This window comes from Rhamphochromis longiceps, linkage group LG18 (assembly GCF_057381845.1).
Source record: "Rhamphochromis longiceps isolate RC_006_pf linkage group LG18, R_longiceps_female_GT1.1, whole genome shotgun sequence".
NCBI lineage: Eukaryota > Metazoa > Chordata > Actinopteri > Cichliformes > Cichlidae > Rhamphochromis > Rhamphochromis longiceps.
Window position 1 is genome coordinate 12540873 of NC_140574.1, and position 69598 is coordinate 12610470.

General features: G+C 38.7%; 8 protein-coding genes across 13 annotated transcripts in view; 4 read left to right on the forward strand and 4 right to left on the reverse strand.

Moving 5' to 3' along the window:
• Nucleotides 1-474: 474 nt before the first annotated feature.
• Nucleotides 475-14097, reverse strand: ranbp3b (RAN binding protein 3b). Of its 4 annotated transcripts, none has more exons than XM_085388575.1 (17): nt 14033-14097; nt 12187-12242; nt 11831-11867; nt 11661-11738; nt 11476-11547; nt 8792-8857; nt 7859-7951; nt 7578-7687; nt 5946-6065; nt 4441-4541; nt 4253-4328; nt 4047-4143; nt 3427-3551; nt 3206-3326; nt 2442-2584; nt 1170-1365; nt 475-1051 (listed from the first exon to the last, which is right to left on the reverse strand). In XM_085388575.1, the coding sequence occupies exons 1-17, from the start codon at nt 14052-14054 to the stop codon at nt 1008-1010; spliced, it is 1557 nt and encodes a 518-aa protein (XP_085244701.1). In that variant the 5' UTR covers nt 14055-14097; the 3' UTR covers nt 475-1007. The 4 variants fall into 4 exon arrangements, with proteins under 4 accessions (XP_085244701.1, XP_085244702.1, XP_085244703.1 ...); XM_085388576.1 differs by having other exon boundaries at nt 12187-12200; nt 14033-14078; XM_085388577.1 differs by lacking the exon at nt 7859-7951.
• Nucleotides 14098-23924: 9827 nt separating this feature from the next.
• Nucleotides 23925-26071, forward strand: ccl25a (chemokine (C-C motif) ligand 25a). Its single transcript, XM_085389316.1, has 5 exons — nt 23925-23952; nt 24544-24629; nt 24834-24951; nt 25283-25388; nt 25476-26071. The coding sequence occupies exons 2-5, from the start codon at nt 24566-24568 to the stop codon at nt 25503-25505; spliced, it is 318 nt and encodes a 105-aa protein (XP_085245442.1). The 5' UTR covers nt 23925-23952; nt 24544-24565; the 3' UTR covers nt 25506-26071.
• A 3455-nt stretch (nt 26072-29526) lies between these two features.
• LOC146647823 (serine/threonine-protein kinase NIM1-like) lies at nt 29527-34101 on the reverse strand. Its single transcript, XM_085389189.1, has 5 exons — nt 33785-34101; nt 33307-33675; nt 32860-33135; nt 31756-32024; nt 29527-31574 (listed from the first exon to the last, which is right to left on the reverse strand). Exons 2-5 carry the CDS (start codon nt 33374-33376, stop codon nt 30819-30821), a joined length of 1371 nt encoding a protein of 456 aa, XP_085245315.1. The 5' UTR covers nt 33377-33675; nt 33785-34101; the 3' UTR covers nt 29527-30818.
• A 1846-nt stretch (nt 34102-35947) lies between these two features.
• Nucleotides 35948-41795, forward strand: pnhd (pinhead). The gene is made up of 7 exons (XM_085389885.1): nt 35948-36261; nt 36599-36694; nt 36902-37041; nt 37569-37845; nt 38343-38524; nt 39434-39492; nt 40468-41795. The coding sequence occupies exons 1-7, from the start codon at nt 36210-36212 to the stop codon at nt 40616-40618; spliced, it is 957 nt and encodes a 318-aa protein (XP_085246011.1). The 5' UTR covers nt 35948-36209; the 3' UTR covers nt 40619-41795.
• A 464-nt stretch (nt 41796-42259) lies between these two features.
• On the forward strand, nt 42260-44880 carry admp (anti-dorsalizing morphogenic protein). The gene is made up of 5 exons (XM_085389884.1): nt 42260-42703; nt 42795-42931; nt 43020-43139; nt 43238-43427; nt 43912-44880. Exons 1-5 carry the CDS (start codon nt 42412-42414, stop codon nt 44331-44333), a joined length of 1161 nt encoding a protein of 386 aa, XP_085246010.1. The 5' UTR covers nt 42260-42411; the 3' UTR covers nt 44334-44880.
• A 2613-nt stretch (nt 44881-47493) lies between these two features.
• cib3 (calcium and integrin binding family member 3) lies at nt 47494-50873 on the forward strand. Its single transcript, XM_085389379.1, has 6 exons — nt 47494-47544; nt 48243-48277; nt 48729-48840; nt 49336-49483; nt 50514-50709; nt 50852-50873. Exons 1-6 carry the CDS (start codon nt 47494-47496, stop codon nt 50871-50873), a joined length of 564 nt encoding a protein of 187 aa, XP_085245505.1.
• A 465-nt stretch (nt 50874-51338) lies between these two features.
• On the reverse strand, nt 51339-60267 carry LOC146647827 (ras-related protein Rab-8A-like). Its single transcript, XM_085389380.1, has 8 exons — nt 60092-60267; nt 59505-59565; nt 57419-57479; nt 57237-57314; nt 57045-57134; nt 56089-56154; nt 54072-54122; nt 51339-53922 (listed from the first exon to the last, which is right to left on the reverse strand). The coding sequence occupies exons 1-8, from the start codon at nt 60213-60215 to the stop codon at nt 53833-53835; spliced, it is 621 nt and encodes a 206-aa protein (XP_085245506.1). The 5' UTR covers nt 60216-60267; the 3' UTR covers nt 51339-53832.
• A 2451-nt stretch (nt 60268-62718) lies between these two features.
• tpm4b (tropomyosin 4b) overlaps nt 62719-69598 on the reverse strand; it is a 7815-nt gene continuing 935 nt past the window's right edge. Inside the window, exons 2-9 of one of the 3 annotated variants that reach the window (XM_085389375.1) lie at nt 68464-68589; nt 65201-65334; nt 64346-64463; nt 64199-64269; nt 64021-64096; nt 63745-63807; nt 63586-63655; nt 62719-63072 (exon numbers count right to left, since the gene is read on the reverse strand). In XM_085389375.1, coding sequence (XP_085245501.1) covers nt 62990-63072; nt 63586-63655; nt 63745-63807; nt 64021-64096; nt 64199-64269; nt 64346-64463; nt 65201-65334; nt 68464-68589 — 741 coding nt within the window. In that variant the 3' untranslated portion in view covers nt 62719-62989. Of the gene's footprint in view, nt 63073-63147; nt 63422-63585; nt 63656-63744; nt 63808-64020; nt 64097-64198; nt 64270-64345; nt 64464-65200; nt 65335-66411; nt 66694-68463; nt 68590-69598 lie in introns of those variants that run through there. The other 2 variants (XM_085389377.1, XM_085389376.1) reach the window with 2 other exon arrangements.

The following is a 69598-nucleotide window of genomic DNA, read 5'->3' on the forward strand; positions in this document are numbered from 1 at the left end:
AATGTAAATGGATAAAATAAAAAAAAATCTTCAACATAAAAATATGAATCAACACGATAAACCCCTGGGATGCTGGAAAAGGAGAAAAGTAACAGTTACATGCAGAATGTAGACGGGTGAGTTCATGTTTTTTCTAATTTTGGAAAAAAGTAAAAACCAGACGCTGAATGACTAACACATCGTAGAAATCTAGACGAAACATTGTGGTGAACTGCCCTTTTGTCCCCAAATCATTAACTCACATTAGCGGAAACTGCACTGTTTCAGTCTTTTATTTGCTATAATATAGGTCAATAGGAAATATAAGAAACTGCTATTAATGACAACTCGAGTGGTCTTGGCTAGCCATTACAAACAGCACATATGTGTTGAGATGCCTCATGAAAATGACAGCCCAAAATAAATTACATTTGCCAAAACTTAACGCACAGACTGGTCAGGATGAGGGGGGCAAGAGGAAGGCTGGACTTGATGTAAGAGAAAAAAAAAAGAAAAGAAAAAACAACAAACGACTGGATGACGAGTCAAATACGATGTGAATGAAGCTCCTCTGGATGTGTGGTGTCCAGAGGTACGGCTGTAGAGTGAGTATAAAGGTCCCAAAGTAGAAACTGCAGTCTTAACATGTGCCATACTTTAAAATGTAGAGGAAAACACCCTTACACTCATCAATATGATGAGCAGAGAAGTCCCAAACCAAAGCTTTGAAGTCTTTATTTTTGCTATCGGGGAGAGGAAGAAAAAAAAAATACTCGAGAACAAAAATTAAACACAAAAACAGGAGAGGGCGGGAAGAAACGACTCCAGATATTACGCTGAACGCAGAGAAGATGAACTGCACGAGTTGGGTGAGACACTCCGGCACAGGGGGTTATTTCCTGGAGCTAGACTTCTAATATCCAAAAGTACTGGTCTGGAGGACCCACGTTGGTCATGGGGTGTCCATGGAGATGCCTGCAGCAAAATGCTTCTACAGCGGCATCTCAGCAGGCTTTCCAAGAGTGACGCTATGTGCTTCCAGCTGCCTGGCTCTCTCCTCCCTCTGAATTACCTGCAGGAGCAGAGTCGCAACATGTCAGCAAAGGTATTTTAGTTGAATCACTGAAAAACAAACAAGAGCTGCTGCAGTAAAAACTAGAAAATCAAAATAAGAAATACAAATCACTGACTTGTAGCAGGAGTAGAGGCTGAAGCGGAGGCAGAGGCATTGTCCTCCTCGTCGCTGTCATCCTCGTTGGACTGCGGTACCTCGGCATCGGGGATGGTTGTTGCTGGGGTCTCGGACTCCTGTTCCACCCTGCTCTTCAGGGCCAGGATACGGTGATGTAACGCTGCAGCCAGCTGACCTACGTCTTTAGAGCTACCCTAAATATGCAAAAGTGTAAACAAAATTCAGCCACATGGACATGACACATGCACATTGCATTGGTACACTGTAACGCTCCATTTGCAGGATTTTCCAAATTATCAGTAGGATGACTTCATCTTGTTGAGAACGCAGCAGCCAGAGTCCTTACAGATTTCAACATATTACCCAGCTACTGAAGTCACTTCACTGGCTCCCAGTTCAACACAGAATTACCTGTACAAGTACTTCTACAAACTTATAAAGCTCTCAGTAGTTTGCCCTCCCAGTTCATCTCTGACTTTCTCAGTATCTATAACCTAATTAGATCTTTTAACTATTCTCAGAATTAGATCCAAGTGTGCTGAGGGTGCTTCAGTAACTGTGGAAACTGAACCTTGGAACAAGCTGCCTGCTGACTTGAGGTCATTTACAACTGTTTACACTTTACAAAACAAGCTTAAAGCCTCTTTTTTAAAACTTTCTTGTAAAGTTAGTTTTTTATTGCTTTGACTTAAGTAAGCCTACATTTGTTTTTATGTTTTTCATGTTTGGGTTATGCACACTGAGTTTACATTTAATGAAATGTGTTATATGAATTATAAAATTGCCACTTCGAAACGCAGATGTTTCAGATTAAATGCTTTCCAAAACCCACAGAACGGCTGGAATGTTAAACATCTGGGGGAGGAAGTAATGCATTTTATTAAGAACAGTTTTTAACTACCTCAAAATAATATGTTTGAAAGCAGTATTCTTGTACCAACTGTAGGCATTGAATGTTTTAATATCACAGGACAATACTGAGCTGATCAAATTAATAACATGGAAATGTATTCACCCTTTACTAAAGAGGAAAAATACACAAAAACAGAATGAGACCGATGATAAAGACGCATTAACAGTGGAAGGGACAGCGTGAAACCGAGGCAGAATATGTTTCACCACTTCAATGCTTGTTAAAAAAAAAAAGAAATTACAATTTTCTGTGTTTTTCTTACTTTTGATGTATACACAGGGAGGGGAAAAACACTTAAAAGCTAACACCCTTTGGAAAAATGAAATGTTCAAATGTTAAACGTTTAGTAACACATACCGATATTAGGAAGACCTTGACACCCTGGTCCTCCGTGTCCATGGCAGTGATTCGTACACTCTTCTCGCTGGCCTTGTCCACTTGCATCTGGGGCCAAAGTTTAGTGTTGAGGATCAACCGGAGGCTGCCCTGGGTCCTCATTACTGCAACACACGACAGCAGTGACATACAGATGCAAATATGCACGTGTTTACCATTTCAGCCCACTGACTGTAAAATCTCTTCACTAAACAGGCACAACTAGTATTTGCAGTAAATACACAGCTATAGTCCTAGAAACTACTCTGTTCTGTCACTGAGAATGTGATTTGTACCAGGATTTCACAGTCTAGTCAAATATTAACCAGGATACAGTGAAAGGAAACTTCTGAAACTGTTGAATATTCATTAAAAACAAAACTTCAGAATGCTTGTCCACTTAGATTTTGATTTGTCTGAATGAAACCACCATATATAAACATTACCACAATACTACTGCGGTGGCCAGTCAACAGAGCCATGTAGTAGGAACAGACTCCCTCTTGTGTTCATTGTTAGGTTTTGTCATAACACGTGTAATCAAAACAAAAGGTATGTTTTGGTTTACTGAGATAATAGTCGCCCCTACCTGTCCCGGTAGAATAACAGTAAAAACAATCAGATGCTTTCATCCGCTAAAGCTATTTGGGTGACTGAATTGTAAAAACAAACGTGCACATTCATAACACAAAGGGTTTTGTTTTTTTTTTTTCCTCTCTCCAGCAGCTTTTTGAAGGTGCTTTTACCTAGACGGGACTGTAGCGTGCCGTCGTCTGTCGATGCCATGTCATTGAGCCTCAGCAAACCCCGACCTCTCTCTATCCACGACTGAGCAGTCTTCTCAAAAACATACAACTTGCACTGCATCTGAAGTAAAAGAGGAGGGGAAAAAAAGAAGATTATAAAACATTCTCACCATGTTATTCGCTGCACGTCTTCAAGTGAAATACCCCGCCTTGTCTTTCACCTGTAAAACATTGCTTTCTGATTCCTCTCCAGTTTTCACATCGACTTTCTCTAAGATGCACTTCTTGGCTGTGGCTTTGGTGTATGCTGCTGCAGACTCCTCCAAAGACTCTGACACGTTGTTCACTGGTGAAATAAAACACAAACATATAACTGATCCTTTAGCAACACAGAAACAGTGCTACTGCAGGGTAATCAAGGAGCTTGTCTTCCATCCCCGAACAGAGAAGCTTGATAATGTTCTCTGCATCATTTCCAGAGCAGAGGCACTTGAGCTCTGCGCCCACATTTATGATTGCCTGGGCACTGAGTAGCTATGAAATGGTAAATTATTTTTCAAAGTCACCGAACAAAGTAAAATATTCTCTCACTCAGTATTCCCCTTTTGTATGTTAAGACACGAACCCTGGACACTTTAAAACCTTGCTTCTATGACATAAATCAAGCTTTTTTCTTTTTAGGTGGACTTTAAGTTTAAGACAATATAAAACGAATATACAGTCATAAGCCCACAGGTCTTGTTTTTGTCTTGAGTGGAGTAAAGTTTTGTGCTTACACCTACTAGTAATCAATCCAAATAGCAACCATTTTTGTAAATAATAGGAGGGGTGGGTTTTTTACCTTTCTCTGGGGTGGCTTCCTGCGATGAGGGCTCTGAAGCAGGGGCAGCTGACACGTCTTTATTTTCCTCATTTGAAGAGTCACCCTTTGGTGGACTCTGAAAACACAACAGAGTTAATCATTGCAGCTCGTTCAATTGTAGTCATTAGGAATTCTGCAGTATTGCAGGAGGTAAACAGACTATTGAATTCACCCTATTAACTCACCAGAACTCGTTCAGACATATTCTGCCCGAAAACAAATTTTGCTCCACTGTCTGCACTGTTTGTGGCATTTTTTGAACTGAAAAGGCAGAAATGCAAGTGTGCATCAACGCGTTGATCAAAGTTAATACTGAATTTTGCAGAAATACTATTTTAAAAAAAATGTAGAAGTAGAACACATTTTTAATTACCTTGTGGTAGAGATGTACTGCAAGAAATAATTTGTGCCCTCTGATTGAGAGTCCAGTGGCACGCCGTCCTTTGAATTGTCTTCTTTATTGTTTTCCTCCAACTAGAGAGAGAGAGAGAGAGAGAGAGAGAGAGAGAGAGAGAGAGAGAGAGAGAGAGAGAGAGAGAGAGAGAGAGAGAGAGAGAGAGAGAGAGAGAGAGAGAGAGAGAGAGAGAGAGAGAGACAGACACACACACACAGGAAGGAAATCTTACGACAGAAAGTAGATTAAGAAATCTCTACAGACAATCCTTAACCAACCCAATATGATGTAATCCAAGCATCATGTTGGTCCAAGCAATAAGTAAGCACTTGTTTCATGTCCACTTTAAAGTTTCACAATAAATATTTCCACTTACTCTTAAAAAAAAAAAAAGTGCCATCTTGTGTGAAGAATGTGATGTCATTAGGTGGGTTGGTTATTAGCATATAACTTGTGACAGCTAAAAAGCAGCCTAAGGCTCACTTTTATGGTGCCCCTGACTGCAGCAATGAGTTTTATGTTAAAAACAAAAACTAGAATATCTTGTCCACTCTGTCTCATAGGCAGAAAGTGGTTTCTTCACTGTTGGCTAGCTGCACTGAAACGGGAATTACCAAAACTAGCCATAATGCTCAGGTTTGTAGATGACTTTGTAAAATAGGTCTGTGTGAGGGAGAGCCTGTTTGAGTCAGATGTTCACTGAACCAACTAGCTGGAGTCAAGCACCTTCCCCACTATTTGATTTGATCTCATGAGGTCGGTGTACAGACCGAGCGACCAATCAGCCGACAGAGTGCATACCCAGAAAATAGGATCAGTAGGTTTAACCCCCAGTTATTTCGAAGTTAAATCTTTCTTTTCACAAGCACAGCGAAACTACAAGATAACTGGTTACTACATGCATTACAAACATAACGTTTCTTATCAAAGCAAGATTAGGAATCCTGATAACCATCAGCATCTTCGCAGGTGGGACTCTTCACGTCTCACTCCCCTTCACTTATTTTAATTTACTTCATATTAGAAGCGAGTAAAAGTTATCAGTGAGATAATGTGCTTACCTAAACAATTTTCCACAGCAGTTTCCCAACAGAATTTCAAAACCAAAACAAACAAAGAAGGGTTCCAAGAACTACGGCATCTCTTCCTTGGAAGCTCCTGTGTGCCCCCCCCTTGGGTCATCGCCCACATTAATCTATTCCCCTCTGAACATCCTGATGATGGTAGGCTTCTTGATTGCACTTTGGTAAGAAACTTAGTTGCATTTGCACTGTGTCACCAGTTAGACTAACATTACCATATGTTAGCTATTAGCAGCAACCAACCAACAACGTCACATTATGTACTAAACAGGATGGTGCTACACATGCTATAGAAAACTTTATTTTTTTAAATCCAATTTCACCAAACACACACACTATTGCTTGACACAAAAATTCTTGCTTCGAATTCACCTGCTCACAGCCAGCAGAAGGAAAACTCACCTTTGCTCTGTCTTTGATATTCTGACCAAACACAAATGATATTGCTACATTTGACTCTTTCTTCTCTTTTCTTTCTCCATCCTTGTTACCACTCGAGCCATCTTCCTCATTTTCATGTTTCTGAAACAGGAAGAAACAGAGCAGCAGGGTCAACTAATATAACTAGTGTTCACTGAGCCTTTATCAGATTTGAAGGATCTTTTACCAACAAGAACTTCCCCTGCATGCAGCAAGTTTCATTAATATCTTCCACAAACCACACTGACTGCAACTTGCACCGTAACTGTGTTTGCAGTTGACTGTGCATTGCATAAAAACAAACGGGACCCAGTCTCACTTAGAAAAAAGTGACATTGCACTTTTAGCAGTCTGGGTCATTGTCAAGTATGTAGCCAAAATACTAGAAAAGTGGCATACAGCAGCAAGACGTGCCTAATTTTCCTAATGCAAATCCATTTACCTAGCAAGCCTATTAGTGGCACAGCAATATAGTTAATATTTCTGGATGAAACTCATTGCAGATCATTTAGTTACTAGTTAATTCATGCAATGTAGTGTGAAGTTCCCATCATAAAGAATCAAGAATAAGAATCAGCAAGTTGCCCGAGTCTCTGGTCTCACTGCAAATCCAGCTGCATAGCTTTAGACAGTGGCTAGTAATAACACTCTGAAGAGCTAGTGAAGGGCCAGCTGCAGACAACAACAGTGGATTTAGGGTCTATGCACAGGATAAAAACGTACAATTTCCTTTATTCATCCTTACAAAGAATCAACGGTTGTAATATCCAGTATTGTGGGAAACTGAATACAACTATGCTAACCCTGCTGAAGCACATATATGTGCGGCCAAATGACTCCAAGGCGGTCTCGTTCATTTTCATGCTGTTTGAAGAAATGTGTCCAAGCAACATCTGTGCTTCATTATTTCTTCAATTATCAGAATTTCTAACATACTTGTGACTTAAGAAATAATGAAGCCAAAATGTTTGCTTTACTTGTACAAATGATACGCATGTGAATGAGTCATCACTTTGAAGTCATTTGGACTTTATTGGGTGCTGAAACCGAAGCCTAATCATAATTAATTTATTAAAAACAGTCACAGCACAAATTTTTATTTGGCCTAAACAAATGACTGAAACTGGCTGGACTGCTGTTCTGAACACTACGAGGAGCAAACTCACGCAACCTGTGTGGTTTCTCTTTGTTAGTCAAATTATGTTTGCCTTTTTCAGCTGTGGCTGAAAGATTCATTAAAGAAACAAACAAACAAAAACCCTGTAACGATGGAGACCTGAGGTAATGACAGAAAAGCAAGTGTTGCAATGTAGTAACATGTTTGTAGTAACAGTTTACACATGTATGTTTTAATAAATAGGTTTATATTATTTAATCAAATGTAAACAAAAAACATTTTTAAAAAAACAAACATGAATTTTCTATGCTGGAGCTTTTCATTCTATGACTTGTGTCTATTAACACAGTAAAAAGACAAATATGTCAACAGGACAAATAAAACACACAAGCAAAAACTGTAATACAAAAACTCAACAAACAAAAACTGCAGGAAATGCAGTCATGTTTGATTTCTGTCTCCTAATTATAAATTGTTTAGGTTTCGCGTCTTCTCACCGGTGTCTTAGTCAGCGTGGCTGAGTGCTCTGTGTTGTTCAGGAAGAGGGACTGGGTCACAGGTGCACCATCTGAGGACTTTTTCACACCATTGGTTCCACAACTGGAATCTACAGACAGAAAAAAAAGGGAAATTATTCCAACTTTTCACCTATCCTGATAGCATTTGAAGCGACACACCTCATGAGCAAAACAGCTTGCACAGTGAGAACAACGACTGCAATTATATCTTAAATTACATGTGATTAACTAATGAGTGTAAGACTCTGAGCTTTACTCACTGGACTCTAAATGTGATTTAGAGGGCGGTGCCTGGAGAACTGCAGGGCGGAGGACACTGCGTTGCTGCTCCTTGGGTTTCTGACTAGGGACACCTGCAACCGAGGCAGTTTTTCTCATGCTTTGTACACACAGTTATATCTTTTATATGTACATGTTGATGTGTGGGCTGCTCAGAAAGAATTTTTTGGATTCACTAAAAATAATCTGCAAATATTCAAAGCTTTGCCTGGGAGTAGAGTACAAGTAAGGGGTAGGTCAATATGACATTAGTAGTCATTTGGGATCCCTTCATTTGAGGGGGGCATATTTGCACAATCTGATGTTATTCCAGACCATAACCTGCATTCAAATGCTTGACTTTTTGTGACAGCTTTCAAACATAGTTGTAACTTGTATAATCATATCAATTGTTCATGAGGACTGTACCAATGTCAGTGCTGATAATTAAGATTAGATGTCCTCATCAGATAAAGCCTGAATAATAAATGATAATGCATAATGAACAGGATCGGTCTGAGTAAACATCTGCCAAGGATGAAAGTTCCCTCCACCCTGTGCATGAACTGAGTGTCTGGATCAACAATGAGTTTACATCTAGATGGGTTTTTTTGAGCCTCATGATGATATCTGATGATATCTGCCAGTTTTTCTTATTTCAGTAACAAATCTAAAGTAATTGTGAAGATATGATGCAATTTTGCTCCATCTAAAACAGTAGAAACCTTTTCCAAATATTTTGTATGTGTGGACCAAGTAACACCTAATGCAAAAACATTTCATGCAAATCCAGCAATAGCTTTTGTATTATACTGCAAATAAACAGAAAAACTGAACCAACTACAAAAGCTACTTGCCAGATTTTTGTGGTCAGGTATATAACAAAACCATAGTATAAATAGTAAAAATAACACAAAAACATGTTAAACATCTACCTGAACTTGGTGCCTGTCCATGTATGAGAGTCGGTGGTTTTAAACGGAACCCCACGGGCTTCTCCTCTGGTGTAACAAACCATAAAAAGAAGCAAAAGTTAAAAAAAAAACATATTCAGGTATTGCACAACAACCTAATGTGAGCATGCTCTTCTGTCTTTGCAAATTTTGTAACCACAGAGCCAGTTACCACAGCAACCCTTGTACGGCCTTAAGAGTTGTGTTGGAATCTCAGTAATATGGCGGGCTCTAGGGCCTTTGATCTAGTTCTACCGCCGTCTCTTCATCTCAGTGGCTTTATTGGGATACCATCAAGTAATCAGCACTAGAACAGAAACCCAAAAGCACATGCGAAAAGCCACATCCTGTTTGTCCTCAGCGTTTAGGAGACCCTTCCAGTGTGCATAAATGTGTGAAGCTTAGATTACACAGATGCTAAAGAAAAACATTTTCAATCTAATTATAAGAAGTATTTGCATAATTAAATTACTAACCAGCAACTCTCAGGACATGCATGCAAACAATGAAGAAAAAAACCACACAAGCAATAAAAGCACTATAAACATTTTAAATGCAACTAAAATAACCAAACTTCCAGCACATAGTGTAGTTCTGCGTCCCTATTAACAACATTTTTTGAGTCTGTTCATCATTAGTTTTACTTTCAAATACACACATTATGTAACATGCTTCAGGCAGTTATTATCTACAGCCTGTTTGTTTGCTCAAGTGGAAGACCTCTCCGTAAATCTGTTGACTAGTGATTTAAACCTCTACGTCACTTTTCAATTGAGCTCAAGCCATTAAAGCAAAAAAGAAAAAAAGAAGAAGATTGGGTCACTTTTATCTTTGACAAGAGATGGGATTTAAAAAAAAATCCATAAAAATCATACTTCCTTATTCTCCCTTAAAGTGCTTCTGCAATAATAATTTCATATCTCTATTAACTAGTCAGTATTTTTCATAATGATATTTTCCCCCATTTTGACTCGTCTTACCAGTGTAATATGACCTTGATGAAAGTGATTCAACAAATTAAAGTATGAACGGCTACTCGGCAAATGACTGATTAAGCTGAGCTTCACAAATTAAACAAAATCATTTAACATCTAAAGTGATACAACAAATTTACTGGTCAGACATCCTATAAATATTATGCTTTGGCAGGAAAACCAGACACAGACGAGTGCTGCTGAGTTCAAAGCAAAGTTACCACAAGATAATTATTTACAAGCTTTGTGTTAGAGATATGCTACTGATAAACAATGTTGTTAATCCAGCTTCACCCTAACTTCCTCTCCTTACAGTTACTGTTTAATTTCTTATTTAACAAATATGCATATGTTTTTGTTCCCATTAGCCTAATTTATGCCAACTAACATAACTACTTTTTTGGCCTTGTAGACTTCCTGTGCAAATGAACAACAGATATATAAACTGCAAATGACTAAATTTATTGTTTGGGGTGGGGGGATTTACATGGCTTTTTAACTTAACAAAAGGGCATAAACAACATAAAAAAATGACAAATTTTAGTTTGACACAAACACACCTCTAACCCTGGCAAGGAGCTTGCACAAGCAAGGTCATGAAGCGGAAACCTTTAAAGTTTAAAGCCCAACTTACCCTAACCTACCAGCTGCAGCTTGTTTAGAATTTCAGGTTATATTTTATACATTTGCAAAGAAAGAAATACTTCAATTACAAAGAAGGATCTAATGTGGGAACAGCTATTATATCCAAGTCATACTGTATTCATAGAAAGACACCATAGGCACCTAAGACGGCGCTAAATAAACTAGCTTTTAATACCCAATAAGCTAGTCCTCTGTAGCAGTGGCACTTGGAAAATTGCTGTCAGCTATCACCACATGACACTAGGAAATCATAATAACAAACCCTATGTATTTACTAATGTTAACCTTAACTCTGCCTTTTTTAAATTCAAGCATCACACATTTGTTTTCCAGTTGAATCTGGCAGTTCAGAGCATGGAGGCAGGATCACAAGCGACTCAAGGCCATATTGTTCTTATAACTTAAAAGAAAAACAAATTTTCTGTATTACTGAAGGTTTTGAGAGGGCGGCAAATTACAAAATATAGAAAAAGACTTCTCCCTGCTTGGTATACTGAACGGTCTTTGTGCAACACATGACACAAACTGACAGATCTTTGGAGCAGTGAGAGCCAAATGAGAAATGAGCAAGGAGAAGTGAAATCTCAAACCAGACTAAATACAAAGACTTAAATTTAAGCCAAACAAAAACAAGATGCAGAAATATTTTGAATAATTCAAAAAGTTGTAAAGTAAATACCAATACTACATTTATAAAAATTTGCTTTCAGTTTATGTTTATGCAGTAAAGACTCTGAAAGGACAGCAGTCAAAACTGAATGGACAAAATCAGAGTAAAATAGCTAAATAAGAGTCAACTAGAACTAAGAGTCAACTTGGTGAGAGTTAAGAGTTTGTGACACTTTTAGAATTACCAAAATGATCTGTGACTTAAAATCTTTAAGTGAGCAAAAGCTACTATTTACCAGTTTTAGTGAGCGTCTTGTGCCAACTGCCTTAAATTGTTGAAGCGTTTGATTTTTAATACTGAGATTTTTTTTTTTTTTTTTAACCACAGGGGCCCTTTAAGCTGTGAAAGGAAAACTAATAGTGGTCTAGATTGCTCACCTGGCTCGGAGTCAGAGTTCCCAGTCGGAGACTGGCAGAAACTTGAGGGCATGAATACATTGTTCTTGGGAACTGCAAAGTAACAGACAGGCACTGCACTCAGCATACAAATCAATGTGTACACCACAGGCAAGAAGCAACATAAAGTAAACGCTCTGCTTTGCTTAGTCATCACGTGCCCTTACCAGAATGTGGGGGTGGGAATGATGAGGTCCTTTCCCTTTTCACAGGGGGAGTATAGCTTCCCTCATCTTTATCTGAATCTGAATGAAGTGAAATGATAATGACTGTATGTCAGTTTAAACAGAAAGATAACATGGACAAACAAAGTGGCCAATTTGGATATTTCATTTACCTTCTCCATCCTCTGCACTTGAGCCCTCAGCAGATCTCTGCAAGGAAGTGCAAAATGTTTGGGGGGGGTTTTATTTATACCAAAGGAGCACCATTACTCATAAATCCTAGGTAGCTTTCTTAAATGCATGAAAATTTGACTTAATTAAATTAGAAACAAACTAGCAAGAAAGATGTGCGCTGATTTTGCAGGAAATGCTGCTAACAGTGACAAATTTGAATCCAACAACTTTTCTAGGATGTGTGCTTTTCAGAAACTCAGCTTGACTAAATGTTGGCATAAATAACATCTGCAAACTCAAAAAGGCAATTTTAGCCCTTATAGATAAAGAAAAGCAAAACAAAACAGAAACTTACCTTCTGTGGTTTATCTTTATGGAAAACAAACACAGGGGGCGCTATGGCAGGCTTGTCTGTTAAGAAAAGATGTAGGCTAGTCATCTAAACACTAACTTAAGGTGTGCAGCAGTAAGTGTATTTGGACATCTTCTATTTTATAGACTGTACAGCTGATTAAAAATAAAAAGTCTAACTTTTCAAAAATTGCTGTGGTCAAGATTCCAGTGAGTTAAACAACTGTTCACAACTAATTTAAATGTAAGAAACTTAAAAAGATGACCTGCAAAAATGCAGCTTAACAACAATCTGATTTCTATCTGTGTCAACCAGCCAGGCGAAATCATGCCATCAAACCGAGTACACTAAACTTAACCATACAATCCTATTAGAAGTTCCTGGAACAATTAAATCACATTAAGTTTACCTAAAGTGAACAATCCACAATAAACTAAATAACGTGATCAAATGTGAGATATGCAAATACACGTATTGCAGAATGGGCAAACTAGACAGAGACTGTGTAATTTTAAATAAATAAATAACTAAATGAGAAATTATGACGCTTTCCACCGGTATTTTCTTGCCTCCATAATCTATGATCATAACATAACAAGAATAACTAAAGCCAGGCTAGGCGATAACATGATGTCAGCTCAAGCCACTTAACGACTATGTTCACACTGTACCCTGGTGTAAGATGTGTAATCCTATAACGTTAGCAGACAAAGGTTTTCCTCTGTCTGGGTCAGGCCTGCACACTGAACAGGTGTAGCATCGCTGTAGCTGCGCAAAACATGCATGCATGCGATATCAGCCAAAAGCCGGCAGCACATAGCCACGATTGTTTCCTGAAGCGACAATCACCGCTTTGACACACGCTCCGCATGGTTTAAGCTGATCATTTTTGTGTGAAACTAAAGAAAATGTTGTGTGACCTACATTTTACCCCCACCTTTGTATCTGCTGTCTGTCTCACAATCAGCTAACTTGTCCAATGAATATAAGATTTCCGGCATGAAACACTTCTATTCACATCTGAAATACAAGTAGTGGGGCTACTTGTCCCTTGCTTATGTTAACCAGTTAGCATATATACCCATCTGACCCTTTTCAGTAAATAGTCGGCGCCACTGGTTGTTCCTTAAAGCCCAGGGAGGTTTAGCTCGATGGCTAGTTAGCCTGCTAATGCGCTCCAACCAGCATGAGTCATGTCGCCTGACAAACAATGTCACTACAGTCCTCACTTCATTCTCCCATATTAGAAGCCAAACATGATGACAATCTGATTTTGATGGAATAAGAAAACGCGCAAACAAGCAGAGGCTAAACCGAAGCATTGTCTGACTGGCTGACATTTTCCTCTACGCGCCTAAATGAACGTCAAGCAAACCTAAAACGTAAAGCTAACAACATGAAATAAACACGGACACTGTTTCCAATCACTGCTGTTCTTACATATTAGCTTCGTTACACGCTGTGCTTTTCAAATGTGGCTTAGCCAAGTTTGGCGTTTATAATCACCTTAGATCGTTTAGCTCACCACAAATGGCAACAAATACACACACACACCGACTATAAATAGCCGGGTGCTAGCGTTAGAAGGTAAACCGGCTAACTGACAGGCAGAACTGGAGGGCGTTCCAAGACATTCCAGGTATTACCCCAAGCCCAGCGTTAGCATTGTTAGCCTGTTTGCTAACGCTGTAACCTTATAAACGCCGCGACGTTATTAATCCACCTGAAGTCGCCATTTACGTGTGCCACAGTTGCTTGATTTCAGCTATCAAATATGCAAACCACGAACAGACACGCTTTACATGGCCACAGTAGCTGTATTGTTTTTCTCATTCTGCCACTTACTCACCTTCGTTTGCCAAGTCCGCCATTTTACTTCGACGCTCACACACCCACAACCCACCGCGCAGATAACACCAGTCAAGGCAGCAATGTGCTCAGAGACACCCGTTTGCTAATGCAGCCAGCGACCCCTGCCCTCGCCAAGACTCTTTTTGTAATCTAAAACTCTAGTATATGTCCATGCTTATCGATATGTTTATGTGCTTATTTATAATTCAGCTGGCCCAAAGGAAGAACGTGAAGTTTGCCTGGGTCGCCTAACCCACTATTACAGCTTTCCCAGGCCCCTGTGTACCAACACAGACTTTAAAGGTATTATTAACTACGATAAAGCTGCACAAACACCAGATGATGACATGAATGGCTCAGGTTTCTTAACCTAGAAAACAGTGGTTTGGCGGAAAAACAAAAATACAGCCTTCGAGCACGTCTCAAAGGCATCGCCACAGCCAGTGTTAAGTGGTGATTTAATCAGATTCCCGGTAAAGGTAAACAACCAATGCGTCGTTCATATTTCCTGTTTCTAAATGATGTGTGTCCCGTAATCACTGTGCTTACATTTATACACATGGTTTATGCAAGGTCACCTCATAGTAAAAAGCCCTGTTAGTTTGAATCTATTGCCCCCTTTTTTTTCTCCTGGGGTTTACGCATTGGTGTTGTTTGTAAAGGCCACATTTACAGTGCCAAACATGACAACACCACTGACTTTACTGCAGTGCCAATTGGCTTTGATAGACACACACATGCACGCAAAAACTGTATTCTTTAAGATAGCATAAGTATAAGATCAGACTCTGTTATTAGTCCTACAGCAATGAAATTTCAAGTGCTAGAGCAGTACAGAGATAACGCCATAAACGTCACGCCTAAGTAAAAGAAAATCGTGAGTAGTAAAGAATAACTCAAATGAGCAATACCAAGATGACAAACAAATAGATCAATAACATTTAAACAATCTCTGTGCTGATGTAGCACTTGGAATTTACCAGGCCTGTAACCAAAACACTGTGTGATCATGACTCACATTATTTACATGAAGTGTATTATTATAGGAGTGATTAGGTCATGATTAAATCCTTTCCTAAGGATGAATTTGAATTCTGCCCATTTTCTCTGTTTTTGTTTTCTAGACGTGTGGACTTTTTCAGCTGTCAGGAGATTTTCACAGCTGTGTGTTTTGCACAGAAATGTGCAATAACGTTGAATGTCCTTTTCCAGTGTCCTGTCAGTGCAGTTCCACTTTGCTTCCACTAGAGGGCGAACTGTTACTGCAACTGAGCAAATCTGTTACAGGTAAGCAGTGTTTGCATTTTTTAGTGATGGCTTCGGGACAAGCTTTGAAACTACAGGCAACTTTACAACACCAACTACAAAATTCTACAACACCAACTACAAAAGCAGTTCATATTGTTTTCTAAAAAACAATAAATAAATATATAAAATATATATTTTCTCCTATGGATGAGTTAAACACAAACCATAAACTGCACAAGTGCATGAAGTACCAACTCTGCAGTGACAGTATAAATAAAATTATTGACTCGTGGGGGTTTGCTGTTTGCATTTTGTACTTTTTGCAAATTCTTTGTACAAAGCAATTTTGGCGTGCATATAGTAAGCAAGCATTCACGCAGATATCCAAATGTGTAAACTACATATGTTTATTCTGGATACAGTATCATGAAAAATATGGGCGGAAGGTATTTCCTTTGTTTCCTGAAGGAGTTTCAAAACAATAAAACCACAGCGGTTGAAAACAAAAAGATTTGTGCTATACATAAAAAGAAAGAACGAAAGCAAGTTCTGAGCTTATTTGTGCATCTTGTTTGCCTTGGCCGGCTTGATAAAACCTAAAGCCCCACCTGGATTTATCAAGTATAATTATGGGGGTTGTCAATATTCTCTGTTAAGCCGGGTTTTCTGCTTCAAGTTGTATGCGTGGTCACATATAATGGGGCATTTCACAGGTCGTGACTCCTCTACACTAAATGATCCCTATGAGTGACGCCTATTCCAATCAGAGACATTATCAGAGGATCATGAAGATAAATGGTGGTTAAGTGATTAAGGTGTGGCTACACATTAGACACTTAAGAGCTGTGGTTTGTGGGCCAGTCAATTGGAGATTAATTTCACTGACTGAAGCGGTATAGTTGGTGTGTGTTCTGTGTTCTTTTAGCTGCAATTCAAGTAGTGTGAAAGAGACTTAGCTGTAGATTCGACTCAAGTATGCAACCTTCAGTTTGCACTTTACTGTGTGGTTTTCTTGCACATATAAAATATATTCCAGCAGAGAATCTATATTGCGTTATACTGCATGCTGTAAATAAAAGAATCATTCAAATTATGGTGCTTCCATAAGATTTTAAATTAACACTGGGAAACATAACATGCACCTGACCAGGTGATGTGTTTGGCATAAGTTACCACGGTAATTTATCACAAGCACTTCTGTGACACAGAAACTACAACTTTAAGCCCAACATAGCTTAGTAGGCCATTAATCTCACTTTCCAGTACACCCTTCAGGCCATAGTCTTTGTGGAGTTGAGTCTGGCAGTTTGTAAAGTGCCTGAAGTGAAATGTAAAGCACTGAGTTGTTTTCTTTTCTCTTTTTTCTTTGCATGTTTAACAGACAACTGTGTTAAACTTTCTTTAAAAAAGCGTAATGCTGACAATGTACATGTGCACGTTTAGTTTGGCTACAAGTGTTGATGTGGTTGTAGTGGCTCAAGAATCACTCTTAGAGCTTAAACATTCATAAAGTATCATAAAATACAGATAGTGCATGCTCAGACAGTGAAGGCAAAGCTGTGACACTATGTGAGAATGTTTAATTAAATTGAAAATATTTGAAATTATTTCTAATAATAAAATGTTAATAATTTTAGCCTTCTTTTAAAAGGCCTTTGCTAGCAGCTATATGTTCATCAGCTTTCAAGAGCCTTTTGTAAGTTGAGCCGACTTGAAATTGCATTTCCCATAGCACTTGTTAAACTTTCCAGACCATCTCTTATCGTAATACAACATTCTTCCTGAAGATAACAGGATAATCATCCTGTTACGATTAGAAATGTTGTAATGTGGGAATATTGGTATTACATGATTCATTATTTGGTGATAATGGTAAGTACCCCTGCTTTTCATCTTCCAATAAATGGTCTTTCCCTGCTGAGCCATCTGCTTAGTTATGAACTAGACTAAGAAATGTAAGTTAGGCATAAAACAATAGTTAAATACAACACAGTCATAAATACAAACCAGATCTTTGCCTTCTTTGCTCAAATGTGGTTAAGGAACACTGAAAAGAGGACATTTCATAAGAGTTTGCCTGAGTTGACCAAAAGTTGGTAATAATATTCGAAATAATCGTGCTTGAGATTTCCCCTCAGGCTCCCCTCAAACAAGCCACTGCATGTGTTTATACTCTTTGCTGCTGAGGGCTGTCATCCATCAGACGAGCTTGGCTTCTGCTTTGGGTCATATCAGTTTCTCTTTTGTACTTATCCACTGATGTGGCGAATGTCCACTGTGCATCACTGTGTTTGCGTCTACGGGCAACAAACACCCCTCACTCAAAAGTTGGAACACACTCCCCCGCATACGAATAGCAAACTGGCTCTGTAACGCTCACCAAACTCTAATGCATTCGATGGTGTTTCTATCATAACGAGTCAAAACCCATCATGGCAGATCCTGTAGCATTATTACGAGGGTAAAAAGTAGTCTTTCAGTCAGAATCCATGCGTGGTGCAAAACCTGACTTTCTGCCTTCCTGATATGTGTAATATCTGTGTAATGATAACATCTACTTTGAAGTAGTCCAAGATTCACAATACTTTTTACATAACAGGCTTCTCATTTTCCAGAGTTTTGTAACTAATACCTAAAGATGAAACCCTTGGGGGAGTCCCCTACAAAAACAGGGGGTAATTATGGTTATGTAACTTTCTTCCACAAAATCCAAAACCATGTTATTTGTTCAGTGGTATAATGTTGGATCTTATCTATTGAAACTTGTCATTTGAAGGGCAGAGCTGATTGCATAATACATTAGAATAAAATAAAACCGCTAGGGGAAAATTAAAATCTCCAAAAATGCTCAACGTAGCCGCATTATATGGACAAACGTATTGGGCCACATGTCTTAGTCTTTGAATTTAGCTGTTTTCTGCCCCATTGGCACATGCATATAAAAGATCCTAGCCATGCAGCCTGCCTTTACAAACATTTGTAAAAGAATGAGTCATTCTAAACAGCTCAACCATAGTAATGCTGCAGGATTCCCTCCAAGATACTCGACAATTGATTGTCAGTGATATTATTGCAAAGTGGAAATGTTTAGCAACCACAGCACCGTAAAGTTACAGAGTGAGCTTGATGAGTGATGAGGTATATATTGCTTAGAAATTTCAAAGCTCCTCTGGCGTTAACATCAGCACAAATCCAGTGCACTGGGAGCTTCATCCTCTGGTTTTCCATAGTCCGTGGTCTACAGCTGTAATGTGCCATACTCTTTGGTCCATAAAGTTTAGCAGTGTTGTCTTTCATTTCAACTCTAATCCCGCAAAAAAAGTGCATATTTGGTCATTTGTTTTGGGTTTTCTAGTGTGCCAAATGTGTTTGAAGTGTTCTCCAAGTGTTCTCATTTTCTCCCTGAGTCTGCAATACATTTTTCCAGACTCTGACAGACAACTCTAAGTGCCTGCAGGTGTAAAATTACTCATCTATCATTAGAGTCAGCTTCGTGATTGACTGGTGACCCGTGTCTTGCCTCTCACAGTCTCACAGTCATAGCTCAAACAAAATCCAAGCCCCCGCAACACTCAGCAAAGTACATCGCTGATATATGGATGGAATAAATTACAGGTCTGGGACAGGACAGGAATATGCATCAACCTAATCTTACTATCCACATCACTACATAACATGCACACATAGATTTGTCTGCCACTGTGGTCTGTGTCAGTTCTGCCATCACAATCAGGTTTTATTTTGATGCTGCAATAAATGTTCTGTGAAATTGGCCATTAAGGTTCCCGGAACTTCTGGGAAATTGTTGCATCTCTAGAGGTGGCTTTGTGTATGTTTATATATGTTTATGAATATATAAAATCTCCTTATTGCACTTGCAACTGGCTACTGAAGGTCTGATGTCCTAACCTAACATCAAAAGACAATAAAAAATACTTGTTATTGCAGAGGCCTGTAAGATTATAGTAAACTTACGCCTGTTTGTTGTATTCATGTCCTGGTTGATTTAATGTTGACATGAAAAGCAAAAAGGCCGAATCATAGTGACGTTTGCGGCACAAATCAATGCCCCTGAGATTAAAGAACCTTTTGATCATGTTGACACGGTTATTTTTCCTTCCAGAAAGCAGTCAGTTAAAATTTAAACCTCAAATGAATTTTGAAGGCCTCCTCACAGGCATGCTTCCAAAAGAAAGGAAGAGCGGAAGGAAGGAAAGAAAGGACGGATTTGCAACTCCTTGACCTTTGCTTCAAAATAAAGCAATAATAATAAAACTGAAAAAGAAATAGTAGAAGCTAACTTGTTTTGGATAGCTTTCCCATGTGTTTGCTTTCATTTTTCCTTTTTTTGGTACACTGCAGTTTACAAATGGATCGTTGCAAGAGAAGTAAATGTTAAATCAGTATCATTATTCAGTCTGCAGCGAGTAAAAAGCCCTGTCCTCATCTATACTGCTGCTTCTTTTTTTTTTTGTACTGCGTGCCAAAGTAAAGTTTCTCACACAATGATAAATGTATTCTTGGAGATGTTAAATGACAGCGATAATGAAGGGATAAAACAACATATCACATTATCTGACGGGAATGCTGAAGACAACACTGTGCATCTTTGCACAGACAGAGTCCAAGTAGCTTTGGCAGCAGACCATCATCTTCTGACAAATACTCAATACCATTAATCCATCAGGATTTTTCAAATATGCAGTCACATACAGGAACAGAGCTCGGCACAGCCAGCAACCTTTTTTTTCTTAGAAAGTTACTCATTGGTTTGCCAATGAATGTTCAGTTGAATTGTACTGTGATCAAACCCGCACATCTAACATGAAATATTCACTGCAAGACCAGAATTGCCCCTCCAAAAAAAAAATAGAGACAATTTAATCAGAGCAATCTGAACGTATGTAAACGTCTTTAGAGCCTGGGTGGCATCAAATGCAGATTCTTTCTTTACGACACATGCAGGTTGCATGTGGGAGCAGTAAATAACTGAAGTGAGCACAAGTATCCTGCAGGCACAAAAGAAAAAGAAAGGGACAGGTCAGTGGCACGCTTCACACCGAAGAGTGCTATCAGATGTCCACTTAGCCGCTTGAGGCTCATTAGTACCTGTCACAGGGCGTTCAAAAAGAATCCTTCTAAATGTGCCGCAGGAGCCTCTTGTCAGGAATTAACATGGGTGGATATGCATAGATGGATTCTGACAAGTATCTTTAATGCAAAGTTTATCATCTGTCAGAACTTAATATGACTGTAGGGAAGATGCATGTACATCCTGATGTACTCTTACAGCTCAAGTTTCCCACATTAAAGTCAGGTTTTCTGAGAATACTGAAGAATGTAAACAAGCGTTTAATGTTGCGCTAACATGTATCCCTACACCGCACATATCAGACTAATATTGCTTCTGAAGTCAATATATCTGAGCCTAAAAGGCAATTATTATTGTCATGTAAGGTTGGGCAACATTAATGTTATATAAACCTGCACTTATGACTTGAAAATACAAAGACTTGTTGTCTCTTTTTTATGTCCCCTTTTTGGTAAGATTCAAGGGTCAAAATGGAGTTCTCATATTTCCGGAAGGCCTCGTGAACTATGCTGATATAAAGTCTTTATGGTCCGATAAAACTTTGCGTAACACCTGCAGGGAATTTCCACACATTTAAGAGTAAATGAACAACAACAAACCTTTCGTCTTTATTCTGTGATAGACATCAAAATGTTTCTTTTTCTATAGAAAAAAACACCATACATTTACTGTGTGCTCTTAAAATATAGGTGGGGGTGTGAAGATTTATGTTATCAGATGAAAGGATTACAGTGTTTGAGAGTGATTCAGTCAAATGAGGCTTTAAGATGAATTTATCAAGCGATCTAAAGGTAAGTAAATATGCTGTTAGCGTGTCAGAAAGATCTTATCAAGCTACACAATTGCCAGTTTCCAAAGAAAGAAAAGACCCAAGAAATGGGAATGGTTTTCTGTTTTGGAATTTTAATATTCAACTAAATCCTTATTTTTCTGTTTAAAGGGTAATTTATTTTGACATGAACAGAAATGTCTTATTAGTTGGATATTTGACTTTTATGGCTGTGGCAGCCACTGCTCTGATTTTGCAGTTTGATACAATCAGCAATTATGCAAGAGCACTTATGCTCCAGTGCAGAAGCCCTTTGCACCATAATGGCTGTGTGGTAATAGTCTGCTCCTGCTCAGTGGAGAGTAGGATACTTTGTTTATTTAACCTCATTACTTAATTATACCTATTTAATTTTCTCTTGCATGTGGTGGCCAACTTGTAGATTTTGTTGTTTTCTTTTGGATTTTTAAAAATATCTACAAATAGTTTTATCAATAAAATAAATATAAAATATGACATATGTGGTATACTATTAGCAGTGCTGTGCGTATATTAAAAAATGTCAGTTTTGCTTCTATGATTGTGTTTTTATCCTAATGTGTGTGAATTTAGATGAACTGCCTGTGCCGTCTGTATGTTGTATAATATATAATAACCATATTTTTTTAGTGTTATAACTGATAATCATTTTAATATCTACCAAATTTGAGAGTGACGGTAAAAAGAAAGTACGCCTTCATTCAGTTCTAAAGTTTTATGTATCAGTTCATGATTTAAAAAAAAACCTTAGATGACACAACACAACATGTTACACTGTGCCATTATTTATTTAACAGAAACAAAATCAAATAAATCAGAAGCAGTGTGTAGAAAAACTAAGTAAAACCCACGATTGATTATTTGGGCAGCAATAGATTGAAGTAACTGTTTTCTGTAAGATTCATCGATCTCTTATGGTTGTAGGGGAATTTTGGCCCACGCTTCCTTACAGTGTTGCTTCAGTTCATTGAGGTTTGCAGGGATTCATTTATGCACAGCTCTCTCTCTCCTACCACCACTACATTTCAAACAGGTTGAGGTCTGTGCTTTGACTGGCCCATTGCAACACTTTGATTTATTTCTTTTTTTAGCCATTCTGTTGTAGATTTGCAGTTGTGCTTAGGATCATCCTGTCGCATGACCAACCTTTGACCGTGCCAGATGACCTCACATTGATTATAGAGTACTTTGATATAAAGATGAGTTCATGGTCAACTCAGTCACTGCAAGATGTTGGAGATCCTGTGACAAGCTCCAACCTCTACCACCGTGCTTGACAGTTGCAATGAGATGTTTGCGCTGTGTCTGGTTTTCTCCAAATGTGATGCTGTGGATTATAGCCACACATTTCCACTTTGTGTTATCTGTCTAATTATTTCAGATGTTTAATGGTTTGCTTAGGTGTAACTTTGCCAACCTAAGTTGTTCTTTTAAGAGAGAATAGACTTACACACTATACACAGCAACCCTTCCAGACAAGCCTTACTAGTTCAGTCTTTTTCTAATTTTACTATCATGAATTTTTAGTTAGCAGGTTGGGTCCATGTCTTCATGTTGTCAAGACCAAATTTCAACCTTACCACCCGTATATCTCAGCAACAGTCAAGATTCACAGTTTAGATGTTACCTATGTAACTGTCAACAGCCACAGATTCGTATTGGAGCCCAAGCCCAGGGATCATTGCTGTAGATATTCACCTAAAGTTTACCAAAAAAGTTCCCATGTTCAAGTCTGTTATTCTGTTAATGTCATTAAATACTGTTAAGTACAAGGATTTCCCCAGCAGAACTTTTTGGACAAGAATTGAGAACAAGTTACGCAAGTAAGAATGCACTTAACACCTTCATTCAGCAGCCATTCAACAGTATTTCTCAATATGTAACTGTCAGTGTGACAGTTACATATTGAGAAACCTTTAGAGTACAGTATGCCACACTCCAATTACAAGAGCCTCAAGCAACATAGGAGTAAATGTTATAGTTAGAGACGTATATTTCAGATAAATAAAGCATAATGTAGACACTAAACATTTGTTTAACCTCCGCCTTCACACGCCGGCAGTCTGTTTGAATGCAACTAAGGCAGGTGTGGCACTGACAACCACGTGAAAGATATGAAACGAAACAAATAGGATTTTGTTTTAAAGAGAATAAGCACAAACTTTTGCATTTATTGTGCATTTATTTAAGCGTGCTCTAACTTGGATTTTTTTTTGCTGGTAATGACTGACTGAAAAATTACATGATCTAATGCGTGAACTTTTTTAAAGGCACCAAAGTAGGGCATGTCAACAACATGAGAAATAAACTGGGATCCACCTAGTTACTGGAAACTAACTGCTGTCTTTGTTTGATCAGTATTAGGGGACATGTCACTCTTTGTTTCACCTTTTATCGTTATATTGGCCCAATCTTGTCTTTTTAATCAGCGTGCATTGCATCTGACCAGCTTGATCCCTCACAGACACGTGCCTTTGCACGAAAATGCAAAAAGTCAAGTTTCTATCAGTGCAAGTTCATTCAAGTGTTTTTACTTTTTTTTTTTTTTTTTTTTTTGGAAAAAATCAGCAAAACATAAAATTGCAATGCCAATCAAGAAACCTGAGGCTGACGCCTTAAAGGCATTCATCAAACAAGAGTTAAAAAAAAGTCTTGGTACAAAGGTTATGGAAATATGATACTGCCCCTGAGTGTCTTTATAAGAGTGCTGTGCCTGCACAAGTTGATAGACACAACGTTAGAGCTTCAGTCTACACCTGGAGAACAGGAGGTGAGTTATCATATTCCTTTTTTTACAAACAGACATTGCGCTTGGTTTTCACATGAATGCTTTACTAATTATAGGTTTATTTATTATCATTTAATTTTATTAGTATAGTAATATTAGTATTGCATTTGATTAGTTTCAGTAAGTTTTGCAGTATTTGTAAGAATACCTCAATGAAAGTAATGATCTTATAACACATTTTGCTATAAAATCATTTAAATAGATAATAGAATAGATTCAAATAGAAACTGATTTGTTGTTTATTTGTTTTGAATCTTGTTTCCTTAACACATTTGGGCAATGGATGCATATTAATTCACATTTTGTGGTCTAATGGCCAAAGCTAAGTAGTCCTATTTTTGCAAATAGGGTAACATTTCTTTACCAGCTGAGCTTAAAAGATTAATGATACATTTCGGTAACAAGTCCAGTTAATGTACAATATTTGTTCAAGGTTCAAGGTTTGAGATGAAAATCATGAACGCATGGGAGGGGTTGAGGCACCATAACCACAGAGTGATAAGGCCTATAATGTTGATTGCAGGGAAAAACTTATATTTCTTATATGTATAAACCTGTATTTTTTTTTTTCAGCGCTGCCACAACAGACCTCGCCATGCGGTTCAACACTCTGTTCTTCCTGCTGATCCTTTCCTGCGTCTGTCTGGCATTGGCACAAGGTACAGCAATTTTAAAGAAAGAAATCTGAAAACAGTGTCATATATGCAGCATGCAATAAAGAGGCATGAAGAGATAAAGGAGGTTGTTTTATTGCTGAAGTGTGTGCGTGGGTAGATGTTGCTTCACTGCGTACTTGTCTTAAACAATATATCTTTGTTGTGCAAATTTGATCATGTTGTTAAATGGTGATTTTATGTTTTCAGTGCCCTATGATAACTGCTGTCTAAAGTATGTGAGATCAATGAAGCCCGCTGCTCAAAAACACGCAGTGAAGTACAGACATCAGATGACAGATGGAGGCTGCAACATCCCAGCTGTAATGTAAGTGGATGTACAACAAATAGTGACGTTATTATTGTTAAATAAACAGTCACAAAAATGCTTTTCTGGTTGTGTCTGTACTGTAACACCCATGACATGATGTCTTTAAGGGGGTTCCTCTGACAAATACCCCTTCATTGTTATATAATAATAATGATAATTACAGTGAAACTAGCAAAAAACTAAGTGGAAAGTGAACGTACATACAAAACTTCCATTTTAGCACTTTAACACAGCAACCTCTCTGAACTCGCAGTGATTTTTTCTTTAACCCATGTCTGTTTTATTTGCATGCTAAAAATAATCCTCACCTGTGCCAATTATCTTTCAGCTTCACCATGAGGAAGGGCCGTATCATCTGCACAGACCCAAACGAAACGTGGGTAAAGGATCTGATGAAAAAAATTGACGAGAGACCATGGAAGCTCAGTGATATGGTAATCCCTAAAACCATTTTGCGGCCTGAGGATTTGCTTGCGCATTTGAAAAACTGATGTTCACACTGTTGTCTCTGTTCTTAACAGCGACATCGACGACATTCAAGGAGAGGCTGAGGGCAGCTGCCAGCTAACATTGGCCCCCGTTCATCTTTCTGCCATCTGCTATCTTATAAACGAGCAATGTGTGGTTTTATGGTGGTTTTTATGGTGTCTTACGGGAGGCAGTTGTGGAAGCCTGCCAAGAAATCTTGTAGCATTACTTTTGCTTTCACTCTGTGCAAATATAAGGGTCAAGCGCTTAAAGTTTCGGCACTTTGCTCTTTTTGGGTTGGACTCTTCGAGCTAAATGGCCACAGAAGAATTAATATCAATGCATGGCTGGAAATATTTCAATGAATTCACTGAAAATATTTGCTACTGTTTCTTGCCTTTTAAGACATGTGATATTCAACAAGCTGCTTAATAATCTAAATTGTCATTGAGTGTAAATGTTGTACTATTTAGAATAGCTGGCTCTTATGTAATGTGTCCAGATGTCTTTCAAACACAAGTCTTTAATTACTTTTTGAAATCAGCAAAAATAAAATAGTCATAATTTTGTCCATGTTTGAAATGTTAATCTTTTCATATATTTTCATGTATTTTGTTTGCACGTTTTACTACAGTATATATACTCAAATAAACATAACTTTTTGTATCATGGTCACAGAGGCTTTGATGTTTTCTTGCTGTCACACAGTTAATCACAGTATATGCAGAATGGGATGAATTTAAGTCTGAGTAAATAAACAAGTTGGACTTAAAAACCTTTGGTAAATGCATATTATCATATTATTTTCATACTGCGTACCATCCGTGCCAGTATTTATGTCTACATGTGCGGTCTCTTCAAGAGATTTCACGAGGCTGTTTTAATGCTCCTCCCTTACTTAATTCAAATAAAACATTTCTAATCCTGGGTGTGCAGTCCTAAACATCAGTTTTAGTAAACAGCCCCAATCATAAAAGACCTTGACGTTTAACTACTACTTCAATAATACAAAGAAGGCTGCAGTACAGAGATTACTATTAAAGTTTATGTTAGAGTGATGGATGCACATGGTTTGCCATTGCATGCTCTGATAGTCTTTGTCCACCTCCAACAAATAAAATTGCTGCATTCTCTATTTTTCCTTTTAGTGGAGCTTCAAATTGCACAAAATGCACAAATTCTTCAGTTTAATAATAACAAAATAAGCGACTGTAATATCAAGATTTAAATCCTCTGACACAAGGAGGGAGACAAAAAGGAAATGCTTGAGAAAGAAATCAGGCACAGGCAAATCTTCAATGAAGTATCTGTGAATGATGATTAACAGCAGTATGATCTGATTTGACAGTGCTGGGCACATTCATTGATCTGTGCTACTGCTGAGACTTGCAAGTGATAAAATCTCGCTGTGAGTAATGTAGGTGCTTTCACACAATGCTGCTCTGCAGAGACCTTTTTTTTCTTGCATGCAACAAGATGAAGCAAGTTGGTAAAGTATGGCTCATGTACTAATTTTCTTGTGTTTGTTGATTAAAGAATTAATACGAACACTGCCGACAGCTAATGTGCACGTGAGAAAGAAGTGAGAATGATTGGTATTGCTAAAAAAAACCCAAAACTTTTTAGCACAGGGCAATCGAGATTTTAAAAATCGAATCTTCCTTGCATGCAGTCGAAGTATTTGTTTGAAAAGGTTGCCAACTTAGCTGAAAGGCAAAAGTGATGGATAGTCTGACAAATACAAAATAATTACTGAGACATCAGTGGCATAAAGAATATTGATGGACATCCAAAATTGCATCGAGTATGATTAGTAGTTGTACCACCATCGGAGGTCAAAGAATTGGGTTGCAGCTTAAAAAGGTTTTCGTTGCTGAGGCTTTGTTCCTTCGTGTTTATACAACAGTAATGCTGATGAATGTGCATGCTGAGGCAGAAAGAGCTGGCTGGTTGGCAGCCTGAGCAGAAATTTTAGCATCTTTGTTTAAGGGGGGGGGGGGGGACGACATGAAATCAAAACATGTGGAAAATCACTCTATGCTGAAACAAAAGTGATGCATTACAGGAAAAGTGGTGTTTGAACACATATTAGAGAAGCAGAGGAATTTATGTTTTAAAAAAACTTGAGTAGAGACTTTTTTTCCCCTGTTCATCTTTGCTTTTTAACTGCTGCTGGTAAGCAGCACTCATCTATTTGTGAAGTCATTAAAATACAACGGGAACATAAATGTGTGAATCCCATTCATCATTTGGTTCATTTTGTTTCCAAAAATTGCAAAGTGAAACAGATTTGGTGCCAGAGACATGAGTGATGCCTATAAATCATGGTTATTATGAAAATGTAAAAAAAAGGGAAACAAATCAAGTACCTAGATGAAAGAAGTTGCAAAAGATTACACATAGAAAAGTTATTTGAAATTGACATTATATTTATTACTGTGATAATTTAAGACTTTAATCAAACTCCTAAGCTTGTCACCACAGCTACTTACTTTCACTCTGACCAGTGAATGCAGTGAATGAAAAATATTTGTCTAATATGTGACACAAATATGTAACAGAACTGTAATGACTGGACAAACGTGCAGTTTCAACCACCAAACACTCTTTGGTAGATTTCCCATCAAAGAATGGCCTGAAGGAAGGAAATCACAACACAACTTTGTACCTTTTATTTATGAGAGGTGTGAGAGTGCTATTTCTGAGAGATGTCGGTTCACATTAAAAAAAGAAAGACTGAGGCAAAATGCAGAGTTTTTAAGAATACATGGACTTTTACATATTTATTTACTGAACTTGAAAGTAAACTTGCTGTGCTTATTTTGTGGAGAAAAAGGAGAACTTGAGGTGTTTATCAAAGAAAGCTTGGTGGACTCTGCAGCACTATAATGGCCCAAGAAAAAAAGAATGTAAAACAACCAGAGTGCTTCATAGGCAACCAAAATAAATACATAAATAAATAAATAAATAAATAAATAAATAAATAAATAAAACAGATCGAGGATATTGTGGGAAATCTGGAGCTTCAGTTCATAAACAAAGGAGATAATTTGACTTTTTCTCCTTGGCTCTGGATGAGAGCTGCAATGTTCACGACACAGCACATCTTTGTATGTTGGATAATGACCGGCTTTTAGATCATGCATGAGCTGGCATCAATGCACTCAGTGAAAGGGACTACAAGAAGGAGTGATTTGTAAGTTTTGATAGGCTCGGGCTGAAATGGGACAAACTTGTTTTACATGTGTTACAACCACTGGCTGTCCAAATGTGACAGGGAAAACTTTTGAAGCAGATCCAAGATGAAGTGACTAAAATAAACTTTTGATCTACCTTTATATACGAACAAACAATTTCAGTGATAATGTTCAAGAAATCCAAATACAAAGCTTCTCTCTGTAATGATCACCTCTCTGGGTGATCCAAGGCGGCTTTAATCTATTTGTTCAAGACCAAAATAGACCAGATGTCTCTTAGTGAAGAAGAAAAAATGAAAAACCTAAACTATGTGCAGTAACAGTCTACAGAAAGTTTTTGAAATTTTGCAAAAGAAAACATGGCCATTTGTTCACAGTTGGTTGTTGATTAAATAGTGAAATGTTGGTATTTTACTATGCTATTTCACAATTTCATTACTAAATTGTAAGATCTACCCTTACCAGTAGTGGTTTATAAAAAAATAAAATTAATATTGATCTGAACTGACTTCAGTTTATTGGTGCTTCATATGGGCCCTTGGGAAAATTTCCCACCGCTGGTCTAAGTCAATAATTTTCAGTCATGCTGCACCAATGCGCTGCCCAGGAACTGCAATCCATCAATTTCTCAGCTTTCTCAGCCCAGAATGGTGACTGACCTACCGTAAGTCTGCTTATGAGGCGGTGTATTTCATGCTAGCATAACATGCACACAACTGTGCAAGTATATGGTTTAGCATCAAACCTAATCAGACGCTTAAATCACCCTCACACAGCTAAACATGAACATTTTTTAAAAGCTAATGGCTAAAGCTAGAGCTGGCCAGAGTACAGATCTAGCAACCTAGGTATGAGCAAAGCGTCAAAGCACTAACTGGAAAGCGGACAAAAGACAAAACAGAGAAGAGGGTGGACGTCCTGTCACACTGGTAAAGGATGTCAGTAACTGACATTTATTTTACAAAAATCTTTTGCAACTGCTTATAAGACACTTATAAGCAGGTAAAGGTGACACAGCACACAAACTCCTCTTCAGTTGCGCTAACTTCCAGTAGCAGAGCCCTTAAGTTGTTGTTTTTTAATTGAGAGAAGATCCTCTAACTTAATACAGTTTTAGGAAAAGTATAATGTTATTAAAATAATATTTTGCATTAAAAATGGTCAGTTATGGCTTTTAGAAAGAAAATGGAAATCTGCAAAAATCAGTGTAGTGGAGATCAGACTTTAAAAAAAAAAAACTAAAATTGGACAGAAAAATTGCAATTGAGAGAACTCTAATTTCAGATATAAATCTCTGTGTCTACTTTAAAAGTAAACATTGTTGGGCAAGCTACACATTACTGCGTCAGCAAGGTAATTTTGCTTTGTAATTTTATTTGAAATGAATAAACATGGAATTCATTTTTTTTCAAAGTACAAGAGTTAATAAAACAAAGAATCTAAGCTTCGGAAAAGATGAATGAAAACCCTACAAACACATTAAAATCATTTATAAAATTCAGATATAAGGAGTATTATGATCTTGTGAAACAAAACACAGAAACATGCACGTATTGTTAAAACCAATCAAGACTTTGCTCCTTTAAAAATGAACATGTATGGGTTTTGATACTTCCACATTCCTGTTACCTTACCGATGGATGAACCTGGGTCATTGTCAGCCCTCATAATATTTCTGTCAGGCTCATTTGGCTTAAATGCTCACTTCGTTAAAGCTACAAAAGAGTGCCAAGTATGGTCACAGAGTGTGTCGGTGTGTACACTGGCATTTACAATAACATCCTATCCAAAAACAACTCAAAAATGAAACCATTTCACCCCTTAAGCAGCTCCATATGACAACAGACAGATAGATAGATAGATAGATAGATAGATAGATAGATAGATAGATAGATAGATAGATAGATAGATAGATAGATAGATAGATAGATAGATAGATAGATAGATAGATAGATAGATAGATAGATAGATAGAATTAGCAGTAACAAAAAAAGATAAAAGAAGATAAATAACATGAAAAAGTATGTAAAATAAAAAAAATAAAGACATTTATGGTGCCACATTCACTGGTCTGCAGGTCTTTATTGTTGAGCTAGGATCCTAGTAATTGTACCCCTCTTCTCATCTCATGGTTGTTCTTCAGGAAACTAAGCCAAGTTTTCCAAAGCTGTACTCTTTAATTTCTTTAAGAAACAAAAACTACATGATGACACAGACCACAGAGTAGCGCTTGTTTAGCAAGCCATCTGAACCTGCTCTCCATCTGAGTCTGTTCTGAGACTCTCTGGTGCATGTCTGAATGTAACCCACAGCTTCCACAGACCTCCTCTTCTGAATTCGATGTAGCAAAATCCGATATGCACCAGTAATGGGGCTCTGCAAGTTTAGGTTGTTGTTGAGAAGATGAACTTTGGTGATGCCAAGATCCTCCAGCATTGCTTTTAAATTTAGATCATCTGACGTCAGGATGTAGTTGGGTTCAGCCAGATGAAAGGGGGTAGATCTACAAGGTGCATAGGCCTGAGGGTATTCAATGCCTCTCATCCAGTCACTCTCCATGATCTGTGTCATAGTTAGGCGATCCAGTGGAAGTTGCCTCAAGAGGCCCTTGATAATATCCTGGCATGACTGGGGTACATAAGAGGGGATTGTATAAGAGCCCTGCAGGATGCAGCACTTAAGCCTGCCTGTGTTACTGGCTTTAAATGGCATTGTGGCAGTCACCATAAAGTAAAGCAAAATACCCATTGCCCAGATATCTACGTACTGACCAATGTAGCCTTTCTCTTTAAACAGCTCAGGGGCTGCATAAGGTGGAGAACCACAGGATGTGTAGAGGACATCGCTGAGGCAGCAGGATGTACTAAAACCAAAATCACCCACTTTAATGCAGTATGTGCTGGTGTAAAAGATATTCTCAGCCTTCAGGTCCCTGTGGACGATATTATTATCATGCTGGAAAAAGAGAAAGAAAGACTGTTAAAGTTATTTTACAATTTAATAACTGACAGTAGTACTTTTTTTAAGATATGAGAACTTTAATACAAACACATGAAAGTTTTTAAGTGTCACTTGTTTTATTTTCCAGCAAAACGAAACCTTAGCAATGATCAGCTGAACGTTTCTCTAAACTTACCATATATCTGACTGCAGACAGGACCTGTGAAAAGACAAGCTTGCTCTCCAGGTCTGACAGGCGCCCCCTGGTGCTGATGCGGGAGAACAGCTCTCCTCCGCTGGCATACTCCATCACCAGGTAGAGCCTCTTGAATGTTTCCACCACCTCATACAGGTGTACTATGTTGGGGTGGGCCAGCTTCTCCATGCAAGAGATTTCAGAGGCAAAAAGACCCCGAGAGCGTTTGTCCAAACGCGCCTTTTCCAGGACTTTTACAGCTACTCTTTCTGTAAGATGAGAGAAAAAGGCAAAAAAACCCAACAAAAAAAACAGTGAGGAAACCAGAAAACAACGTTTTCCCGTTTCTTTTCTACCTTTTTCCTGTATTCAATCTTCTTTATCTCTGCATAATCTGCTATAAAAACGAGTTTCAGCATCATTGTCATATTACACCACGTACACTGACTGCTAAGCACAAAACAATATGGATTAGTGGCTGGCTGAGATTAGCTGTCTTCTGACATCTGCAGTGACCCAGACTGACTGAAGTGATGTCTGTGCATTCAACTGATCTAACATCTAACAGGTGAATGAGGTCATTTGGCACAAAAGCCCCCGTGTACTTTGCAGCATATATAAATAACAGAGATACTTAAGAAAGACGTCCCTTATAAAATGCCTGAAAAGCTTGATTTTACATCTTTATCACATTCTTGTAGTACATCTTTTCTTTGGGAAATGCAGTTAATTAGGATCAATCGGGCACATATTTATGTACTGAGTGCTGATAGCCAAATACAACTCAGTTTATTGCCCGTGTTTGCTTCATGTATGAGATAAATGGCAGACGTAGCTTTTTCTGAGCAATTCAACATTACACCTGCACTTTAATTGTATATTTTTTCTTCAGTGAATGTGGATCACACACTGTTTTCTGCTTTAAATAACATAATATTATTTATGATAACAACAGGAAGTAAAGCAATATGTAAACTGGATTATTTCTGATGTAAATATGTGATATAATAACAATTTTAAATTTACAACCTATGGTCATTTCCTACCTGATGACCCAAGATGTGATAATGAAGGTAACAAAAGACAAAGCATCAAAAATCTCACCTTTGGTCAGGTCATGAATTCCCAATCTAACCTGGGAGAAGTTGCCAGACCCAATCTCCCCTCTGAGCTCGTAAAGCCCTACTCGACGTCCAAATATCAGGTCATTCATCACCTTTTCTGAATGGGTCAGATCATACAAGGCCTTTCCAAATGCCGTGTGCTGCATCGCTGCCTCATCCCCTGTCTCATTCTCTTTTGTCCCCGCCTTTTTGCCCAAATTTGGAGACATCACGGGAAAAACCTCTTCCTGGCGAGGAATTGTCTTCAAGTGAGCCCCTGAGAAGAAGAAGGGAATCCAGCTGTTATCATACTGTGAGATGCAACAAGAGTTACTTTGAATGATTATTTCTGTATTGGATTTGATCTAATTGACATGTACACATAAAATGCAATCCTGCAGTTAAAAATGTTCAAATCAAACAAAAAAAAACCCATCTTTGTACTCACATGTTTTCCCTTTTATGTTCTTTTTACTCCTTTCTACGTTTATGGCATTATTTTTGTTGTTTAAATACATGATTCTTTTCGCCTGGCACCAGAGAGTCCTCCAAGTTTCTTTGTTTTCTGTCTTGTTGAATATTTTAGAAAATTAAAAGTTGATAAATTAACAAGAAAATAAATTTCCACAAAACAGCAACCGGAGGAAAAAGATTGTCTGAACAAATATGAGCAGTATGATAGGAAATGAAAATCATCTGCAGGCATCAGGAAAAATGCTCAGAGAAGAAGTTTCTTAGATGATGAACCGCTTGTCCAGATGCTGCTACTGCACCAGCTCTCGCCCTACGCTGCAGTGTGTCTCTCCTCGCATATAATCTGGAAATACAACATAACGCCATGTAATCCCAGCGTGTTGGACTCCTCCCACGCAGACAGACAATAGACAGGATTTGGAGGCTTCTTTAAACTCTAGACATGAACTAACCTCTGTATATCCTTGTTAGGGGTCAGCCAGCTGGGGCAGGGTGATTACTGCATCTTCAGCTGGCTCAGCTGGACATGCATCCCTCAGATTGTAGCCTTTATTGAAGACAAGCACGGATCACATTTTGACATTACCAATTAAACATTTTACCTAAACAATTATCATACTTGTCAAATTGCGAACAACAGCACTGATAACTCAAAATACTCATTGTTTTCCAATAGAATTGCAAATAAAAAATACAATCCTACCCTCACCTACAGTCAGCTAAAAACTAAAAACAGTGAGAATAGAGTATGCGTGCCTTCTTTGCCTTGTTACTAGGCTACAGAGCAAAGCAGTGACCCAGACATTGACCATGACACCAGACAGACACTTGGCCAGACAGCCCACGCACTGATGTGTGTTATCAGTCAGTCCCGTCAACCTCTGCTACTCAGGCTGGACACGGGGACCGTCTGGCAGTCACCGTGCATAAGCTGCTTGTTCGTGTCACAAGTGAGTCTCTATAATCCAATCACAATCTCAGTGATCATCCAAGCACGTGTATTGTAGTCTTCTAATAAAGAAGAGATCTGTCTGGGAATGTGAATTAACTACAAAGGGACTATTTCCTGATACAATATCAGGATTATGTTACAAGAAATTTGTGATCTGTCAGAATATGGTTAAAATTACATAAGATGAATTGAATACAGTTGTGTGATTGAAAGGTTTTTTAATGGTAATCCAAATGGGCCAATGTCAAGACTTGAACCTATTGCAGTTTAAAAACTATAAGAAAGAAAAGAAAAAATGGTTTATGCTTCCTCTTCAAATATTATAAAACGATCTATTTAAAAACAAGTACTCCAAAGGTTTGTAAGTATTCCTGTGTATTTTATATTCAAAAGAACTTCCCAATGTGAGTAAAAGAGGCACGCACAATGCTTTGAAAGACTCTTAAATGGACGCAAACTGAAAGTCATTCTCACCAATAACATCTGGAGGTTTTTCTACTGTCACAGTCACCTTTGAACTGATTTTATTTAGGCTGTTTCCAAGTTTAAACATAAAAAACAAGCTCAAGTATCCTCCATCTGTGGAGGAAATGGTGGGATCCTAATACTGGGCATTGTGATCAGACAGCATGCCAAAAAGCTGCACTATATTTTGCACTGATCAGCCATAACATTAAAGCCACAGACAGGTAAAGTGGACAACCCTGAGTATCTTGTTGGAAAGCAAAGATCTGCTGGAAAATCTTTGGTCCTGGCAATAATATGAATATTATTTTGATAGATAGCATCCACCTGGTTACCCCTGGTGCATCCTCCACATCCTTCAGCCCTGCATGTGCTTAACTCATCTGGTTTGTTGTGGCTGACCAGGATGTGACTTTTATAAACAATCTCCCATAATCTTCTTTATGTGTGACCCAAACTTGATAACCTATGTGACCAGATTGCATTAATACAAGCCAGAAACTTATTTTGAAAACCAAAAGCAAAGCAACACACCCTTTGATCTACATAATCAAATCAAGTAACTACTAGGAATGTAACATTACCAAGATTATAAGAGAATTTCAAAGAGATGTGTAGTAAATTAAAGAAAGGAATCAGCAGCTGAAACCACCTTAATAAAGGTGTCTGAGCGCTGATGGTCTTCACGTTGATCCGCTGATCCTGGTGAAAATGAGGGGATCACATCAACACATCAAAGAAGGATTAACACCTCGTCGAGATACTAATTAAAAATGAGCAAAATGTCAAGATTACCACACAGCTGAACGCTAAAGCCAAGATATCTGAAGAGGAGAGAGAAGGCCTTATTGACCTGACGAAGCACCCAGATCCACTTTTATCAGAAGTAATATTGACATAAACTTGTATCTCTACAAGTTTATCTTGTAAGTACTTAATCTCTCCACTTTCAGTGAAGATTAAAAGCAGAGGGTAGTTCTGAGGGGTTTGGCCATTTGGTGTCATGTTGAATAAACACAAAGGTGCTGGAGTTTTCTAAAGGTGAGGCTCAAGCCCCCATGCTGATTGTGTTTATGTGTTTGGGACAGATTTTGTTTTAAGTCAGAGGTGCTAAACACCTTCCCCCTGAGATAAAAGATGATTAATGCCTTTGAATGAGCGACACTTTAATGACTCAGGGATACTTAAGCACTTCATTAGCGTGAGCTGAGGCCCGGTCGACACACTCGAGCCAGTGTGTCCTTACAGCAGGAACAGAAAAGCTGTAGAGATTTCCTTTGAAGTTGGCTTCTGGCTGGAGAAGCATGGAAATTTGATTAGCTCTCACTTTTTTTGACACCACCCCTCTTTGAGGATTTTAGGTGACATTTGGGGCTAAAGCTCAATCCCTTATAAATATCTGAGGAGGGCAGAAGGACACTCAGGATCTGGCAACTGAGGAGTAGATTTGGACTAAAGCCATGGATATACAGCAACCTTTCCTACTCTTTCTGTGCGTCCTCCACTTGACCTGTAAGTGTTGTTTGCATTTTCTTTTCCACTGCAGCTGTGATGTGTAGAGCAGAAGGTAATCACTGACTCAACTGACACAAATTCGCTCAGATACACAAATGATCGCCTTTTAAATGTAAGTAGCTGAAGGTGTGATGCTGAGATCAAGGATGGGTTAAAAATTAAATTAAATTAAGATTAAAAGTAATATTTTTTGTTAAAGTTTTCTCCATAGAATGATCTTTTTCATGAATAAAAGACTTGGAAGAAAATCCTGTACAGCTCATCTGTAACTGAAATGCAGTTCCATGTTGAATCACCAGGGGAAATGTTGTGTGCTGCTTCTTGTGTTTTCCAGTGATGGGAGTGCTGAGCAAACACGTTGACCACAGGAACCTGTTTACACAAAGAGTATGCTGCAAGAGGCAGAGCCACTTTGTGTACATTGGACAAGGCAAGGAAACACATTCCTCCACATGTTTCAAAATCCCACATCTTTCCACTGTACCCTCTATAGAAATCAAAGCAAGGTTTCCTCTGATGTGTTAAAACAGGTTAAAGCAGGCCTTGAAGCTAAATGATGAGTTTAGACTTCTGCAGTTAAAAGGATGAACATTGTGTGCTGTCTGTCTTTAAATCGGCCTCGTTTTTCTTTCTTCAGATATTTTAGGAAGTCACATCAGTGTAGATGTAGGAATGTGCAGATCACATTGTGGGGCCCCAACAACACCATCGTATGAAGCAGGGAAGCAGCAATACTCAAAATATTCTTCAATGCTGGACTTCCTCAAGAGCAAAAAAGTAAGTGAAAGCTTGCATTATCATAAGAATAGCTGCAATAACAATATGGAAAAAGTGCTGCTTTGTAAACCATTAGCCTAACATCTGTGGGGTTACTTTGCACAAACTTATCATTTATATTATTTATAATGTGACACTAGCATTAGCAAGGTATTAGCAAGTGCTTAATTCATCATTTATATATCATTACTGCTACTTAGTATAACATCTGTTACTGTTACACCATGTACAGCTATCACTGTTACTACTTCACTGCTAGTTAGAATCGTAATCATTATCACAGTCATAAGAATATATCTATATTTATAAATGGCATACTAAGGAGGAGTAATGCTATACAAATGATGAATTAAGCGCTTGCTAATTTTTCACTAAGCCCTTAAATATACCTAATAGTGTCACATTGTTATAAAGTGCTCCCCTATTCTCTCATAAGTCTGAAACTACAATAAACGCGCAGGTGAGTACATGGGAACATGTTTCTACCGGTCTGATTCAAACAATAATTTCCCCTTGGCTCAATAAAGACGAGGACACGTGGACCCGCTGCTTCTCAGAGCGCAGGTCCGCTGAACCACCTGCCTTCATGCGGCGTGACTCAGGTGTGTGAGCCGACTGGGATGCGCGTGGATCGGCTTCTTCTGTTCGAGGGACCTCGAGAAGTGGCGGTCATCGAGGACTGTCACTGTGAGATCAAGCTGGCCCAGTGCATCCGAGTTCCCGGACTGAGGACATACTTCTCTGAAACACCGTATGAGACAGTCATTGACGTGGGAGGATGTTCCCAGTCGAGAGGATCCCCAGGTGTGTCTGTGTGTGTGTGGGGTGAGGGGGGGATTAACAACAGACAAAAAAAACATGAGGAAGACGTGTTTAAGCGAGCATGAAGCCGCCAGTAAAATTCCAAATGACTGATTTGGAAACAGTCAGTTTACCTTTTGTCCCACTTTGTAGGGCAAAAGTATTTTTCTATTTAGTGCATATTAAGAGTCAGGAAGTTAATCAGTAATAATTCTGAAATAAATTAACGCACATAGATTCAATACACATATATTATTAATGGATAACCTGACAGCTACAGTTTAATTGACATTGCCTATGTAATTTTGAGTTAGAGAGGTCTGAAAAAAAAAACCCACACACGGTTGATGAAGAGATGTTTCCCCTTTATGCACCTTATCAAAAAAAAAAAGTATTAGAATTCTGCTTCTGGGACCAGACGACATCATCCCGTCTATTTAATATTTCTGCTTCCCATCACAGATCATAATCCTGTTACTTTTATTATCAATCATCCACAGATGGATTCTCCTGTGTCCCCACAAAGTTTGAATCAGCCTTGGTGGAAACCCCTAACGAAGTGGATCTCATACAGACTGTGGCAGCCTGTGAGCTGAAGGAAAGCTGTTACAGGGTTCGATACGTGGAGTATTATTATGAAACAGTCCACCATGCAGAGGGAGTCAAAGAAGAGAAGCTCAAAGTAAGTGTCACCTACAAGCTATTACTACAACTGTAATTTTCGACAAAATCCCTACCCTTCGATTTTAATTTCAAACCCAGCCCTTCACAATAAACATAATTCCTTCTTTCATTAGCCCCCCTGCCACATTTCACACTGCAAGAAGGATTCACGCTTGGTGGCAGTTTCACACTCTTTTGTAGTGAGGTCAAGAGGAAATGGGGCTCTAGCCAGGTGCCAGACAATAATTAAGTATCTTTGTTCACCGCAGATAAGTGGAAGACAGCACTTAATCAAAACAACACACTGGCTGGCTCCGTGCATCCTGGGTGTGAAGTAAATCAGCATGGCCTGCATGCGTATTCATGCACAAGCACAGACTTGAGGCTTTGATTGTTGTAGGAGAGCAGGAATCTCTGGCATAATTTTAACTTCTTTTAAACTGCATAAAGAAGGCGAAACCAGGTCAATACTCCCACAACACTTTACTGTTTCTTTGCACTTACAAAACGTTTCACTTTACAACGACTTATTTAATTCCCAGCCCTACTGATATCAGAAAAAAAATATTTGAAAGCACCATTACACAGATTTGTATGCCATGCTTAAGCAAATAAGGATTAAACACCAAATTCACAAAAAGCTTTCCACCAGCTGTACAACTGCAAGGTAAGTCAGTATCTGTGATTTTTAACATCACATTTATATAATAGACGGTAAGGATTTAAGTTGAAGATTGGGTTTGGGTAGTCTGCCATGTCCAAGAACCAAAGGTGCGAGTGGAGCACCAACACAAATGGCCTCTGCAGGTGGTGAATCAAAGCAGTGCTAAACATGCTAAGCAGCAGCTGGACCCCAACTCAACTGGGTAAATATTTGCGAGCAGCTGTGAGCTGATTCCTCTTTCTCTCTGTTGCTAATTTTCTTCAGGAAATAGATGTGGGCAGATGTTTGGGAAGCTGCACTACAGGAAACCGATGCCTTCTCAGGTATGTGTGAACACAGCTGCTCCACACCGCCTCATGCACACCTCATAACAATTACTTGTGAGCTCTGACGCCTTCTGCTCTCAGCATGTTGACTTTTGGGTTAATTCCTACACCAAATGTTCTTTTTACACCTTCTGCTTTATTTTGAGATGTTTGCAGACAACCAGTGTTATTGCTTTATCTTAATCATATCAAAATAATACAAAATCCACCATCTAAATTTACCCTACACTTTGTAAGGTAAATGCTAAAGAGGTGCAGCATTTAAGAGATTTATTCAACCACCACCCAATGCAAGGTTTATGGCTAAGTTAAGAATTTTTCAGCATTTTTCATGTTTTCACTAATTTTCACAAATTTAATTTAATCAAAAATCATATTTTATTGATAACATGTAATAATTTATATTATCAATTAATCTTCTAGTTTACTGTTTTACAAAAAAAGGGAGGAAAATTTAGCACATTATTATTTTTTGATTAAGGTGCTGACTTACAGTTATTAACTTGCCTTCCTAAGCAGAAAATTCAGTGTTAAGTATTTTACTTTACCAATTTATTCTTAACAAACTCAAGTGTGCCAGCTCAGATTTTAAATTTTAAAAACTGGGTTTCAGTTTGTTATTTGCCCAAAAAATAACAATCTAATTTTTACTTAGAAACAAATTTTAGGCAAATTTGTCAAATATTTTTCTTCTTTCTTCTTCGATGAAGTGGAAAGACGTTGTGCATATATAGACATAGCAAGATCCACAATTATCCTATTGTAACTTTCTGTACTGTACAGAATGGTACAACATGTGTGAGTCGAAATACTTGTACATATTGTCAGTAAACTAGATACAGAAATTATATTTAGTTCTATTTCTGTACATTTTTCTATAAAAAAAAATGTTTTGAGAGATAAATGAAATGCTGCCTACTTATAGTGATTAGTGATTTAATCTTTTTGTCTTCTTCTATGTTTTTGTTGCAGGAGTCCATCCGATCCAGAAATCTGCCACTTGTGGTCCGAAAGACAGTCCAGTTCCTGTGTTCCTCAGGGATATGAGAGCCACAGCTTTGTGAACCAGTATGGGCAGATTCGTACAATCCTGTCCATCACTTCCTGCCATTGTCGAAACTAATCACAGGCCCCTCTGCTGGAAAAAACAAACAAACTTGAAAGACTTTAAGAGGTTGCCACAGTTGGGCCCCATATTTACTGTAGCCCATTGATGACCCCACGGAATAGTGAATATTAAAGTGAATTTTTATTATTGTATCATATGTAATATATGTAAGATGCTAAATTTGTAAATAAATTTAATACAACAATAAACGAGGACTTGTGCTTAAAGCATTGTACAAATACTGAGAATGTAAAAGAAACATGATGGGAAAAAGTTAAAGATTTAAATCTAAGATCCACGATCTAATCTGAAAAAATTAGTGTGTGATCCTCTTTTTAATTCATGTATATTTAGTAGAATTTGTATAAAAAAGTATGTAAGCTAAGACAAAAATTTATAATTGTGCTATAGTCTTTGAGATGATTGTGAGTAAGTTAAATCTGAAATATCATGAAGAACAAATTCTAATTCTAATAATGTCATGATGTAATATAAATATATTTGGGTCTGTGTTCTTCTCCAGATGCATCATAAAACATTTAACGTTTTTTTTTCTTTTTCTTTTCCAATAAGAAGCTTTGGTGAAGCCTGGAAAAGAGGCGCAAAAAAAAAGAGAAAGAAAAACAACTTTGCAAATGTCCCTTTGAAAAAACACGTGCAAGTAGCGCTTTGTTTTAATACCAACATGTGAACACTCCACTTTGTCATCTAAAGAAACGTTTTATGACCTGCCTGCAAGGTGTCATGCAGAAAAACTTTGATCTTTTACGTGTTTATTACAGCGAGGGAAACAAATTTCTCTTTTTGGCCTCAGTTTGCGTTTTGCGGTTAATCGTGCATAAAGATCAATGGGAGCAAATGGTTTCCTAGAAACTCTGAAATAATATGTTTAACGCATAATTTAGACCTAAATCCATCTACAGTTGAAATATGTAAATAATATTTCTTTGTGGAAGAAGATGATGTTGATTACTCCTGAATATAAAATCAGAAAAATGAACTGAATTGATTTTATTTATTCGACTTAATGTGGAAGAAACCTGCAGAATCCGTTCCACTTGCCTCGCAGTGAGGAGTGAGAGCTCAAAAACAAATAACAGTCATAGTCATGTTGCAGACAATAACTCATTTGTGCAATAAAAATGATTTCGATTGGTCTGATTGGCTCAGAAAAATACTGTGGCGCTTTTTCAAAAAACATAAACCGCAAATGTGGCGATCATCCAGCTGAACCAGCGCTTATGTAAATCTCACAGAGTGTTCCCGGCGACACTTGCCTTTTTTGTCAACGTAATGGTTTTTTCACCTAACACACTGCGCCCGCTATTCCAAATTAACTGATTCATTTAGGCGCAGTTAACCCCCCACTGTGAGTGCATGTCCTCAAGACATCACCTCCGAGGTATTCCACCTTCAAGTTTCGATTTTTGCCTCTAATAAAATCATCCAGGCTGCTGGTTATTAAATATGCATTATACAACATACTCAACAATACACTGTATTTTCAGTGAGAATTTAAACTTTTCGTAGGCTGAGGGTAGTTTATTCGAGCCTTTATTGCCAGACGCAGGCTGAATGGAAAGTTCACACCTTTTCACGCCCCCATTAGTCTGCGTTTACATTCGCTCATTGCTGATTTACATTTGCGACCAAATAGCATCTTTACTGCTGTTTACTGAGGGCCTGGCGGTACTGGGGAGGAAACGGGGGCATTTGATATAAAAGTCGGCCTTCAAGGATCCCACTGTCACTCCACGCAGCTCGCAGATCGAAGACTTGGCTCACCGGGAATTTACTCACCGACAAATATGCTGAAGTTTGTCATCAGCTTCGCCGCACTGCTGTGCACGGCCGCTGCCGTGTCGCTCCACTACCCGGAGAACTCGTTCACTCCCGCGACAGAGTCCGAGGAAGTCCGCTCAGCTGCTATAAAGAGACTTTTGGAGGTTTTCGGGATGGACGACCCCCCTGTGATTCATGGACACAAACAGCCCCCTCAGTACATGCTTGATTTGTACAACGCGGTAGCCGACGTGGACGGTGTGACCAAGGATCCGCATCTTCTGGAGGGGAATACCGTGCGCAGCTTCTTTGATAAATGTAAGATCTGATGTGTCCCCGCATGCGTGCCAGGATGGCTGCTTTGGAAGACACTCTGATTTGAGCCCTAATCCTCTCATTTCTATTGCAGTGTACAGTGATCAGGTGGAGTTCAGCTTCAATTTGTCAATGGTCGCAAGAACAGAGAAGATTCTTGCTGCAGAGCTCCATCTTTATAAGCTGAGACCTCAGGCACCCTTGACGTTCAACAGACATCACTTCAGCCAGGTATGTAGACCAGCTCTAGACCAGTATTTAAACCCGAGTGGCTGAATGGCTGTTTCTAATTCTATCTACATTAATTTGGCTCTTTCAGGTCAGTGTTTATCAGCTGTTTGACACCAGCAAAACCAATTTTACGCAGAAGAAGCTGCTTTCCTCTCGACTTATCCCAGTGCACTCCTCTGGTTGGGAAGTCTTCACAATCACACATGCAGTAAGTATCACCACCTCTTTAAAGCCCACAAAGATCTGCTTTGAACTACACTGGACAGTGTAGAGTGCTGAAATAAACTTATGACCTTCTTCCTGAAGGTGCGCTCCTGGATGGTTGATGAGGGCACAAACCTGGGACTTCAAGTGGTGGTTCGGACACTGGGAGGGAGCCAAATGGATAAAAAACTGATCCGCTTTGCCTCAGGGCGCCACCACCATCACAGCAAACAGCCCATGCTGGTTCTCTTTACTGATGATGGCCGCTACTCTAATCCTCTTGAGAGCAAAGGTGAGATTTCTACTTTAATGTCAGTTACTCCCAGTGATATTAATATTAAGTGAAGATAGTAGCCGTGTGGATAAGATTTACAGTGGTTAAAGGGAAACCAGCCTCCAGTCTCTATATTCATAAGCACAACAGCCTTAGTTTTAGTTTTAATGGACGACTGAACTAAATGTCCACTGAGGTCAGTGCTGAATATATTTCCATCCACATGTGCAACCATTATTTAGCATGCTTATGAAGGAAACACTCACGTACAACTGGCCTGTGACTGACTGGGAGTATGCTTACAATTCAACAACTTGATGAAAAATGAAGCTCTCAGTGTTTTGTGTGTCCCACTTAAGGGCTTTAGATGTTATATTTCTTTGCACTCTACATTCAAACTTCTACTTCTGCTTGTGTGTCACTGCTTCCTCTTCTGTTTATGGAATGTACTTCGTAACAGTTCAAAAATTGCATTTTTAAAACGGTGGATTTCTTTCTCCAGATTCAGATGATACAGCAGAAACGTCCAACCTGCCCCAGACTCCCATGTCCGGTCCACCTTCCCGTAGCGCTCGATCTCTGGGCTACGATGCAGACGGTGCAGCCACGCACTGCCAGCGGTTTCCCCTAAATGTAGATTTCGAGGAGATCGGCTGGTCGGGCTGGATCGTATCACCAAAGGGTTACAACGCTTACTATTGCAAAGGCTCCTGCCCCTTTCCTCTGGGTCAGACCATGAAACCAACCAACCACGCCACTGTCCAGTCCATCATCAATGCCTTGAAGCTGGTGAAAGGCATTGAGACGCCGTGCTGTGTGCCAGACAAGCTCTTTTCCATCAACTTGCTCTTCTTTGATGATGATGAGAATGTGGTTTTAAAACAGTATAATGACATGGTGGCTGGAAGCTGTGGGTGCCACTAACATTAACTAGTCACTGGTATCGGGCTGCGAAGATTAAAAACTGTAAACATTGTAAACAGAGCTTGGTCAGCTGACCCTGGAAACTATTATGTGGCCAGTCCTACATGTGACACTGTAGTATATGTAAATAATGATAAATTATAATATATGAAAGTAATTGAAATGATATTAAATAATCAAAGGAATGTTAAATAAATTTGTAAATCTGTATTTTTCTGTATTTTATCTGTATTTTTTATGTTTTGTGTTGGGATATATATTGTAAATATTGTAAATGAAAGTCTTGTTTATTGGCCCTTGCATCAGTTTGTTGCATCATTTGTGAGGCTTTACAAAGCTTCACAATTCTTTTGAGACCCAACCACCAAAAAACAAAAAATCTAACAAACGAAATATGAAAAACAAAACAGGCTTTTAATCTTTTTGTAAAGTATAAAGTTAACTTGTAGACCTGCTATGATTACAATGCCCCCCATGTTTTCCAGCTCTGTGGACTTTTGTAAGTTTTCGAAAATCTGTATTAAAGCTCATCTTTTGCCTTTTAGAAGTGTTTCTGTGGGTCCTCTTTTTGAGAAAAGTAATCTCATAATGTTGTGCTAGATCAGGCTCATCAGAATTCAGTATCTCTAAATAGTTTAAGCTACGGTTGCATTATCATGTATACATGGATGCATGTAATACATTTTTTTTATGTCACTATTACACCACTTGCAATATTACTGTATATGTAATGACAGTGAAGGCATCTTATCTTATGTCATTCATCTGCACTGAGTATATTCAACTTTATAAACAAGAGGCTTCCACTAGCCCACTGGACATCTTCCTTTTCACCTCTAGAGGGCACTGATGTCCAAAGGGGTTTCCCTTTGGGTCCAGTGAGCACAATCATGATTGTTTATAGTGTAGTAGCAAAAGGCCATCCTCCTACAAACCATCCTCTTAAAAAAAGACATTCCTAAAGATGCTCAGGAAATAGGAGGATTAGAAAAAAGACAGGATATTCTGGACTATAAATAGAGAGTCCTTTAAAGATGCCCCATCAGTACAGTAAGGTATGTGTTCAGCTGTAAGATGGCACAGCTCTCTGTGACCTCCTATAAAACGCAACACAAGCTAAAGTCAAAGTGTTAAGAAGCTTTCTAAGAAATAGACTGATGTAATGTCTTTGTTCATTTAATGTCTTATAACAGCTCATAGGTGTTTATGCTGTGCGTCATAAGCATTGGTGTCTGACCTAAATTATGATGTGGTGAATCATGTGGTATGGAAGGCAAAAAACACAATATTTTCTATAATGGAAGCATCATTGAAATTGTTCTTTGGGGTCTCTAACGGGACCAAAGAATCTCAGGTTGTTGGAGATAGATGTGGATTTTTCAAAATAAAATATATGACCCAAAAGGTTTAGCCTTTATTGAGCCTTTATTTTTATGACTGCAATCACTGGTTGTTCTGGTAAGTTTCATCCTTATTACTCATCCTACCTGGAATAGAGTGAGGTAAAGTTGATGCTGTACACCTGCTATTATAAATCATAATTGCAGGATCAAAGGGAAGTTTTATGTCTGTGCCTCAAGGTGTTTCTGAACTCATTTTGTGTGCACACAAGTCAACACAAGTTCAGTTTTAAGTGAGCTCTGGAACACTTAAAACCTAAAACACTTCAAAACTTGCTTATATATCTATATCTATATCTATATCTATAGATAAGATAAGATAAGATAAGATAAGATAAGATAACCTTTATTAGTCCCACACGTGGGAAATTTGTTTTGTCACAGCAGGAAGTGGACAGTGCAAAAGTTATGAGGCAAAAATTAGAATACAATAAGAATAAATACAGTATACAACTGTACAGAATAGAATAAAATAAAATACTATATACAGTAGAATAAAATAAAATAAATATACAATAAGATAAAAATAGAATACAAATACAAATACTATATACAACTGAGTAAAAATACAACGATGACAGAAAGGATTATTGCACTTAGTATTATTGCATATGTATGGATGTGTGTGCTTGATCAGTTAAAGTCTTTATTATGGAGTCTGACAGCAGTGGGGAGGAAAGACCTGCGAAATCTCTCCGTCCCACACCGTGGGTGCCGCAGTCTCCCACTGAAGGAGCTGCTCAGTGCTGTCACAGTCTGCTGCATGGGGTGGGAGATGTTGTCCATCAGGGATGACAGCTTAGCCGCCGTTCTCCTGTCACTCACCACCTCCACTGGGTCCAGAGGGCATCCTAGAACAGAGCTGGCCCTTCGGATCACCCTGTTCAGTCTCTTCCTGTCCCCAGCAGAGATGCTGCCGCCCCAGCAGACCACGCCATAAAAGATAGCAGAAGCCACAACAGAGTCATAGAATTTCTTCAGGAGTGGGCCCTCCACTCCAAACGACCTGAGTCTCCGCAGCAGGTACAGCCTGCTCTGCCCTTTCCTGTAGAGGGCGTCTGAGTTATGAGTCCAGTCCAGTCTATTGTTCAGATGAACACCAAGGTACCTGTAGCTGTCCACAGCCTCAATGTCCATACCTTGGATGTTCAGTGGTTGCAGTGGAGAATGCTTGTGCCTGCGGAAGTCTACCACCAGATAGATAGATAGATAGATAGATAGATAGATAGATAGATAGATAGATAGATAGATAGATAGATAGATAGATAGATAGATAGATAGATAGATAGATAGATAGATAGATAGATAGATAGATAGATAGATAGATAGATAGATAGATAGATAGATAGATAGATAGATATACACTCACAACAATTAAGTTCTCAACTGAAACAAAACTTGTCTCACATCAAAAACTCTATTTGCCCACTACAAAACCCTGTCTCTAAAGAGTGTAACCTGAGTGGCGAACAAGGCGTTGGCCATAGTGTGCCACCAAAGGGGGTTGATACCACTTGGCATGATGCTGGACGACAGCCCTTATTCACTGTCAAAGGGGTTTCTATTCACAACGGAGAAAACGATGAAATGCCTCCATTATAGTGGGGACCAAAGGGCCCCAGTGCAGCCAGACACCTGATCTCCTCTTTGGCTCTGGCTTCCCTTTGTCAGAGTATTTCATAACTAGCATACCCACTTTAAAAAAGGACTTGATGCCGGAGCAGCGATGGACCTGAGACTCTGTGTTTCTGCACTCAGACATGGGAAATAAACAAACCATCTTTACGGCACAGCAGCTAGATGCCTATCAGGTTGGTATCACTCATGTTTCTTTATCAATTAATTGATAAGGCTCACTCAGAATGAATGGAGCTACCATTATCAGTATTAGCTTAACATCTACGAACAAGATTAATCAGACCTCTTCATACTTTTTATTAGCAAAAAAGAAAGGGATCCAGTCCCATGTGGTGCAGCACTTCCTGACATTCAGAGTCAGTGTTTTCCTGATATTGTGTGATGACTGGATTTGCTTTTGACTTGCATCATTTTGATGAAAAGAAAACTCTCAGAAGTAATTTGAGGTGCAAAGTTAGAGATGTCATATGGTAAATAAATGGTAAATGGCAAGTAAGGCATTTATAAATAAAGTTTTTCATTTGATTTTTGGTGCTAATGTAATGGAGAAATGTTGGAGAAACATTAATATTTACACAAAAATAATTGCCATTTAAAAAAAATTATTAAATTTCACTGCTTTGATCCACCGCAACATCACCACAACATGCTGATACATGATAATAATAATCGTAATAGACAGACAGAGATCATTTTGCCTGTTTTGTAAGCAATTCATAATTTGTTTCCAAAAACTGCATGTTTACTTCTCTACTTTACCAATATTGTGTAAAAATAAGTGTCTTTTATTGATGTATTGCTATTACTGAGTAAAGATTATACACATCACTGTATGCAAACAGCTCACATTGAATTTAAATTGCATTTACAGGACTGTACATATTTCACAAGAAAGGAAATTCTGAGGTGAGCCTACATTACTTCAGTTATTTTGTTTATACTTCCTGCTTTATGACATCCCTCCAGTGCAGAAAAGATCAAACTAAACATGGACTCAGGATAAGTTGTGTCAGATCTCATTAATTTCCTGAGTCATTGCTTATGTAGCATGCTTGACAGAGCTGAATTTTGTTCTATTCTGCACAATACCATACTGTAACTCTAAACTAGACTATCAGGACACCTGTCTTGATGTGGGGCAGACTGCCACTGAGATCACAGGCTATTTTTATTGTGCTGGAAAGCGTATAAGTTGAATGTTTTCTGTTTTCAAAATAGTGTCCGTAGCTGAAAAGCAAGTTCTTAACTTAACTTTTTCTTTCTAACTTTTCCTTGTCCCTTTAAAGTGTAACTCTACATATTATAGGACATATCTTGTAATTCAATATTGATAGTAAATTTTTTAAACCTTTCCTAGACTCTTCCACCGCTATCGGGATTTGGCACCGCAGCTCGTTCCTCTTGACTACACCAACCACCCAGATGTGAAGTTACCATATGAGCTGATTGGCAGCATGCCAGAGCTGAAGGTAGTCCCGCTGCACTGGTCCGCACACGCCCTGCAGACCCGCGCTCGCTCCCTGTGTTCCCAATCCATAATTAATGACCAATTAATCGACAGAATTCTTTGAGCGGTTATATGTTACCTGACTCCTTTAAACTTGAAGGATGTTGGTGGGTCCCAGAGGACACACTTGGTGGAAATAGGTCAATTATATGCCTCTTTACTCAGTGACAGCAAGGTAAACAGGTGTGTTAACAAGCTGGTCACTGACATGCCCCAAGAAAGGGAGAATGAGCCGGTCACGATCAGGGTCACGCCCGAGGTTGCCACTTTTTCCAAGCTGTTTTTATTACTAAAGATAATTTTATGACTTTATTGGATTTCAAATAGAAAAACAAAACTGAAGTAAAATCACAAACAGCACAATTTTGTTAGAACAGGACTAAACTGCATCACATCGAACAGGCAGAAGTTAGTTGTGCTGAACATTTGTGTGTTCATGCTTTGACTGTTTGTTTAGGACAACCCGTTTCGACAGAGGATCGCTGAGGTTTTCTCTGAGGATGGCGAGGGAAACATGACACTGGACGACTTCTTGGACATGTTTTCTGTCCTCAGTGAGATGGCTCCACGGGACCTCAAGGCCTACTATGCTTTCAAAATTTATGGTAAAATCTTCATAAATCAAGGATGCTTGTCATTGTTTTTGTTTTTTTCTTTAAAACCAATGTTAATTCCAACCAATTTTTACATTTTTGCAGTTTCACAAATCATACTGTGCATACTTTACTACACACGGTACATAACAAAGTATGTGAATAACCCTTCCTACTGCCACTGCAAGCTGAAAAAATACATTTAAATGTTAACATTTTACACCAAATAAGGAGATATTTCAACTTAAATGCACTGTTTACATCTGTTTGCAAAAGGCAATCATGGAAACAAAATTGCTATATGTTAAACTGCAGAAAACAGCATTGACTTAAGCTCATTATTAGTTAGAATAAGGGCAAATTTAATGTTAGAGCCATGCAGATATGCCGCTGGATTTTCTGCACCTGATTTGAGTTGTGAAAGAGGATGTTTGGTTTCCAACATCCCAGACAGAAGAGTGGGCGTTAAACACATCTTGAAACTTGCAGCATTTAAAGAAGCGGTTTGTCAGTAAAACTAAACTGATTATTGTGCAAAAAACGTACGATGAAATCATCAGCAGTAATATATATTCATCCTGAAGGGTTATGGATCGGTAAACACAGCAGATGGGGAATGGAAAGTTTAGGATCATATACCAGCTCGTCAAAGCCTCGGTTAAAAAAAAAAGACAGCTGACAACTTGTGAAACTACACACGAGAACTTTTCATTCCTTATTCAGACTAACAAGGGTGACGTAGTTACACTATAATGAAAAGGATAAGAAAAAACAGCCTGCTTTTCTTCATTAAATTAATCATACACTAAATATTTCAGCCACATTAACAAAATATAAGGTGAAAAAAAAAAAGTTGTTAGCTTTAGTTCCACATTTGTCCAAAACAATATATTAAAAACTGTCTTTTGTCCAACCAGATTAGTCTAAAACATGTTCAATTTACAGCCAACAAAGACACAAAAAGGCTTAAGTTGAATAATTCATTAACTGATGTATTATTTGACCTGTTGATATTTTTTTATTTATTTATTTTTTCTGTAAGATTTCAACAACGATGACTTCATCTGCAAGTCAGACCTGGAGAAGACGCTGAACAAGCTGACTCGTAACGAGCTGACAGAAGACGAGGTGAGGATGGTGTGCGAGAAGGTGATCGATGAGGCCGACCTGGACAATGATGGCCGTCTGTCACTCGAAGATTTTCAGCACATGATTGTTAGAGCTCCGGACTTCCTCAGGTAAACCAGCAGTAAACATTTACAATAACATGTAAACCCATCAACAAGGACTAGATGTGTTATTTGGTTATAACTATTGACTCTAATATAGAATATTGTCCTTTTGCTGACTTTCGTAATGAGAAGTGCTTTCTGTTCACAGCACTTTTCATATAAGGATATAAGCAAATGAAGCAATTCTCTACATTTGCTACCTGGAATAGCCCCAAAGGATGGACTGGAAATACTTCAGAATGAAATCCTGTCATCTTCACATCTTCATCATTTTTTTTTAATGTAAAAATAAATAAAATGACCAAAATCATTGTTCTGGCATTCTTTAAGGAGTCCATGTCCAGTTTTTCTCTTACAGAAACAACAACAGTCATGCTGTGACTGCAGATCTTTCATCAGGTGGAGGCTTCGGCCAATCCCTCAAGACAAGGCTCATTAGCTATGATTATCAACAGTGGATTTGTGTCTTGTATCAAAAGGGGTTCAGTTACACTGGACAATAAACAATAAACACGCCAGAATATTCCAGTGAGCCAATAATAGGAGAGCCATTTGTCATGAAAGCAGTCAGTGGGTAAACTGATAGTTTCCTGTGACATCCAGCCAATAAAGCCACTGAATTGAAACGCACAAGGTTAGTTTTATAACCTTATTTTATTAAATCAAAAGTTCACATATCTACAAAATTGTAGATACATTTTATATGGGTTTAGAAAGTACAGTACAATTTAAGCAGACCTACTTTTTAGTGATATTTACAATGTTTTGTTGATTTTTCCTATTATTGTCCCTGTGTACTTCACACTAATGGAATAAAATATGGCTGTAAAAAGGGAAACATTTCAAGAAAACAAAAGATATGACTTAAAAACAAAATCAAAGAGGAAGTATCATATTTCAGAAAAAAATTATACAGCTCGAGTCCCATAAAAGTTTGCTCCCTATGTTTCTGTTTATGACTTAAAGCTCGAACAAAACGGTGCCGTCTTCACAGTTCGACACCCGCTCTCTTCCCGCTCAACAGTACCCCGCTGTGCTAAGTTTCACCTGCACTGATGCACCAATGCAGCTTTAAATAAACAGAGCGTGTCCTCTCTTTTTGGCTCAGTGACTGACACAAAACAAAAATAACAAAAAGCCCATACATTCAACCGTACAGCTCTGTAGGTATGTCTGAAAAAAAAGTACATTACACACACGCACAGGTCCGAGATTCACAATGCATAGCTCACCTATGACAGAATAGATTACTAGTGGTTAAGACAAATGGCCATGGTATTCATGAGGTCCCAAATTATTTGATATTACAAAAGGTGCATGAAACATATTGTCCCTCAATACTGTGCATGTAGGAACTTGATTTTAAGACTGACATAAACATAGAAACAATGGAAACAGACTGAGAATCCACATCTAAGTTCAACACAGGTGGAGTGTACATAATTGCATCACACTCCCCAGATTAGCTGTCTCTAATAAAATACTGATTCATATTTGAAGTTTGGCAGTTACCTAAGATGCACCGTGTGCTTCTGGCGCCACCTAGCTGTCAGATCTAATGTCCACAATGGGGAAAAACAAACCTGTAAAAGGATCCAGAATACCCCAAACAGGGCCATCTTTAGCTTAATTCAAGCCATCTCTATGTAAACTCATAAAATATTACTTTTAAATTACGGGTTGGCAAGCACAGTAGTATAAAAAAAAGAGAGGCTGAAAGACTTATCTTTTACACGCAGATATATGCTGAAATAACTCAGTCTGAGGAAGGAAACGTTTTTAAGAGAACTAATAACAGGGCAGTGGACTGCTAGCTGTGAACTACCAGAGGAGATCAAGTCCTTTGGGTGTTGTAAAATGTTGGTAATATATGTCCTTTATATTACCAAGACTCAAAAGGAGCAAAAGAAATTTATAGCTGTACTGTATTGCAAAACTATCACTTGGCACAGACTACACACAAACCACAATTTACTGGTAAAGTGCAAGGAGAGCTGCATGACAGCAGGGAAGGGGCAGAAGGGGCTTACAGTGTGAAACTTCAAGTGATTTTAACTGCTCATCAAACAACCAGAGACGTCATTCAGCTTAACTGCGACTAAGAGCTGACAGGAAAAATTCAGACATCAATCTATTTTAAAGAAGAGCTGAGGCGACAGACCAAAGGAGAGAAACAAACTTCAATAATAAATCGTTTAAAAAGTCATTTTTCAAGATAAATACCAATAAGTGCAGCATCTCAAATAAATGAGATTGCTGCTTTTCTGCCTCATGTGACAATAAACTGATTATTTTAGGACATCTTTAGTGGCTTCAAACAGGCTGTGATTTCAAACTATAAATTAAGGTCTCATTGTCACAGTAATCCTATTATTACAAATTTAAGACTGGTCATTTGCTACATCAAGAAATGTTCCTAAACAGAGTATTTGCATTTTCATCATTAGAATGACAAAAACCTAAACTGTAGTTTAAGATAATATACTCTTCATCACTCACTGAAAGGAGGAGAATGCACCAATGGTGGAGTAATCATTTTCAGTCACAAAAAAATGATTGTCAAGGACAACAAGAGCAGTGCTCTCAGCTCATTCTGTCTGATCCTTGACTGACAGTGAAAAGGAAACCTGTACAGCTCTGTTTCACAGCATTTCAAGCTCATCAGCCTCTGGTTGAAATTTGTCACATAAAAAAAGGGACAGAGTGCTATTAAAAATAGATCTAAATATATCACATTTGTAATCCAGTCCACAAACTATTAATGACTTCTCATCCCTGGTTCTGCTACCGGTTGTGTGAATGAGTGAGTGAGGATAATGAAGAGACTAACTCTGGAGTAAGAGCCCATTCCTTTGTGTTAAATGGAACATCTGGATAATGCTCCTGGCTGAGTCCTCCAACCAGCAGAGCACCATGACTCATGAAGTCAACATTTATCCTTAAAATGGAAAAGATGAAACTCTGGAAGCTTTCAGAAGAGGAAGCAAGGAGGGGAAGTCCTCCATTTACTGACAATATAATGGCTTACGTGGGCTTTTAGGACTGACCATAGCTGGAGAGAAAGGGGGAGGAAGTGCTAAGAGCAAGAACAGTCTATTTATGTCCAGTCAGTATGAAAGGCCTCAGTCCTCAGAGTAGGCTACAGCGGAAGAAGCTGGTCTTTTTCTGAGGCTCTGAGATCTTTACGCCCTGACTGCTTCCTTGCGGTGTGTTGCCCTCCTGCAGCAAAAACAACAAAGAAAAACAAAAGACAAGTCAAAACACTGTCATCTGCTGCACAGTTTTCCACAAGCTGGAAAAACGCAAAAACATTCCATAAAGCGAGCCACAAGAGCTGCTGATCATTTTCCTCACAGTTTTATCCTTACCAATTTTGTGTCCATTTTTGATTTGATGTCTCTGGCCAGCATCAAAAACGCCTGTGAAACAGAAAAGCATGCTTTCAAAATTCTAATCTTCATCTACCGTAAATTCAACTCAAGAATTTAAGGCAGCTGGACCTAATAGTCACAAGGTTCAATTAGATTCAATTTTATTTATATAGTGCCAAACAGTAACAACAACAGTCGCCTCAAGGTGCTTATATTATAGGGTGAAGACTAGAGCTGGGCGATATGAGATTTTTTCATATCACGATATGTTTTTTTCATTTCAGGCGATAACGATATCTATCACGATATAAGCCAAATAACTATATTTGTAAGATTTAAATGTGCCGTTGCTCACAAGTAAAATGTGAAATAATCAGCAGCTTGTTTTTATTTAAATATTTATTTCCCATAATAAGTTCAACAGGGTAGATGTACTTAAGGAACATGAGACTTTTTCAGATAAATAAAGGCAAATATTGCAAACTACACAAAAGGCAGCCGCTAAAGCGTTTAAGTTTCAAAATAGAACAAACGAAACAGACTACTAAATTGTCAATTCCACTTAGAAGCAAAATATTAATTCTAAAAATAAATCTTAGTTTGTTTTACAGAAGAACAGACAAAACTGACTAACTTTTGTCAATATCAAATAAACTGAGAACTAAAAGGAAATTCTCAATCTCTCCTTGTTGTATAGCTGAGCTTTTCAAACAGTTTTAACAGTTACTTTAGTCTGACAAAAGCCGAATGACGAATTAGCGCTTCCAGTCAGAGACTGAGGCTACGTCCACACGTACACGGGTATTTTTGAAAACGGAGATTTTCCGTTTTCGTTTTAAAAAAATAATCCCGTCCACACATAAAGGGAGAAATGAAAGAAAACGCTGCTATGAACATGCCAAAGCAGCAGGTGGCGCTAGATTCCTAACCGTGCAGAAATGTTGGCCAATCAGAAGTCTAGAAGCCTCGGTGGGAAAAAGTAAACAAAGCTGGGGCATAGAAGCAGAACCGAGTCGTATGTGTGGAGGGACAGTAACTGTGTGTATATGTAAGCATTTAAACACTGCAGAGAGTAGAATTAACAGTAACAGTATTGTAGAAATTCATTTCACCGAAACAATAACGTGGCGCAGTGTGACGCATGCACCAGTTTATTGTATTTGCAGACTTGCTTTCGGCACAATTTACAGTGCACGCTACTCTATTTTTTGTCAGACTTGAAATAGCCGAAATACCTTCACACTACGGAACTTCTATGGCTCTTCCGTTCGACAATCTCTCCGGCATTGGAACCATCATCTGTTTTCTCTTCGGTCACGCTCGGTTGATTTTTCTAGTCGGCGCACTCATTTCCTCCATTACGCGCTGGCTGCTTCCCAAACAAACACACGTGCGGCTTGGCACTTGTGCGGTACGTAACAAGTCACGCGACGTGACGCTGCGGCTGTGATTGGTTCGGCTCTGCGCTACTTAATTTGGATTGGCTGACCTTTTTTTTTTTTTTTTTTTTTTTTTTAAGAGGACAAGAGCGGCGAGGTCTATCGCGATAGCTTAATTTCTCTATCGAGTAAAAGTTATATCGCGATACATATCGTTATCGTTCTATCGCCCAGCTCTAGTGAAGACACAAAAATAATAGAGAGAAACCCCAAAAAAATCAAACGACCTCTTTTGAGCAAGCACTTGCTAACAGTGGGAAGGAAAAACTCCCTTCTAACAGGAAGAAACCTCCAGCAGAAACAGGTCAGCGAGGGGCAGCCATTTGGCGCAACTGGCTTTGGGACGAAAAGTCCAGTTATCACCAACAAGGTTCTTAATTTTGTGCATATGGGAGCTTTGCTTTCTAACCACGAAAGATGAAATCAATATTAGACACAAGCAGGTGACATGTTTTGGGGTTTTTCTGGAGGCAAATACTGTTGTGATTTAGCGCCATATAAATAAAACTGAACTGAATGTTTACATGACGTATCAAATTAACTGTGCCATGTGTTCTAGCTGACAAAGTGCTTACATTTTCCACGTTGATGTTGGACTTTGCGCTGGTCTCCATGAACTTTATTCCATACTCTAGTGCAAGCTGAAATAAATAAACAAATAAATAAAGCTTTAAAAAAAATTCTGCTGACACTTTTATTCAAAGCATATTACTTTAACATTGCAATAATGACTAAGATTCCCCCTCGACTGATGATCTAGGTGGAAATGACACAGAGTATCACCAGCTACTTGTTGGTTTCCATCAATGAAGTAAATTTATATAAAATGTACTTACAGTAACCCCTGCATGTAACCAACCCTAACTCAGATGCATGTGTATTAAGGATGGGCATTTCAAGCAAGCACGCTATTTAACATTAACTAGGAACAAGTCGCCTATTTTCCAATAGTTGGAAACTGCTTTTAAATGACTATAAACAGCTGTGTCAGACTTTTCACCATGCTAGCTTTACCTCGTTTCCATTTGTTATATGCATTTAATCCATAAAAGACCCTTTGATGGCTGTAATAATGATTGGCTTTGCATATTACAGCGACATATAACCTCAGTCTGGCACATGGTACTTGGTAGTGCACCCTGTCGTTTAAAACCTAGCCGATGTTTTACTGCCACCTACAGGTAGTAAAAGTGCATTAAATCCAACCAGGCAATAATAAAAACAAGGAAGAAACACTTTTGTAAAATCATGGATATCCCAGATGTGAATGCACACAGACGCAAGAAAACAGAATGATAACATGTCTTTCTGTTGGACTGATTTTAAACTAGATCTTAATGTAACTTTACAGTGGCAGAAACACTAGTTTCTCTTCTCTCCTCTCAGTTTCACTGTGTGTTTGTGCTGGTGAACCTGAAACTGCAAGAACAGCCAACCATTCCTCCCCACAGGGAGAGCTCACTGTGTGACTACATGAAAATGACTCTTTGGAGAAGATTATGTGAGACCATGCATCTGTCAAGCTTCTCACCTTTTCCCCCATCTCTTTGGACACCTGCCGTTTGTCATTGATGTCACATTTGTTGCCAAGGACCATCTTCTCAACGTCCGCTGACGCATGCTGGATTAGAAGAGTTTGAATTTTAAAACAGTACATGATACCATACAGACTTTTGATGGGTAGAACATAAGTGGATGAGTTTATATTTGGACCAGAATGTACCTCTTCTATATTCCTTATCCAGTTCTTGATATTTTCAAAGGATTTTTCGTTTGTGATGTCGTAGACGAGCATGATGCCCTGTAAAGAGCAGTACAATCATAAATAAATGCAGGTGAAGCTGCACCTTCAACAGGAAAGAGGATGTAAATCACATCTGTCTGTCAGCATGTGAAGATACCCACCATTGCACCTCTGTAGTAGGCTGTTGTGATTGTTCGGAAGCGTTCCTGACCAGCTGTATCCCTAAAGAAAAAACATCATTAGTTATCTGAAAGCTTAAGGACAAAATATCAAATTGAATGTTTGTGGAAATTATTAGAAAAGTTAACACAAATTTCTAACTAATATCAAGCATGACAGCTAATACACTAAATGTATATTAAAACTGATGAAACAGTTATCTTAAACTCGCTAGTTGAACAGGCTGATATAGAGCTGGCAGTGTATAAACACATCCAACATACATGTAACGGGCTTTTTAAATACCTCTTCATTGGTACAGAAGCAAAACACCAGCATACAGTATATTACTACTGTGTAGTGCTTGTGGGTAACTGTATTAAGTCTGCAACAGTGCATTAATGTAACAAATAATAAATTCAAGGAAAACATCTCGGCACACAAAACTTTCTTCAACATAAACAAGCTATAATACTAATATCTGCAACCTTACAATAATTGTCAAATTTAAATTATGCTAGCTAGGATTACAATTGGGTACTCCTAGCTAGCCAGGTAACATTAACGGTAGAAGCCAAATATGGCACTACACTGAAGCAAAAAGCCTAACAGGTGGTCTGCTAATAACTGACTTTAGCCCTCTTTATTAAAGTCTGGAAGTTATGTGGCTTTATTTTTTGTGTAAATTACATTAAAATGTATTTCTTTTATTCTACATACACTCCTATCTGAAGTCTCTGTAGACTACAATGTTCACAGACAACACTGTGATCTGTAGTGAGAGTTGGGAGGAAGCCAAAGAGAACTTGGAAAGGTGGAGGTATGCAGTGAAGAGAAAAGGATTGCAAGTCACTGAAGCAAGATAGAATACATGTGTGAATGAGAGGAGGACATAACATAACAGTGAAGAGCAGAGGTAGTAAAGCTGGATAAGTTGAAACACCTGGGGTGAACCATCCAAAACACTGGACAGTTTATGAGAGAGATGAAGACGAGCGTTTAGGCAAGGTGGAGTGGGTGGAGATGAGTGTTGGGGTGATTTGTAACAGAAGCATAGTGGCATTAGTGAAAGGGAAAGTTTATACAAGAACAATGGTTTGAGGATGATGTCACTAGCAAAAACACAGGAGGCAAAGCTGGAGGTGGCAGAGCTGAAAGTGATCTTGAGGAACAGGTTTATAAATGACTACATCAGAGAAACAACTGCGGTTTAGAGACAAAGTTATGCTGCACTTCATTTGCATCAAGAGAGATGTAAATCCTGAGCTGAGCATGCTCCAGTAGTCAAGTTGGAGCAACAACAGGATTTGTTTAGCTACTTATCAAAGTAGAGCTGCTGCTGTAGCAGGTTCATGGATACAACCTGGTCAGTGTTCTAATTTAGCGAGTCACAAATACACAACAGTGGCGGTGCAGAGTATGAGTATTACAATTTTACTACTGTTCATGGTTGCCATCTTGAATTGTTAAGCCTGGTTTTTCTGAGGCTCCTCCAACTTTCCAAGCTCAAAATCTGACTTGAGGGAACAGTTCAGATGTAAATTCCATCTGCCAACTTTAACTAGAACACACTATTACAAAGACAAAAAGGAAACGGTTTGACCATGTGCACTGGAGGAATAGTTGAAATTGGGCAAAGCATGTTAAATATAGAGCTGTTAGTCAGGAGGAAAAGAGGAAGACCTCAGAGAAGATTAATGGATCTAGTGAAGGTCATAAAAGGGGTTTGGTGTAGCAGAAAATGAGGATGCTAGAGTTAGGGTGAGGTGGAGGCATATTATCCATTGCAAACCATGCAATGTAATGTCCACTCATGGAAAAAGTGGTAGTGGTTAAAACACATTAATTTTAAAAATGATTACATCTGTGATTCTTATCACTGATAATGTATAAGAAGCACATAAGCAGTGAACTCAAGTATTAAACTAGAGCTTGTAAAGTGTATATACATAGTGTAAAATACTGAAAATAATTATTTGAAAAAAAAAAATCAACCAACACTAAATGTGTATTAAAACTAAATTAAAACAATGACAAATACAAAACATTCTCGGCAAAATTATGTCACATGTCCAGCATTAAACTTACCATATTTGTAACTTTATCTTCTTGCCGTCAAGCTCTATTGTCCTAATCTTGAAATCAATGCCTGCGATTAAAATAAAAACCCAACATGAATGTCAAATCATAACGATAGCTTAGTAGCTCGGCTCTAGCTGTCAACATTGGCTAAGTCTACATTTTCAGCAAGCGAAATAACACCTACGGGCTGCCAATAAGCTACAGGAATATGATAATAAACAACCATTACACCAAATATCCGTGTTTCGTATGTCTTTCAAGAATGTAGACGGAGCCAAACGGCTAATGTGCCACTCGGCTAACCGTCTTGGTTAGCAACCCGGCATCAGGTTATTATACAACAAAACATTTCTGCTTAAACATGCGCCACACGTACAAACAAAGGTTATCAGTGCTTCACTTCACTACACTGAATTAACTAGTCAATCGTACTGCTGCTACTTTAGCAAATACACATTCTGCCTATAGTTTCTATAAAAGAGAAACTAGTTCCTTCTGCTGAAATCCAGCAAGTAGACGGCCTCACCGAGGAAGCCCATTGACGTACTGTAAACAGAGAATGGCTCGGTTTTTGTTTCCCCCCAAATACTCACCTATAGTTGAGATAAACGTTGAATTGAAGGCGTCTTCCGAAAACCTGAACAGGACGCAGGTCTTCCCGACACCAGAGTCTCCGATTAACAGTAATTTAAACAAATAGTCGTATGTTTTCGCCATACTTGATATTATTGCGGAAATCCCGCCCGGCAAAGAAGCAATGTAAATGAGCTGGAATGACGCCCCCTGCTGGCCCGGAATTCAACAGCGTTTCAGACTGTGACCGTGAGGCCTTTAGATTGTTGGCTTACTTAAGGTAGACCAGGTTATAATTGTGACTTATTTAACCTGTGCTACTTTATGCTTTTTTTTTTTTTTTAAATCTACTGTACTTGTTACTCTACTGTATAACTATAGCCTTAATTCAATATAAAGTTTTGTTCTTGCCATTTTATTATGTACACCTTGCTAGGACCAGTTTGGGTTTCTTTTTTGCTTTTTGAATTGCTTTCATTCTTCACGGCATAGATTTAGCAATGTGCTCCAAACATTCCCCAGAGATTTTGGTTCAAATTCACAAAGTTGCTGCAGATTTGTCAGCTACAGGTTCATGACGTGAATCTCCATCTTTGGGTTCCACTACAACCCAAATTGCTCTACCCAGATTGAGAGCTGAGGACTGTGGAGGCCATTTGAATACAGTGAACTTATTGTCATATCCAAAAAAAAAAACAGTTTGGGATGATCTGAGCTTTGTGACATGATGTATTATCCAGCTGGGTACACAAATTAAGGGATTGACACGGCATTAATGGATGGACATGGACAGCAACACCAGCAACCTAGACAGGCAGGGTTGGCATTCAAACAATGGCAGGCAATACTTTCCCAGTTGTCTGTTGTCCAGTTTTGGTGAGCCTGTGTAAACTGTATCCTCAGTTTCCCATCCTTAGCTGACAGGAGAGGCACCTGTTGTGGTCCTATGCTGCTGTAGCCCATCTGCTTCAAGACTTGATGTCTGGTGCTACTCTGCATACCTTGGTTGCAATGAGTGGTTATTTGAGTTGCTGTCAGCTTCAACTCAAAGCATTTACTGACATTAATACTACTACTACAGGATTACATTGTTTCTTACATTTCGGTATACTTGGAAATCAAGGGAAATTTGTGTTCATTAATTAAAAAAGCAACTTCCATTTGAATTACAATTCAACAAAAGAAAAAAAATGAAATGCAAATTACCACAGCCTAAAAAAGGGTCAATTAGGACTTCTAATGAGGTTGGAAAGTAGAGTAAACGTGAAAAAGGAAACTGTAAAGATGAAAGGCAAAACAACTAAATGATTACAAAACAACAATAATTATTTTACCTGGTTTATCTTTTTTTAATAGCTGTTTAAAGTAAAAGTTGCATTTAAAAGCGAGTTGAGTGAACAGTCATATTCATCTGTTTCTGTGTGAACATGTTTATTTAGACGGTATAGGCGTATAGCATAAGCCAGGAATTGTGGTTTAGTTTAGTAACCAGGAGAGAGAAAAAGTGTTTTTGTGCATCCATGTCTTAAGGAGCCTTATTTTTATATTAATAACATTAATGCATAGTGGTGTTAAATATTATATTGTACATTAAGAAGGTCTAATTGTATTCAATGACATATAATTTTTTTGATAAGTGTAGTAAAAAGAATTATAGATCCGTTTATAAAGATATATATATACATGTAACGAGGGACTGTGTATTAGATAGGTATATTTATTTATAACATATATGTATACATTAGACTATATGATTAAAACAGATAAGTGATGAGCTATAGTGGTAGGGATTAATAAGTATTTGCTTCCTCCTACTCCTTTTTTGAATGGGAAGTGGTCAATTCAAAAAATTGACCACTCTTTTGAATGAATATAATGGTTTTATTTGAGTTCATTTTCATTTGTTTTAATGTGTCTTAACACTTGATTTGTTTGAAATAAGGATTTGATTGATTGATAGTGAACACTAATCTCGTTGTTGTGAAGAGTTTTTTTTTCTTTTTTTAATCTAACTGAATTGTAGGACTTTTCTTTTTTGTGTTAATGCATTTTGAAGCGTCTCGAAAACCATTGTTTCCAAAACTTTCTATCAGATCACACAGCCTTCTTTACTGCCTGGCCTCTGTCATGGTCTGTTAACAAGACTCACACGATTTTGCAACACTTTGTGCTGAAGCCAATAAGTGTTGATGCAGAGTTGGATCGTGTTTCTAATAGTGAGTAATTGTTGCACAATGTTGAGGTTTAATGTTGAGGACGTAGTCTTTAACTTTTCATTTATTGCTCAGTAATTATCTTTACTGTACAGCATAAAGCAACTGGAACTGTTTATTTTAAAGCTCACAGTCACAAGAAGCTCGATAAGAAGTTTGAGGACGCACTTATACTCTGATAACATCTTTAGTATTAACCTCATGCGGTTGTGCCATTTCTTGATTATAGCACTCAGTGGCACTACTGTTGTGAAAGAAGAGATTCAGTATCTGCAAAAAAAAAAAAAAGAAAAGAAAAAAAGCTGCTGTCCTAGCACAGAGAGGACAGTGTGCATGCCAGCACATGTAAACTGAAGGGTGAGCTCTTTTCCCTGGAACGGTTTATAGATGTGTTGAAACTGGCTCGCAGACATGACAAAACATCAGCAGCAGCATTAACACCGTCGTCATCATCAGTTTTATTTGTGCACAGTTTGGTCTACAACACAATTCCTAGCACCAATACTGAAATCATGTGGACCCAAAACCATTTTTTTTAAAAAGGAAAAGGAACAAAAAGGACCATAAATACATAAAAGGGCTACATGTGTTTTACAAATTAAGAGTGAAATTGCAAAAAAAAAAATGGATGGCATGTAGAAAATATCTTTTACAAAGTTGTTGTTTGTTTTTTTTTTTAACTTATTTGATGTTCTTCTTGGCATTTTACAAGCTATTGAGCTCCTGCAGTGTTTGGTCCAGGACTTGGTGCATGCCTATGTTTTCTTCTTTTGCGTGTGATAGGTTCTCTGTAATGAAAAGCAGCAGGAAATATATAATATAACTGTTTGTCAGGTAACTGTAAAATTGTTAGCCTCATAGTGAGAAAAATGCAGAAACAGCTGCAAAGTGATGAAGAGCAGATTGCAGTGAATGACAGAAGGCAGTGTAAAAGAGAAAAAGGTCTTTATTAAGCTTCAGTTTAATGCAAAAAGAAGGAGAAGGGAACTCTGAATGCAAAGGAATAAAAGAGACAAAGTGCTTCTAAAGATGCAAAGTCGGCAGAGTGCAGGGTTTACAAGGTGTTCATATCATTGAGGGCATGATCCAGCTCCTCGCTGATAGCCTTGAATTTCAGCTTCTGAGTGTACAGTTCATCTGCAGGTCAAAAGGCAGAGTAAGCAGGACACAGGAGGTTGAGAGGAAAAAGTGTGCAGGCCATGAAGGGGAAATTGGAAAAAGAGAGAAATCAGAGCAGAAAGTTAAAGATTTATTACAAGAAGGAGTGTAGGGTAGAATATGAGGGCTGAAAGAAAGCGTACCTTCTAAGTCATCTATGGTCTTTTCCAGCTTAGCCACTGTCCTTTCTGCGAATTCTGCACGGGTTTCCGCCTTTTTCAAACAGTAAACACATTGAAATATATATGCAAAGCTTACCTCAGAAAACACAGGTTCAGCTTAAGCAGAGGGAATGAATTTACCTCTTTAAGTCTGTCATTCAGGACTTTAATCTCCTCCTCGTATTTGTCTTCTTTCTCAGAGTACTATGCAGACAAAGAAAAGCAAACAACTTTGTTTGTGCCATTTTAGGATGACCAGGGTACTTCCCCTGTTTTTTAGGTGATGGTAGTCGAGATGAGGATGCAAATAGTGAATGTGAGCACGAAAAAAAGGCACTTAATGTGCTGCCGATCCTGTTGAGTGGGTGACAGTGATGAGTGTGGATGTGTGAAGGTGTTTTATGATAGTGAGCTTACCTTCTCAGACTGAGCCTCTAGAGACTTGAGGTTGTTGGTAACATTCTTAAGCTCTTCTTCCAGGTCACCGCACTTGCTGAAAGAAAGAAAAGATGTTTTTTTTTTCCAATAACTTGCTTAGAATATATTTAAAATTCACATATTGTGGTGAGAATAACTGCACTGAATTTCTCCTTACAGTTCTGCAATTTCTGCCCTCTCTTCTGCCCTCTCCAGCTCACCCTCGAGGATGACCAGTTTACGAGCGACCTGGAACGAAATCACAGTTGAACATCAGCTGAAGCGACATCTCACAAAAAAATAAATACAATCCGTCCGTTCATACCTCCTCGTATTTGCGGTCGGCTTCCTCGGCAATGTGTTTGGCTTCTTTGAGCTGCATCTCCTGGATCTCCATCTTCTCCTCGTCTTTCATGGCTCTGTTCTCAATCACCTTCATGCCTCTAAAGATGGAAACGATGCCGAACATTTAGTCCAACAAGACCATAAAGACACTCGACATTGCAGAGGTTATCTGGGAGACTCACTAAAAGCTGACTTAACTCAGTAACCACCAACTTTGCATTTCCAACAGTTATTTTTTACCTGTCAAATTTCACTGACAGGCAATGGCATCTATTCACTGCACTAATGGGATTCTCTATCTTTGTATCACACTGTGACTTGTATGGCTCTGTATACAGTTCTGTTATCAAGCCTTCCTGCTTCAGTTCCGATGGGCCATGGGCCATTTAATGGCCATTTACCTTACTGTTCTGTTTAAGCCTCTAGTTTTTGTGCTATTGCTGTTTTTGATTTTTCCTTGAAAACTTCAAACTTTACAAAGTTTTACAAAGTATTGCTTTCATTTATTTTACTCTTTTTTTTTTTTTAAGTCAAGCAAACTTTATTTCCACTCTGAGGGAATGAACAACACATTCCAATAGGCTTCCCTCACTACTTCCAGCCAATGAAAATGAGCAAGTGAGGGTGATTTCAGCCAGTTCACTTGTGTGCTTGCTCAGTTTTTTTTGTGCCACATGAAATAGGCTGAAGCCTATCTGCATGGTAACAGCAAACGCTCGTGATAGTTAACTTCAAGACGGTGGGCTGTGTAGAACTTTCACTTAACATTAAAACACACAGTGACTCACAGCAGTAACAAATACATCTGAATCTACAGATCTATGCTGATTTTCACCTTTCGCTCTCATCTGCGGCCTTCTCGGCCTCCTCCAGCTTCTGCAGGGCTGTGCCCAGTCTCTCCTGAGCACGGTCCAACTCCTCCTCCACCAGCTGGATCCTGCGGTTCAGCGATGCTACTTCGCCCTCAGCCTGTAGCCACAGATTGAGAGAGATAGGGAGGTCGCAGGTCAGAGGCCAGGAAGGAAACATGAATGCAGCCAAAACAGGAAGGTTACCACTTACGCTCAATGCTGAAAACTGCTTATCCATTCATCTATTTTGAAGCTACACTATAATCCCCCCCCCTTTCATTCATGGCTTTAAGAAGATGTCAAGATCAGGTCCTTGCGTTTCATTTGCTTTTTCAGCCTTAGTGACTTTGATGAGTTGTGGACTTTGCAGCCTGGCTACCTGCTTTACTAATATGTTGACACAGGATAACGCAGTGACAGCTTTTTTTTTTTTTTAATAAACATGCTGGCATCTGATATTTTACAGCTGTCTTCACTTTTGTAGTGTAAACCAAAGCATGTTTGGGGGACACCAGCTTTCTTCTCCTCAGCCCGTTTCCCACAGCACTGATAGCGCAGATAACCATGCCTGCTCTCTCCTTCCTGTGCAGAGGCTCAAGAGGAACAGGAAGGAGGATTCCGGGCACCTTTTCAGATGGACGGTGTGTCAGCTGTTATTCAATCAAAAAGCTCAAAGGGCGAAGGGAGGGAGAAAAAAAAAAGAATAAGTTTTGAATGATTGACAAGAAGTGTAACTGTAAGATTGTACCCTTTAAAAACCTTCAATTTAACATTTTCTTTACCGTCAAACAACCACACTGACAGTTAATGTAACATCGGGGACTCTTGCAGCATTTCTTGGTGTTTTGGTAGATATATGGGGCGGGCTGGAGTTAGATAACACAGCTGAACAAAAGTCTGCAGAGGAATGTCGACACAGCGATGTTTCAACTTGTCTCTGTAACGACTGTATAGAAAATAACTACAGATTTTTTTTTTTTTTTACTGTAATCTGTATACAGAGGTTCCGGTTTTTATTTCGCGCGTTAGGTGCGTTATTATTACCGCTACTTTGCAAGTCCAGCTCTCAGGAGTGCGTAAACGCTTCAGTCCCAGATTACAGTGAAGATGCTCAACCGGTTTGCTGGAATTACAGATCAAGACAAAAAGTAAAAGAAGTTCACTTCAAGTTGGACTAAATGCAAACTGATCTCACTTTTTCGCGCAGTTCCCGTTCAGTTTCCAGCTCCTTTTGTACTGCCAGTGCGCGATCTTCAGCCTCATCAACTTGTTGCTGGAGGGCTTGGATTTTCTTCTTCACGGCTTCCATAATTCCGACTGTTTGGTTTCTTTAAACGGGGATTCGTCTGAACCGGCAATCGAGACACTTAAGTTATGAATTCGCCTCAAAGTTGCAGGCTCTGTGGAAATCTTTTCTCGGGCAGGAAATCAGGGAGGTGCGGTGCTGGGACGGCGGAAAAAAAGGGCTGGGAGTTTTCAGGAAATTTATGACGAGATCCTCCAATCATGTGAAGAAGCCTGTCTCAGATGACATCACAGGATTTAGGAGGGGAATGTGGGACGTTTTTTTTCCTCCACAAAGGAGGTGTGTAAAGTCACTTTTTTGTGGGGCCAGGGTTTTCTATTGTGGACTTATATGGCAAAGTGAAGGTGTTGCAACTGCACGGACTGAAGGCAGAGGAAGTGCACTGTGTTATTTGTCTGCTGTTAGATAAAGCGTGAATCACGTCTAAGGGATCATCGTGTGATTGGATTTGGTTGTCTGAGAGAGAAAAGGAAGGAAAGTAAATGTCAGTGGGGGATGGTGAAGGAGAGAGGAGCAGGTTGTAAACTGTATCAAAGGACCGGAATCAAAAGTCCAAAGATTTACTTCTAGTGGAGGAGGAGGAGGGTCAAGGATGGGGTGGGGCCGTAATAATCCTTTTCACTAGGGGTTGTTGACCTGCAGTGGCGTGGAATGTAAATTGATTTGGTTGCAGACATGACCTGCAGCCATCGGGTGGCGACACATTTCTTCATCGCCCCCATTTGCCTCCTACTCTTCCTCCCCCTCACGTTTTCGTTCTTTTACTACATTTATATGTATGAAAGAAGCTAAAAAGTATTTGTGGCCACCTGATAAACCATCAGAGGAATAAAATCCTGTTATCACCTCTAACCTTTGAGATCGTCTCACTTACTTCAGCTCAGATTTTTACCTGCTTTGTGAAGTTGAAACACTTTCCAAATCCTCCTGAAAACTTCACAGACTTGAAGGGAAGAGAATGTCCACGAGCCACCTTCAAAACCACTCTTTTCATTCCCAGTGTCAGATCAATATTATTATATTGGTCACGATTCACTCCCAAAAGCAAACTAAGTCAAGTCTGTGTCCGGATTTATTTTGTTTGTGATAAGGCATAATCCCGAGTTAGATTCCCATCATTTTCCTGGAAAGGATATGTTTAAGCAATAAATACATGACATAAATGTAGATGGTCTCCAAAGGTCGGCAGTCATTCAGCATTGCACACTGCCTAGGTATGTTACTGTAAAGGCTAGACTGAGGAGAGAATAACGTCTCAGCCCCAAAAAAGGCCAAAGCATTGATTTCATTAGAAACTGCAGTACGGGGTTCTCTGTTTGCTTAGGCTGCATTCCTGAAATTCTTTGGTCGGTAACAGGCTGGCCAAGTTGTGTCTGTGCTTGAGAAATAGCTCAGCTACAGACCTCAGTGAACCACCAATAACTCTGTGATTATCTCCACGGTCTGGGTTAGAAGATGCAAGATAATCAATTCAGGATTTCTGGGTTATTAGTTTACATTGGGGTGGATTTTTTTTTAAATTTAATCTCAAGGCAGTTCTTTAAAGTAACAACCTTTCATGTCTTCTTTTATTCCTATCCTATTTCAATATGTATTATTTTATGTATGACCGTCAGTGATTTAATCACTTCACGTTCATATTTTGCACTTTAGAAACAACCGAGCTGCACTAAACTATTGGGCGAGTCCAGACATTTCCTTTTTTGGGTTATGTAAGCATAAGAGGCAACTCTTCATCTGAGTCAAGCACTTTAGCCAATGAGTTTGTTTAAACCAGCTTTGACAGAGAGGAATGTGTGTCCATGTTACTGGTCCCCTTTTCCCCTCTCATAGAGTGATATCTATTTCAGTCCATATGAAGTATTTGATACTGATATTTTAAAAGCTGTGGGGTTCCACTGTAATAATGCCTTTCCGATGGCGTCTTGGTGGTGAACTCACGTCTGTGGCCTTCTTCTCCGACAGTTCCAGTTTCTCCTGAGCATCCTTCAGGGCCTCGGAGTACTTGTCCAGTTCATCTTCTGTTCCCTTCAGTTTCTTCTGCAGAGCGAGCAGCTCATCCTCCAGCTGAGAAAAGGCAGATGTGAGAGAAAGTCAGGAATCAAATATAGATTTTTGTTCAGTTAAAGTGAGTATGATGAAATTCTGGTATATGACAGAAAGCAGTAGTGGGCGATAGATCTTTTACAGATCACTTAAATGCTATTTTGGGATAATCCTGATGTATTTCAGAAAGATGAATTTCACTTGAAGATAAGGAGGTGAAAATACGTAGTGGGTGCATGATTTTGGACTACAGCTAGCTCCTCTCAACAAATACATGCGTGCTGTTATTTTAATCTGGGTTATTCTTTCCACTTAAAAAGCTCCAGAGTCAAACATTCACCATGAAGCCTGTAGATTATGTGAGGTAACTAGGAGGTTCCTTCTGAAAAGACACATAGCTGCAGAGTCTGGGTGGCCCAATCCTTTAATTGCCGCCGGAGTCTGTGCCTGATGTTGTGTGTAATAGATGTTAATTTTGCATGCAGTTTTGTGTATTTTCAGTGCCTTTCGTCAGCCTAACTGCACTCTGAAAGTCTACTCGTCATGCCAAGAATAGCAAAGAAAGCATCTCTTAGCACTATTTGAGCTGCAGCCATCCCAACAAACTAAAGAGCTCTGCATAATCTTCTAGGATTTCATGCTGACTGTTCTTTGCTCCTGAAGACATGCTGAGGGTCCATATGTGCAGTGCCAGTGACAACTGATGCTCCCTGTGCTCTCTGAGGGAGTTGTTATGGCATTAGCTACCAGAGAGTGGATATTTACACTTTCCACTTGCTCGATCCTTCATCCTGGCTTTGTCCGAGTCTCTCTAACTTGCTGCTCTCTAACATTCCTTTCATACCACGTTAATGAGGACACCATCTCCCACTGTGTGATAATTGCCTCTATTTAGAAACCTCAGATATCCTATTGCATCTCCAGATTCTATTTTGTTTGTATGAAATTAAAGTACACTGTCATTAAGTTTGGCTGGGACACATCATCCTGTCTGTGGCTTGAGCGCTGCGGCGCCAAATATGGGGGCACA

Bases quoted from the DNA above. Each gene is read 5' to 3' on its own strand.
- cib3 (XM_085389379.1), top strand. From the start codon at position 47,494: ATGGGAAATAAACAAACCATCTTTACGGCACAGCAGCTAGATGCCTAT. The intron at 47,545-48,242 runs GTTGGTATCACT...TTGCATTTACAG, and splicing joins AGCAGCTAGATGCCTATCAG to GACTGTACATATTTCACAAG. The intron at 48,841-49,335 runs GTAGTCCCGCTG...CTGTTTGTTTAG, and splicing joins GCAGCATGCCAGAGCTGAAG to GACAACCCGTTTCGACAGAG.
- LOC146647823 (XM_085389189.1), bottom strand. From the start codon at position 33,376: ATGTATTTAAACAACAAAAATAATGCCATAAACGTAGAAAGGAGTAAA. The intron at 32,025-32,859 runs GTGAGATTTTTG...CTCATCTTACAG, and splicing joins AATTCATGACCTGACCAAAG to AAAGAGTAGCTGTAAAAGTC. The intron at 31,575-31,755 runs GTAAGTTTAGAG...CTCTTTTTCCAG, and splicing joins TGTCTGCAGTCAGATATATG to CATGATAATAATATCGTCCA.
- admp (XM_085389884.1), top strand. From the start codon at position 42,412: ATGCTGAAGTTTGTCATCAGCTTCGCCGCACTGCTGTGCACGGCCGCT. The intron at 42,704-42,794 runs GTAAGATCTGAT...TTTCTATTGCAG, and splicing joins GCGCAGCTTCTTTGATAAAT to TGTACAGTGATCAGGTGGAG. The intron at 43,428-43,911 runs GTGAGATTTCTA...TTCTTTCTCCAG, and splicing joins TAATCCTCTTGAGAGCAAAG to ATTCAGATGATACAGCAGAA.
- ccl25a (XM_085389316.1), top strand. From the start codon at position 24,566: ATGCGGTTCAACACTCTGTTCTTCCTGCTGATCCTTTCCTGCGTCTGT. The intron at 24,630-24,833 runs GTACAGCAATTT...TTATGTTTTCAG, and splicing joins CTGTCTGGCATTGGCACAAG to TGCCCTATGATAACTGCTGT. The intron at 24,952-25,282 runs GTAAGTGGATGT...ATTATCTTTCAG, and splicing joins TGCAACATCCCAGCTGTAAT to CTTCACCATGAGGAAGGGCC.
- LOC146647827 (XM_085389380.1), bottom strand. From the start codon at position 60,215: ATGGCGAAAACATACGACTATTTGTTTAAATTACTGTTAATCGGAGAC. The intron at 57,480-59,504 runs GTAAGTTTAATG...TTTTTTCTTTAG, and splicing joins AAGATAAAGTTACAAATATG to GGATACAGCTGGTCAGGAAC. The intron at 57,135-57,236 runs GTACATTCTGGT...CTTCTAATCCAG, and splicing joins GGATAAGGAATATAGAAGAG to CATGCGTCAGCGGACGTTGA.
- ranbp3b (XM_085388574.1), bottom strand. From the start codon at position 12,270: ATGACTAGCCTACATCTTTTCTTAACAGACAAGCCTGCCATAGCGCCC. The intron at 4,542-5,945 runs GTGAGTTTTCCT...CTCTCTCTCTAG, and splicing joins ATATCAAAGACAGAGCAAAG to TTGGAGGAAAACAATAAAGA. The intron at 1,366-2,441 runs GTATGTGTTACT...TTGCATATTTAG, and splicing joins TCAAGGTCTTCCTAATATCG to GGTAGCTCTAAAGACGTAGG.
- pnhd (XM_085389885.1), top strand. From the start codon at position 36,210: ATGGATATACAGCAACCTTTCCTACTCTTTCTGTGCGTCCTCCACTTG. The intron at 37,846-38,342 runs GTGTGTCTGTGT...AATCATCCACAG, and splicing joins CCAGTCGAGAGGATCCCCAG to ATGGATTCTCCTGTGTCCCC. The intron at 38,525-39,433 runs GTAAGTGTCACC...AATTTTCTTCAG, and splicing joins TCAAAGAAGAGAAGCTCAAA to GAAATAGATGTGGGCAGATG.